Genomic DNA, 57,509 nt, shown 5'->3' with positions numbered 1-57,509 from the left:
AAACTTGGACTCATTTGAAATATTCTCTTTCAAAATGAATGTTTTGAGCTGCTGTGAATTTTATTTCTAAAGGTGGTGACAGGCTTTCAGGTACGTGCTTAGGTCAAGGCACTGTTCATGTCACTTGTATAAGCTAATTCAGGGAGCAAATTAGCAAGTCAAGAAGTGGGAAGTCTGAACTAATGTCAAACAGTTTCATTCTGTTTTCAAATAATCCAAAAATACCATTGCAGCATAAAACAGAGTATTCAATAAAAGAAGAAAGGAGGATTAACGGCAAAAAAGCACATCATAAGATATGAAACTTTGGAAATTATCTAGATATTGTTTGAAAAAACTCCTTTGATGGAAAGAAGATGAAGAACGGTATGGGATCCTGTCCTGCGCACCTGTAATTGATATGTTCCACATCCATTAATACCACCTAACCCTAAACACCCAAACATATCGCAGTCAGTGACCATGTGGCCTAATGGATAAGGCGTCTGACTTTGGAACAGAAGATTGAGGGTTCAAGTCCCTTCATGGTTGAGTCTTTTTCTCACAGAACCCAACTTATCTTTACATACAAATTGGAAACACACTCTTAAAATACTCCTTTCACTCTCACTCATTAAGAAAGCCCAATGCAAACTGCACAATCAGTCACGTTATGCCTTCAGCATTGCTACTTTTCTGTCTTTCTGCCATACCAAAGTACCTCTTCATAAATGACACGGATATGCAACACGTATACAACAATATGACATGGCACAGTCATTCTGAACAGAACTGTGGGTAGATTCAGTGCAGGGCGTGTGTGCGTGCAGAAAGCAGAAACTATGCATGGGTAGAAGCTCTATGATTTTCTCCAGGAATAATGCAAATTGTCCCTCAGAAAATGTAGAGGACTAGACGAGAATCATAAAGGATTGACACAATTGCTGCCTGTGCTGTTGCCCCAGTTGTGTAATCTGTCAAGGACTGGTCTCTTGCAGATTGAGGCACCTAGTTGCAATTGTGTGGTAAAGATCACCCTTACAACCATTTTTGCTATAAACTTGAGATCTTTCTGAGATACTATCTCACAGACTTCTTATGAATGAGGAACTCTGAAATTGTCACATTCCAATTTGTACGTCCTTAAAACTCTGCTGGTTATTCAAATGGGCAGATTGTTTTTTAAATTCCTTTCTGTCTCGAGTTGTAGTTATATTGATACAGAGGCATAATTGTTGAATGATATATATTGGTTTGATTGAAATATGTTCGTAGAGGTGGTGATAGGCTTTCTGTGTCTGTCTGAGAGCAAGGACCGGTTAACGTCTTTTTCCAAGAGCAGTTTGTTGTGAAAGGTATCAGGCAAAGGAGTATGTATTGTGATGTGGTTCTTTGACTGCTTCTGTCCACTTGCCAAAAGTTCCAAGGCCCTATGATAGCACAAAAACAGTAAAATTGAAGTGGTGGGTGCCGGAGGTTTAAAATGGTCAGTTTAATTAAAGACAGAAAAGTGAAACGAATGACTGCAGAAATACTGTATGTGGCCATGAACTGAGATGAAAGGATGATTTTGGAACTCTGTCTTGCAGATTACCCTCAATGCCGCAATGGATAGGGCACTACTCTCACAGACCAGGGTGTGTAAGTTTAAGTCTATCTGAGGTGCACACCCTGAACTAATACATTTTTGCTGAAACCTAATCATATTGTTTACTCTTCCTCGTAGCAGCTTGCAAGGGTGATAGTATATTGCAACAGAACCATTCCACTTCTTCACTGAAAAGAGTCATGCTGGTTACCCAAATGTGCAGCGTGTCATTTTATACAGCTTTCTTTATTGAAATTAAACTTGGACTCACTTGAAATATTCTCTTTCAAAATGAATGTTTTGAGCTGCTGTGAATTTTATTTCTAGAGGTGGTGACAGGCTTTCAGGTACGTGCTTAGGTCAAGGCCCTGTTCATGTCACTTGTATAAGCTAATTCAGGGAGCAAATTAGCAAGTCAAGAAATGGGAAGTCTGAACTACTGTCAAAGCAGTTTCATTCTCTTTTCAAATAATCCAAAAATACCATTGCAGCATAAAACAGATTATTCAATAAAAGAAGAAAGGAGGATTAACGGCAAAAAAGCACATCATAAGATATGAAACTTTGGAAATTATCTAGATATTGTTTGAAAAAACTCCTTTGATGGAAAGAAGATGAAGAACGGTATGGGATCCTGTCCTGCGCACCTGTAATTGATTTGTTCCACATTCAATCATACACCTAACCCTAAATACCCAAACATATTGCAGACAGTGACCATGTGGCCTAATGGATAAGGCGTCTGACTTTGGATCTGAAGATTGAGGGTACGAGTCCCTTTGTGGTTGAGTCTTTTTCTCACAGCACCCAACTTATCTTTACATACAAACTGGAGGCACACTCTTACAATACTCCTTTCACTCTCACTCATTAAGAAAGCCCAATACAAACTGCACAATCAGTCACGTTATGACTTCAGCATTGCTACTTTTCTGTCTTTCTGCCATACCAAAGTACCTCTTCATAAATGCCACGGATATCCAATACGTATACAACAATATGACACGGCACAATCATTCTTAACAGAACTGTGGGTAGATGCAGTGCAGGGAGTGTGTGCGTGCAGAAAGCAGAAACTATGCATGCGTAGAAACTCTATGATTTTCTCCAGGAATAATGCAAATTGTCCCTCAGAAAAAATATAGTACTGGAGAAGAATCATAAAGGATTGACACAATTGCTGCCTTTGCTGTTGCCCCAATTGTGTATTCTGTCAAGGACTGGTCTCTTGCAGATTGAGGCACCTAGTTGCAATTGTGTGGTATAAATCACCCTTACAACCATTTTTGCTATAAACTTGAGATCTTTCTGAGATACTATCTCACAGACTTCTTATGAATGAGGAACTCTGAAATTGTCACATTCCAATTTGTACGTCCTTAAAACTCTGCTGGTTATTCAAATGGGCAGATTGTTTTTTACATTCTTTTCTGTCTCGAGTTGTAGTTATATTGATACAGAGGCATAATTGTTGAATTATATATATTGGTTTGATTGAAATATGTTCGTAGAGGTGGTGATAGGCTTTCTGTGTCTGTCTGAGAGCAAGGACCGGTTAACGTCTTTTTCCAAGAGCAGTTTGTTGTGAAAGGTATCAGGCAAAGGAGTATGAATTGTGATGTGGTTCTCTGACTGCTTCTGTCCACTTGCCAAAAGTTCCAAGGCCCTATGATAGCACAAAAACGGTAAGATTGAAGTGGTGGGTGCCGGAGGTTTAAAATGGTCAGTTTAATTAAAGACAGAAAAGTGAAACGAATGACTGCAGAAATACTGTATGTGGCCATGAACTGAGATGAAAGGATGATTTTGGAACTCTGTCTTGCAGATTACCCTCAATGCCGCAATGGATAGGGCACTACTCTCACAGACCAGGGTGTGTAAGTTTAAGTCTATCTGAGGTGCACACCCTGAACTAATACATTTTTGCTGAAACCTAATCATATTGTTTACTCTTCCTCGTAGGAGCTTGCCAGGATGATAGTATATTGCAACAGAACCATTCCACTTCTTCACTGAAAAGAGTCATGCTGGTTACCCAAATGTGCAGCATGTCATTTTATACAGCTTTCTTTATTGAAATTAAACTTGGACTCACTTGAAATATTCTCTTTCAAAATGAATGTTTTGAGCTGTTGTGAATTTTATTTCTAGAGGTGGTGACAGGCTTTCAGGTACGTGGTTAGGTCAAGGCCCTGTTCATGTCACTTGTATAAGCTAATTCAGGGAGCAAATTAGCAAGTCAAGAAATGGGAAGTCTGAACTACTGTCAAAGCAGTTTCATTTTCTTTTCAAATAATCCAAAAATACCATTGCAGCATAAAACAGAGTATTCAATATAAGAACAAAGGAGGATTAACGGCAAAAAAGCACATCATAAGATATGAAACTTTGGAAATGATCTAGATATTGTTTGAAAAAACTCCTTTGATAGAAAGAAGATGAAGAATGGTATGGGATCCTGTCCTGCGCACCTGTAATTGATATGTTCCACATCCAATCATACACCTAACCCTAAACACCCAAACATATTGCAGTCAATCACCTTGTGGCCTAATGGATAAGGCGTCTGACTTTGGATCAGAAGATTGAGGGTTCGAGTCCCTTTGTGGTTGAGTCTTTTTCTCACTGCACCCAACTTATCTTTACATACAAACTGGAAACACACTCTTACAATACTCCTTTCACTCTCACTCATTAAGAAAGCCCAATGCAAACTGCACAATCAGTCACGTTATGCCTTCAGCATTGCTACTTTTCTGTCTTTCTGCCATACCAAAGTACCTCTTCATAAATGCCACAGATATGCAATACGTATACAACAATATGACATGGCACAATCATTCTGAACAGAACTGTGGGTAGATTCAGTGCAGGGAGTGTGTGCGTGCAGAAAGCAGAAACTATGCATGGGTAGAAGCTCTATGATTTTCTCCAGGAATAATGCAAATTGTCCCTCAGAAAAAGTATAGTACTAGAGAAGAATCATAAAGGATTGACACAATTGCTGCCTTTGCTGTTGCCCCAGTTGTGTAATCTGTCAAGGACTGGTCTCTTGCAGATTGAGGCACCTAGTTGCAATTGTGTGGTAAAAATCACCCTTACAACCATTTTTGCTATAAACTTGAGATCTTTCTGAGATACTATCTCACAGACTTCTTATGAATGAGGAACTCTGAAATTGTCACATTCCAATTTGTACGTCCTTAAAACTATGCTGGTTATTCAAATGGGCAGATTGTTTTTTAAATTCCTTTCTGTCTCGAGTTGTAGTTATATTGATACAGAGGCATAATTGTTGAATGATATATATTGGTTTGATTGAAATATGTTCGTAGAGGTGGTGATAGGCTTTCTGTGTCTGTCTGAGAGCAAGGACCGGTTAACGTCTTTTTCCAAGAGCAGTTTGTTGTGAAAGGTATCAGGCAAAGGAGTATGTATTGTAAAGTGGTTCTCTGACTGCTTCTGTCCACTTGCCAAAAGTTCCAAGGCCCTATGATAGCACAAAAACTGTAAGATTGAAGTGGTGGGTGCCGGAGGTTTAAAATGGTCAGTTTAATTAAAGACAGAAAAGTGAAACGAATGACTGCAGAAATACTGTATGTGGCCACGAACTGAGATGAAAGGATGATTTTGGAACTCTGTCTTGCAGATTACCCTCAATGCCGCAATGGATAGGGCACTACCCTCACAGACCAGGGTGTGTAAGTTTAAGTCTATCTGAGGTGCACACCCTGAACTAATACATTTTTGCTGAAACCTAATCATATTGTTTACTCTTCCTCGTAGCAGCTTGCCAGGGTGATAGTATATTGCAACAGAACCATTCTACTTCTTCACTGAAAAGTGTCATGCTGGTTACCCAAATGTGCAGCGTGTCATTTTATACAGCTTTCTTTATTGAAATTAAACTTGGACTCACTTGAAATATTCTCTTTCAAAATGAATGTTTTGAGCTGCTGTGAATTTTATTTCTAGAGGTGGTGACAGGCTTTCAGGTACGTGCTTCGGTCAAGGCCCTGTTCATGTCACTTGTATAAGCTAATTCAGGGAGCAAATTAGCAAGTCAAGAAATGGGAAGTCTGAACTACTGTCAAAGCAGTTTCATTCTCTTTTCAAATAATCCAAAAATACCATTGCAGCATAAAACAGAGTATTCAATAAAAGAAGAAAGGAGGATTAACGGCAAAAAAGCACATCATAAGATATGAAACTTTGGAAATTATCTAGATATTGTTTGAAAAAACTACTTTGATGGAAAGAAGATGAGGAACGGTATGGGATCCTGTCCTGCGCACCTGTAATTGATATGTTCCACATCCATTCATACCACCTAACCCTAAACACCCAAAAATATTACAGTCAGTGACCATGTGGCCTAATGGATAAGGCGTCTAACTTCGGATCAGAAGATTGAGGGTTTGAGTCCCTTCATGGTTGAGTCTTTTTCTCACAGCACCCAACTTATCTTTACATACAAACTGGAAAAACACTCTTACAATACTCCTTTCACTCTCACTCATTAAGAAAGCCCAATGCAAACTGCACAATCAGTCACGTTGTGCCTTCAGCATTGCTACTTTTCTGTCTTTCTGCCATACCAAAGTACCTCTTCATAAATGCCACAGATATGCAATACGTATACAACAATATGACATGGCACAATCATTCCGAACAGAACTGTGGGTAGATTCAGTGCAGGGAGTGTGTGCGTGCAGAAAGCAGAAACTATGCATGGGTAGAAGCTCTATGATTTTCTCCAGGAATAATGCAAATTGTCCCTCAGAAAAAGTATAGTACTAGAGAAGAATTATAAAGGATTGACACAATTGCTGCCTTTGCTGTTGCCCCAGTTGTGTAATCTGTCATGGACTGGTCTCTTGCAGATTGAGGCACCTAGTTGCAATTGTGTGGTAAAAATCACCCTTACAACCATTTTTGCTATAAACATGAGATCTTTCTGAGATACTATCTCACAGACTTCTGATGAATGAGGAACTCTGAAATTGTCACATTCCAATTTGTACGTCCTTAAAACTCTGCTGGTTATTCAAATGGGCAGATTGTTTTTTAAATTCCTTTCTGTCTCAAGTTGTAGTTATATTGATACAGAGGCATAATTGTTGAATGATATATATTGGTTTGATTGAAATATGTTCGTAGAGGTGGTGATAGGCTTTCTGTGTCTGTCTGAGAGCAAGGACCGGTTAACGTCTTTTTCCAAGAGCAGTTGGTTGTGAAAGGTATCAGGCAAAGGAGTATGTATTGTGATGTGGTTCTCTGACTGCTTCTGTCCACTTGCCAAAAGTTCCAAGGCCCTATGATAGCACAAAAACTGTAAGATTGAAGTGGTGGGTGCCGGAGGTTTAAAATGGTCAGTTTAATTACAGACAGAAAAGTGAAATGAATGACTGCAGAAATACTGTATGTGGCCATGAACTGAGATGAAAGGATGATTTTGGAACTCTGTCTTGCAGATTACCCTCAATGCCGCAATGGATAGGGCACTACTCTCACAGACCAGGGGGTGTAAGTTTAAGTCTATCTGAGGTGCACACCATGAAGTAATACATTTTTGCTGAAACGTAATCATATTGTTTACCCTTCCTCGTAGCAGCTTGCCAGGGTGATAGTATATTGCAACAGAACCATTCCACTTCTTCACTGAAAAGAGTCATGCTGGTTACCCAAATGTGCAGCGTGTCATTTCATACAACTTTCTTTATTGAAATTAAACTTGGACTCACTTGAAATATTCTCTTTCAAAATGAATGTTTTGAGCTGCTGTGAATTTTATTTCTAGAGGTGGTGAGAGGCTTTCAGGTATGTGCTTTGGTCAAGGCCCTGTTCATGTCACTTGTATAAACTAATTCAGGGAGCAAATTAGCAAGTCAAGAAATGGGAAGTCTGAACTACTGTCAAAGCAGTTTCATTCTCTTTTCAAATAATCCAAAAATACCATTGCAGCATAAAACAGAGTATTCAATAAAAGAAGAAAGGAGGATTAACGGCAAAAAAGCACATCATAAGATATGAAACTTTGGAAATTATCTAGATATTGTTTGAAAAAACTCCTTTGATGGAAAGAAGATGAAGAACAGTATGGGATCCTGTCCTGCGCACCTGTAATTGATATGTTCCACATCCAATCATACACCTAACCCTAAACACCCAAACATATTGCTGTTAGTGACCATGTGGCCTAATGGATAAGGCATCTGACTGTGGATCAGAACATTGAGGGTTCGAGTCACTTCGTGGTTGAGTCTTTTTCTCACAGCACCCAACTTATCTTTACATTCAAACTGGAGGCACACTCTTACAATACTCCTTTCACTCTCACTCATTAAGAAAGCCCAATACAAACTGCACAATCAGTCACGTTATGCCTTCAGCATTTCTACTTTTCTGTCTTTCTGCCATACCAAAGTACCTCTTCATAAATGCCACGGATATGAAATACGTATGCAACAATATGATACGGCACAATCATTCTTAACAGAACTGTGGGTAGATGCAGTGCAGGGAGTGTGTGCGTGCAGAATGCAGAAACTATGCATGCGTAGAAACTCTATGATTTTCTCCAGGAATAATGCAAATTGTCCTGCAGAAAAAATATAGTACTGGAGAAGAATCATAAAGGATTGACACAATTGCTGCCTTTGCTGTTGCCCCAGTTGTGTAATCTGTCAAGGACTGGTCTCTTGCAGATTGAGCCACCTAGTTGCAATTGTGTGGTATAAATCACCCTTACAACCATTTTTGCTATAAACTTGAGATCTTTCTGAGATACTATCTCACAGACTTCTTATGAATGAGGAACTCTGAAATTGTCACATTCCAATTTATACGTCCATAAAACTCTGCTGGTTATTCAAATGGGCAGATTGTTTTTTAAATTCCTTTCTGTCTCGAGTTGTAGTTATATTGATACAGAGGCATAATTGTTGAATGATATATATTGGTTTGATTGAAATATGTTCGTAGAGGTGGTGATAGGCTTTCTGTGTCTGTCTGAGAGCAAGGACCGGTTAACGTCTTTTTCCAAGAGCAGTTGGTTGTGAAAGGTATCAGGCAAAGGAGTATGTATTGTGATGTGGTTCTCTGACTGCTTCTGTCCACTTGCCAAAAGTTCCAAGGCCCTATGATAGCACAAAAACTGTAAGATTGAAGTGGTGGGTGCCGGAGGTTTAAAATGGTCAGTTTAATTAAAGACAGAAAAGTGAAATGAATGACTGCAGAAATACTGTATGTGGCCATGAACTGAGATGAAAGGATGATTTTGGAACTCTGTCTTGCAGATTACCCTCAATGCCGCAATGGATAGGGCACTACTCTCACAGACCAGGGGGTGTAAGTTTAAGTCTATCTGAGGTGCACACCATGAAGTAATACATTTTTGCTGAAACGTAATCATATTGTTTACCCTTCCTCGTAGCAGCTTGCCAGGGTGATAGTATATTGCAACAGAACCATTCCACTTCTTCACTGAAAAGAGTCATGCTGGTTACCCAAATGTGCAGCGTGTCATTTCATACAACTTTCTTTATTGAAATTAAACTTGGACTCACTTGAAATATTCTCTTTCAAAATGAATGTTTTGAGCTGCTGTGAATTTTATTTCTAGAGGTGGTGAGAGGCTTTCAGGTATGTGCTTTGGTCAAGGCCCTGTTCATGTCACTTGTATAAACTAATTCAGGGAGCAAATTAGCAAGTCAAGAAATGGGAAGTCTGAACTACTGTCAAAGCAGTTTCATTCTCTTTTCAAATAATCCAAAAATACCATTGCAGCATAAAACAGAGTATTCAATAAAAGAAGAAAGGAGGATTAACGGCAAAAAAGCACATCATAAGATATGAAACTTTGGAAATTATCTAGATATTGTTTGAAAAAACTCCTTTGATGGAAAGAAGATGAAGAACAGTATGGGATCCTGTCCTGCGCACCTGTAATTGATATGTTCCACATCCAATCATACACCTAACCCTAAACACCCAAACATATTGCTGTTAGTGACCATGTGGCCTAATGGATAAGGCATCTGACTGTGGATCAGAACATTGAGGGTTCAAGTCACTTCGTGGTTGAGTCTTTTTCTCACAGCACCCAACTTATCTTTACATACAAACTGGAGGCACACTCTTACAATACTCCTTTCACTCTCACTCATTAAGAAAGCCCAATACAAACTGCACAATCAGTCACGTTATGCCTTCAGCATTTCTACTTTTCTGTCTTTCTGCCATACCAAAGTACCTCTTCATAAATGCCACGGATATGAAATACGTATGCAACAATATGATACGGCACAATCATTCTTAACAGAACTGTGGGTAGATGCAGTGCAGGGAGTGTGTGCGTGCAGAATGCAGAAACTATGCATGCGTAGAAACTCTATGATTTTCTCCAGGAATAATGCAAATTGTCCTGCAGAAAAAATATAGTACTGGAGAAGAATCATAAAGGATTGACACAATTGCTGCCTTTGCTGTTGCCCCAATTGTGTAATCTGTCAAGGACTGGTCTCTTGCAGATTGAGCCACCTAGTTGCAATTGTGTGGTATAAATCACCCTTACAACCATTTTTGCTATAAACTTGAGATCTTTCTGAGATACTATCTCACAGACTTCTTATGAATGAGGAACTCTGAAATTGTCACATTCCAATTTATACGTCCTTAAAACTCTGCTGGTTATTCAAATGGGCAGATTTTTTTTTAAATTCCTTTCTGTCTCGAGTTGTAGTTATATTGATACAGAGGCATAATTGTTGAATGATATATATTGGTTTGATTGAAATATGTTCGTAGAGGTGGTGATAGGCTTTCTGTGTCTGTCTGAGAGCAAGGACCGGTTAACGTATTTTTCCAAGAGCAGTTTGTTGTGAAAGGTATCAGGCAAAGGAGTATGTATTGTGATGTGGTTCTCTGACTGCTTCTGTCCACTTGCCAAAAGTTCCAAGGCCCTATGATAGCACAAAAACGGTAAGATTGAAGTGGTGGGTGCCGGAGGTTTAAAATGGTCAGTTTAATTAAAGACAGAAAAGTGAAACGAATGACTGCAGAAATACTGTATGTGGCCATGAACTGAGATGAAAGGATGATTTTGGAACTCTGTCTTGCAGATTACCCTCAATGCCGTAATGAATAGGGCACTACTCTCCCAGACCGGGGTGTGTAAGTTTAAGTCTATCTGAGGTGCACACCCTGAACTAATACATTTTTGCTGAAACCTAATCATATTGTTTACTCTTTCTCGTAGCAGCTTGCCAGGGTGATAGTATATTGCAACAGAACCATTCCACTTCTTCACTGAAAAGTGTCATGCTGGTTACCCAAATGTGCAGCGTGTCATTTTATACAGCTTTCTTTATTGAAATTAAACTTGGACTCACTTGAAATATTCTCTTTCAAAATGAATGTTTTGAGCTGCTGTGAATTTTATTTCTAGAGGTGGTGACAGGCTTTCAGGTACGTGCTTAGGTCAAGGCCCTGTTCCTGTCACTTGTATAAGCTAATTCAGGGAGCAAATTAGCAAGTCAAAAAATGGGAAGTCTGAACTACTGTCAAAGCAGTTTCATTCTCTTTTCAAATAATCCAAAAATACCATTGCAGCATAAAAACAGAGTATTCAATAAAAGAAGAAAGGAGGATTAACGGCAAAAAAGCACATCATAAGATATGAAACTTTGGAAATTATCTAGATATTGTTTGAAAAAACTCCTTTGATGGAAAGAAGATGAAGAACGGTATGGGATCCAGTCCTGCGCACCTGTAATTGATATGTTCCACATCCATTCATACCAACTAACCCTAAACACCCAAACTTATTGCCGTCAGTGACCATGTGGCCTAATGGATAAGGCGTCTGACTTCGGATTAGAAGATTGAGGGTTTGAGTCCTTTCATGGTTGAGTCTTTTTCTCACAGCACCCAACTTATCTTTACATACAAACTGGAAACACACTCTTACAATATTCCTTTCACTCTCACTCATTAAGAAAGCCCAATGCAAACTGCACAAATAGTCACGTTATGCCTTCAGCATTGCTACTTTTCTGTCTTTCTGCCATACCAAAGTACCTCTTCATAAATGCCACGGATATGCAATACGTATACAACAATATGACATGGCACAATCATTCTGAACAGAACTGTGGGTAGATTCAGTGCAGGGAGTGTGTGCGTGCAGAAAGCAGAAACTATGCATGGGTAGAAGCTCTATGATTTTCTCCAGGAATAATGCTAATTGTCCCTCAGAAAAAATATAGTACTGGAGAAGAATCATAAAGGATTGACACAATTGCTGCCTTTGCTGTTGCCCCGATTGTGTAATCTGTCAAGGACTGGTCTCTTGCAGATTGAGGCACCTAGTTGCAATTGTGTGGTATAAATCACCCTTACAACCATTTTTGCTATAAACTTGAGATCTTTCTGAGATACTATCCCACAGACTTCTTATGAATGAGGAACTCTGAAATTGTCACATTCCAATTTGTACGTCCTGAAAACTATGCTGGTTATTCAAATGGCCAGATTGTTTTTTAAATTCCTTTCTGTCTCGAGTTGTAGTTATATTGAAAATTGGAAATTATCTAGATATTGTTTGAAAAAACTCCTTTGATGGAAAGAAGATGAAGAACGGTATGGGATCCTGTCCTGCGCACCTGTAATTGATATGTTCCACATCCATTCATACCACCTAACCCTAAACACCCAAACATATTACAGTCAGTGACCACTTGGCCTAATGGATAAGGTGTCTGACTTTGGATCGGAAGATTGAGGGTTCGAGTCCCTTCATGGTTGAGTCTTTTTCTCACAGCACCCAACTTATCTTTACATACAAACTGGGAACACACTCTTACAATACTCCTTTCACTCTCACTCATTAAGAAAGCCCAATGCAAACTGCACAATCAGTCACGTTATGCCTTCAGCATTGCTACTTTTCTGTCTTTCTGCCATACCAAAGTACCTCTTCATAAATGCCATGGATATGCAATACGTATGCAACAATATGACACGGCACAATCATTCTTAACAGAACTGTGGTTAGATGCAGTGCAGGGAGTGTGTGCGTGCAGAAAGCAGAAACTATGCATGCGTAGAAGCTCTATGATTTTCTCCAGGAATAATGCAAATTGTCCCTCAGAAAAAATATAGTACTGGAGAAGAATCATAAAGGATTGACACAATTGCTACCTTTGCTGTTGCCCCAATTGTGTAATCTGTCAAGGACTGGTCTCTTGCAGATTGAGGCACCTAGTTGCAATTGTGTGGTAAAAATCACCCTTACAACCATTTTTGCTATAAACTTGAGATCTTTCTGAGATACTATCTCACAGACTTCTGATGAATGAGGAACTCTGAAATTGTCACATTCCAATTTGTACGTCCTTAAAACTCTGCTGGTTATTCAAATGGGCAGATTGTTTTTTAAATTCCTTTCTGTCTCGAGTTGTAGTTATATTGATACAGAGGCATAATTGTTGGATGATATATATTGGTTTGATTGAAATATGTTCGTAGAGGTGGTGATAGGCTTTCTGTGTCTGTCTGAGAGCAAGGACCGGTTAACGTCTTTTTCCAAGAGCAGTTTGTTGCGAAAGGTATCAGGCAAAGGAGTATGTATTGTGATGTGGTTCTCTGACTGCTTCTGTCCACTTGCCAAAAGTTCCAAGGCCCTATGATAGCAGAAAAACTGTAAGATTGAAGTGGTGGGTGCCAGAGGTTTAAAATGGTCAGTTTAATTAAAGACAGAAAAGTGAAACGAATGACTGCAGAAATACTGTATGTGGCCATGAACTGAGATGAAAGGATGATTTTGGAACTCTGTCTTGCAGATTACCCTCAATGCAGCAATGGATAGGGCACTACTCTCACAGACCAGGGTGTGTAAGTTTAAGTCTATCTGAGGTGCACACCCTGAACTAATACATTTTTGCTGAAACCTAATCATATTGTTTACTCTTCCTCGTAGCAGCTTGCCAGGGTGATAGTATATTGCAACAGAACCATTCCACTTCTTCACTGAAAAGAGTCATGCTGGTTACCCAAATGTGCAGCGTGTCATTTTATACAGCTTTCTTTATTGAAATTAAACTTGGACTCACTTAAAATATTCTCTTTCAAAATGAATGTTTTGAGCTGCTGTGAATTTTATTTCTAGAGGTGGTGACAGGCTTTCAGGTACGTGCTTAGGTCAAGGCCCTGTTCATGTCACTTGTATAGGCGAATTCAGGGAGCAAATTAGCAAGTCAAGAAATGGGAAGTCTGAGCTACTGTCAAAGCAGTTTCATTCTCTTTTCAAATAATCCAAAAATACCATTGCAGCATAAAACAGAGTATTCAATAAAAGAAGAAAGGAGGATTAACGGCAAAAAAGCACAGCATAAGATATGAAACTTTGGAAATTATCTGGATATTGTTTGAAAAAACTCCTTTGATGGAGGGAAGATGAAGAATGGTATGGGATCCTGTCCTGCGCACCTGTAATTGATATGTTCCACATCCAATCATACACCTAACCCTAACCACCCAAACATTTTGCAGTCAGTGACCATGTGGCCCAATGGATAAGGCATCTGACTTCGGATCAGAAAATTGAGGGTTCGAGTCCCTTCGTGGTTGAGTCTTTTTCTCACAGCACCCAACTTATCTTTACATACAACCTGGAGGCACACTCTTACAATACTCCTTTCACTCTCACTCATTAAGAAAGCCCAATACAAACTGCACAATCAGTCACGTTATGCCTTCAGCATTGCTACTTTTCTGTCTTTCTGCCATACCAAAGTACCTCTTCATAAATGCCACGGATATGCAATACGTATGCAACAATATGACACGGCACAATCATTCTTAACAGAACTGTGGGTAGATGCAGTGCAGGGAGTGTGTGCGTGCAGAAAGCAGAAACTATGCATGCGTAGAAACTCTATGATTTTCTCCAGGAATAATGCAAATTATCCCTCAGAAAAAATATAGTACTGGAGAAGAATCATAAAGGATTGACACAATTGCTGCCTTTGCTGTTGCCCCAATTGTGTAATCTGTCAAGGACTGGTCTCTTGCAGATTGAGGCACCTAGTTGCAATTGTGTGGTATAAATCACCCTTACAACCATTTTTGCTATAAACTTGAGATCTTTCTGAGATACTATCTCACAGACTTCTTATGAATGAGGAACTTTGAAATTGTCACATTCCAATTTGTACGTCCTTAAAACTCTGCTGGTTATTCAAATGGGCAGACTGTTTTTTTAATTCCTTTCTGTCTCGAGTTGTAGTTATATTGATACAGAGGCATAATTGTTGAATTATATATATTGGTTTGATTGAAATATGTTCGTAGAGGTGGTGATAGGCTTTCTGTGTCTGTCTGAGAGCAAGGACCGGTTAACGTCTTTTTCCAAGAGCAGTTTGTTGTGAAAGGTATCAGGCAAAGGAGTATGTATTGTGATGTGGTTCTCTGACTGCTTCTGTCCACTTGCCAAAAGTTCCAAGGCCCTATGATAGCACAAAAACGGTAAGATTGAAGTGGTGGGTGCCGGAGGTTTAAAATGGTCAGTTTAATTAAAGACAGAAAAGTGAAACGAATGACTGCAGAAATACTGTGGCCCGTATTTATACTCCGTTTGCGCCGAATTAGCGTCGTTTTTTTCGACGCAAATTCGGCGCAAAACTAACGCCATATTTATACTTTGGCGTTAGACGCGTCTAGCGCCAAAGTATGGGCAAATAGCGTCATTTTTTTGCGTGAACGCCTTCCTTGCGTTAATGAGATGCAAGGAAGGCGTTCCCGTCTAAAAAAATGACGGCGACGCAAATGCGTCGTATTTATACTCCCGGGCAAAAATCACGCCCGGGAGTTGGCGGGTCAAAAAACCCTGCATTTGCACCACTATTTAACGTCTGGGTCAGGGTAGGCGTTAAGGGGCCTGTGGGCTCAAAATGAGCCCACAGGTGCCCTCCCCTGCCCCCAGGGACCCCCCCCTGCCACCCCTGCCCACCCCAGGAGGACACCCAAGGATGGAGGGACCCACCCCAGGGACATTCAGGTAAGTTCAGGTAAGTATAATTTTTTATATTTTAAATTTTTTTTGGGTGGCATAGGGGGGCCTTATTTGTGCCCCTCTACATGCCACTATGCCCAATGACCATGCCCAGGGGACATAAGTCCCCTGGGCATGGCCATTGGGCAAGGGGGCATGACTCCTGTCTTTATTAAGACAGGAGTCATTTAAATGGCGTCTGGGCGTCGAAAAAAATGGCGCAAATCGGGTTGAGGCCATTTTTTTGCCTCAACCTGACTTGCCCCATTGTAAGACGCCCTAACGCTATTTTCCCCCTACGCCGGCGCTGCCTGGACTACGTGTTTTTTTTCCACGCACACCAGGCAGCGCCGGTCTGCTAGCGCCGGCTAACGCCATTCCATAAATACAGCGCCCACATGGCGCTTCAGAATGGCGTTAGACGGCGCTAAATTTTTTGACGCTAAACTGCGTTAGCGCAGTTTAGCGTCAAAAAGTATAAATATGGGCCTGTATGTGGCCATGAACTGAGATGAAAGGATGATTTTGGAACTCTGTCTTGCACATTACCCTCAATGCCGCAATGGATAGGGCACTACTCTCACAGACCAGGGTGTGTAAGTTTAAGTCTATCTGAGGTGCACACCCTGAACTAATACATTTTTGCTGAAACCTAATCATATTGTTTACTCTTCCTCGTAGCAGCTTGCCAGGGTGATAGTATATTGCAACAGAACCATTCCACTTCTTCACTGAAAAGAGTCATGCTGGTTACCCAAATGTGCAGCGTGTCATTTTATACAGCTTTCTTTATTGAAATTAAACTTGGACTCACTTGAAATATTCTCTTTCAAAATGAATGTTTTGAGCTGCTGTGAATTGTGCTGTGAGGTGGTGACAGGCTTTCAGGTACGTGCTTCGGTCAAGGCCCTGTTCATGTCACTTGTATAAGCTAATTCAGGGAGCAAATTAGCAAGTCAAGAAATGGGAAGTCTGAACTACTGTCAAAGCAGTTTCATTCTCTTTTCAAATAATCCAAAAATACCATTGCAGCATAAAACAGAGTATTCAATAAAAGAAGAAAGGAGGATTAACGGCAAAAAAGCACATCATAAGATATGAAACTTTGGAAATTATCTAGATATTGTTTGAAAAAACTCCTTTGATGGAAAGAAGATGAAGAACGGTATGGGATCCTGTCCTGCGCACCTGTTATTGATATGTTCCACATCCATTCATACCACCTAACCCTAAACACCCAAACATATTATAGTCAGTGACCATGTGGCCTAATGGATAAGGCGTCTGACTTTGGATCAGAAGGTTGAGGGTTCGAGTCCCTTCATGGTTGAGTCTTTTTCTCACAGCACCCAACTTATCTTTACATACAAACTGGAAACACACTCTTACAATACTCCTTTCACTCTCACTCATTAAGAAAGCCCAATGCAAACTGCACAATCAGTCACGTTATGCCTTCAGCATTGCTACTTTTCTGTCTTTCTGCCATACCAAAGTACCTCTTCATAAATGCCATGGATATGGAATACGTATGCAACAATATGACACAGCACAATCATTCTTAACAGAACTGTGGTTAGATGCAGTGCAGGGAGTGTGTGCGTGCAGAAAGCAGAAACTATGCATGCGTAGAAACTCTATGATTTTCTCCAGGAATAATGCAAATTGTCCCTCAGAAAAAATATAGTACTGGAGAAGAATCATAAAGGATTGACACAATTGCTGCCTTTGCTGTTGCCCCAATTTTGTAATCTGTCAAGGACTGGTCTCTTGCAGATTGAGGCACCTAGTTGCAATTGTGTGGTATAAATCACCCTTACAACCATTTTTGCTATAAACTTGAGATCTTTCTGAGATACTATCTCAAAGACTTCTTATGAATGAGGAACTCTGAAATTGTCACATTCCAATTTGTACGTCCTTAAAACTCTGCTGGTTATTCAAATGGGCAGATTGTTTTTTAAATTCCTTTCTGTCTCGAGTTGTAGTTATATTGATACAAAGGCATAATTGTTGAATGATATATATTGGTTTGATTGAAATATGTTCGTAGAGGTGGTGATAGGCTTTCTGTGTCTGTCTGAGAGCAAGGACCGGTTAACGTCTTTTTCCAAGAGCAGTTTGTTGTGAAAGGTATCAGGCAAAGGAGTATGTATTGTGATGTGGTTCTCTGACTGCTTCTGTCCACTTGCCAAAAGTTCCAAGGCCCTATGATAGCACAAAAACGGTAAGATTGAAGTGGTGGGTGCCAGAGGTTTAAAATGGTCAGTTTAATTAAAGACAGAAAAGTGAAACGAATGACTTCAGAAATACTGTATGTGGCCATGAACTGAGATGAAAGGATGATTTTGGAACTCTGTCTTGCAGATTACCCTCAATGCCGCAATGGATAGGGCACTACTCTCACAGACCAGGGTGTGTAAGTTTAAGTCTATCTGAGGTGCGCACCCTGAACTAATACATTTTTGCTGAAACCTAATCATATTGTTTACTCTTCCTCGTAGCAGCTTGCCAGGGTGATAGTATATTGCAACAGAACCATTCCACTTCTTCACTGAAAAGAGTCATGCTGGTTACCCAAATGTGCAGCGTGTCATTTTATACAGCTTTCTTTATTGAAATTAAACTTGGACTCACTTGAAATATTCTCTTTCAAAATGAATGTTTTGAGCTGCTGTGAATTTTATTTCTAGAGGTGGTGACAGGCTTTCCGGTACGTGCTTAGGTCAAGGCCCTGTTCATGTCACTTGTATAAGCTAATTCAGGGAGCAAATTAGCAAGTCAAGAAATGGGAAGTCTGAACTACTGTCAAAGCAGTTTCATTCTCTTTTCAAATAATCCAAAAATACCATTGCAGCATAAAACAGAGTATTCAATAAAAGAAGAAAGGAGGATTAACGGCAAAAAAGCACATCATAAGATATGAAACTTTGGAAATTATCTGGATATTGTTTGAAAAAACTCCTTTGATGGAGGGAAGATGAAGAATGGTATGGGATCCTGTCCTGCGCACCTGTAATTGATATGTTTCACATCCAATCATACCACCTAACCCTAAACACCCAAACATATTACAGTCAGTGATCATGTGGCCTAATGGATAAGACGTCTGACTTTGGATCAGAAGATTGAGGGTTCGAGTCCCTTCATGGTTGAATCTTTTTCTCACAGCACCCAACTTATCTTTACATACAAACTGGAAACACACTCTTACAATACTCCTTTCACTCTCACTCATTAAGAAAGCCCAATGCAAACTGCACAATCAGTCACGTTATGCCTTCAGCATTGCTACTTTTCTGTCTTTCTGCCATACCAAAGTACCTCTTCATAAATGCCATGGATATGCAATACGTATGCAACAATATGACATGGCACAATCATTCTTAACAGAACTGTGGGTAGATGCAGTGCAGGAAGTGTGTGCGTGCAGATAGCAGAAACTATGCATGCGTAGAAGCTCTATGATTTTTTCCAGGAATAATGCTAATTGTCCCTCAGAAAAAATATAGTACTGGAGAAGAATTATAAAGGATTGACACAATTGCAGCCTTTGCTGTTGCCCAAATTGTGTAATCTGTCAAGGACTGGTCTCTTGCAGATTGAGGCACCTAGTTGCAATTGTGTGGTATAAATCACCCTTACAACAATTTTTGCTATAATCTTGAGATCTTCCTGAGATACTATCTCACAGACTTCTTATGAATGAGGAACTCTGAAATTGTCACATTCCAATTTGTACGTCCTTAAAACTCTGCTGGTTATTCAAATGGGCATATTGTTTTTTAAATTCCTTTCTGTCTCTAGTTGTAGTTATATTGATACAAAGGCATAATTGTTGAATGATATATATTGGTTTGATTGAAATATGTTCGTAGAGGTGGTGATAGGCTTTCTGTGTCTGTCTGAGAGCAAGGACCGGTTAACGTCTTTTTCCAAGAGCAGTTTGTTGTGAAAGGTATCAGGCAAAGGAGCATGTATTGTGATGTGGTTCTCTGACTGCTTCTGTCCACTTGCCAAAAGTTCCAAGGCCCTATGATAGCACAAAAACGGTAAGATTGAAGTGGTGGGTGCCGGAGGTTTAAAATGGTCAGTTAATTAAAGACAGAAAAGTGAAATGAATGACTGCAGAAATACTGTATGTGGCCATGAACTGAGATGAAAGGATGATTTTGGAACTCTGTCTTGCAGATTACCCTCAATGCCGCAATGGATAGGGCACTACTCTCACAGACCAGGGTGTGTAAGTTTAAGTCTATCTGAGGTGCACACCCTGAACTAATACATTTTTCCTGAAACCTAATCATATTGTTTACTCTTCCTCGCTGCAGCTTGCCAGGGTGATAGTATATTGCAACAGAACCATTCCACTTCTTCACTGAAAAGAGTCATGCTGGTTACCCAAATGTGCAGCGTGTCATTTTATACAGCTTTCTTTATTGAAATTAAACTTGGACTCACTTGAAATATTCTCTTTCAAAATGAATGTTTTGAGCTGCTGTGAATTTTATTTCTAGAGGTGGTGACAGGCTTTCAGGTACGTGCTTAGGTCAAGGCCCTGTTCATGTCACTTTTATAAGCTATTTCATGGAGCAAATTAGCAAGTCAAGAAATGGGAAGTCTGAACTACTGTTGAAGCAGTTTCATTCTCTTTTCAAATAATCCAAAAATACCATTGCAGCATAAAACAGAGTATTCAATAAAAGAAGAAAGGAGGATTAACGGCAAAAAAGCACATCATAAGATATGAAACTTTGGAAATTATCTAGATATTGTTTGAAAAAACTCCTTTGATGGACAGAAGGTGAAAAACCGTATGGGATCCTGTCCTGCGCACCTGTAATTGATATGTTCCACATCCATTCATACCACCTAACCCTAAACACCCAAACATATTGCAGTCAATGACCATGTGGCCTAATGGGTAAGGCGTGTGACTTCGCATCAGAAGATTGAGGGTTCAAGTCCCTTCATGGTTGAGTCTTTTTCTCACAGCACCCAACTTATCTTTACATACAAACTGGAAATACACTCTTACAATACTCCTTTCACTATCTCTCATTAAGAAAGCCCAATGCAAACTGCACAATCAGTCACGTTATGCCTTCAGCATTGCTACTTTTCTGTCTTTCTGCCATACCAAAGTACCTCTTCATAAATGCCACGGATATGCAATACGTATACAACAATATGACGTGGCACAATCATTCCGAACAGAACTGTGGGTAGATTCAGTGCAGGGAGTGTGTGCGTGCAGAAAGCAGAAACTATGCATGGGTAGAAGCTCTATGATTTTCTCCAGGAATAATGCAAATTGTCCCTCAGAAAAAGTATAGTACTAGAGAAGAATCATAAAGGATTGACACAATTGCTGCCTTTGCTGTTGCCCCAGTTGTGTAATCTGTCAAGGACTGGTCTCTTGCAGATTGAGGCACCTAGTTGCAATTGTGTGGTAAAAATCACCCTTACAACCATTTTTGCTATAAACTTGAGATCTTTCTGAGATACTATCTCACAGACTTCTTATGAATGAGGAACTCTGAAATTGTCACATTCCAATTTGTACGTCCTTAAAACTCTGCTGGTTATTCAAATGGGCAGATTGTTTTTTAAATTCCTTTCTGTCTCGAGTTGTAGTTATATTGATACAGAGGCATAATTGTTGAATGATATATATTGGTTTGATTGAAATATGTTCGTAGAGGTGGTGATAGGCTTTCTGTGTCTGTCTGAGAGCAAGGACCGGTTAACGTCTTTTTCCAAGAGCAGTTTGTTGTGAAAGGTATCAGGCAAAGGAGTATGTATTGTGATGTGGTTCTCTGACTGCTTCTGTCCACTTGCCAAAAGTTCCAAGGCCCTATGATAGCACAAAAACTGTAAGATTGAAGTGGTGGGTGCCGGAGGTTTAAAATGGTCAGTTTAATTAAAGACAGAAAAGTGAAACGAATGACTGCAGAAATACTGTATGTGGTCATGAACTGAGATGAAAGGATGATTTTGGAACTCAGTCTTGCAGATTACCCTCAATGCCGCAATGGATAGGGCACTACTCTCACAGACCAGGGTGTGTAAGTTTAAGTCTATCTGAGGTGCACACCCTGAACTAATATATTTTTGCTGAAACCTAATCATATTGTTTACTCTTCCTCGTAGCAGCTTGCCAGGGTGATAGTATATTGCAACAGAACCATTCCACTTCTTCACTGAAAAGAGTCATGCTGGTTACCCAAATGTGCAGCGTGTCATTTTATACAGCTTTCTTTATTGAAATTAAACTTGGACTCACTTGAAATATTCTCTTTCAAAATGAATGTTTGAGCTGCTGTGAATTTTATTTCTAGAGGTGGTGACAGGCTTTCAGGTACGTGCTTAGGTCAAGGCCCTGTTCACGTCACTTGTATAAGCTAATTCAGGGAGCAAATTAGCAAATCAAGAAATGGGAAGTCTGAACTACTGTCAAAGCAGTTTCATTCTCTTTTCAAATAATCCAAAAATACCATTGCAGCATAAAACAGAGTATTCAATAAAAGAAGAAAGGAGGATTAACGGCAAAAAAGCACATCATAAGATATGAAACTTTGGAAATTATCTAGATATTGTTTGAAAAAACTCCTTTGATGGAAAGAAGATGAAGAACGGTATGGGATCCTGTCCTGCGCACCTGTAATTGATATGTTCCACATCCATTCATACCACCTAACCCTAAACACCCAAACATGATGCAGTCAGTGACCATGTGGCCTAATGGATAAGGTGTCTGACTTCGGATCAGAAGATTGAGGGTTCGATTCCCTTCATGGTTGAGTCTTTTTCTCAAAGCACCCAACTTATCTTTACATACAAACTGGAAACACACTCTTACAATACTCCTTTCACTCGCCCTCATTAAGAAAGCCCAATGCAAACTGCACAATCAGTCACGTTATGCCTTCAGCATTGCTACTTTTCTGTCTTTCTGCCATACCAAAGTACCTCTTCATAAATGCCACGGATATGCAATACGTATACAACAATATGACATGGCAGAATCATTCCGAACAGAACTGTGGGTAGATTCAGTGCAGGGAGTGTGTGCATGCAGAAAGCAGAAACTATGCATGCGTAGAAACACTATGATTTTCTCCAGGAATAATGGAAATTGTCCCTCAGAAAAAGTATAGTACTAGAGAAGAATCATAAAAGATTGACACAATTGCTGCCTTTGCTGTTGCCCCAGTTGTGTAATCTGTCAAGGACTGGTCTCTTGCAGATTGAGGCACCTACTGTAGTTGCAATTGTGTGGTAAAAATCACCCTTACAACCATTTTTGCTATAAACTTGAGATCTTTCTGAGATACTATCTCACAGACTTCTTATGAATGAGGAACTCTGAAATTGTCACATTCCAATGTGTACGTCCTTAAAACTCTGCTGGTTATTCAAATGGGCAGATTGTTTTTTAAATTCCTTTCTGTCTCAAGTTGTAGTTATATTGATACAGAGGCATAATTGTTGAATGATATATATTGGTTTGATTGAAATATGTTTGTAGAAGTGGTGATAGGCGTTCTGTGTCTGTCTGAGAGCAAGGACCGGTTAACGTCTTTTTCCAAGAGCAGTTTGTTGTGAAAGGTATCAGGCAAAGGAGCATGTATTGTGATGTGGTTCTCTGACTGCTTCTGTCCACTTGCCAAAAGTTCCAAGGCCCTATGATAGCACAAAAACGGTAAGATTGAAGTGGTGGGTGCCGGAGGTTTAAAATGGTCAGTTTAGATAAAGACAGAAAAGTGAAATGAATGACTGCAGAAATACTGTATGTGGCCATGAACTGAGATGAAAGGATGATTTTGGAACTCTGTCTTGCAGATTACCCTCAATGCCGCAATGGATAGGGCACTACTCTCACAGACCAGGGGGTGTAAGTTTAAGTCTATCTGAGGTGCACACCTTGAACTAATACATTTTTGCTGAAACCTAATCATATTGTTTACTCTTCCTCGTAGGAGCTTGCCAGGATGATAGTATATTGCAACAGAACCATTCCACTTCTTCACTGAAAATAGTCATGCTGGTTACCCAAATGTGCAGCGTGTCATTTTATACAGCTTTCTTTATTGAAATTAAACTTGGACTCACTTGAAATATTCTCTTTCAAAATGAATGTTTTGAGCTGCTGTGAATTTTATTTCTAGAGGTGGTGACAGGCTTTCAGGTACGTGCTTAGGTCAAGGCCCTGTTCATGTCACTTGTATAAGCTAATTCAGGGAGCAAATTAGCAAGTCAAGAAATGGCAAGTCTGAATTACTGTCAAAGCAGTTTCATTCTCTTTTCAAATAATCCAAAAATACCATTGCAGCATAAAACAGAGTATTTAATAAAAGAAGAAAGGAGGATTAACGGCAAAAAAGCACATCATAAGATATGAAACTTTGGAAATTACCTAGATATTGTTTGAAAAAACTCCTTTGATGGAAAGAAGATGAAGAACGGTATGGGATCCTGTCCTGCGCACCTGTAATGGATATGTTCCACATCCAATCATACACCTAACCCTAAACACCCAAACATATTGCAGACAGTCACCTTGTGGCCTAATAGATAAGGCGTCTGACTTCGGATCGGAAGATTGAGGGTTCGAGTCCCTTCGTGGTTGAGTCTTTTTCTCACAGCACCCAACTTATCTTTACATACAAACTGGAAACACACTCTTACAATACTCCTTTCACTCTCCCTCATTAAGAAAGCCCAATGCAAACTGCACAATCAGTCACGTTATGCCTTCAGCATTGCTACTTTTCTGTCTTTCTGCCATACCAAAGTACCTCTTCATAAATGCCACGGATATGCAATACGTATACAACAATATGACATGGCACAATCATTCTTAACAGAACTGTGGGTAGATTCAGTGCAGGGAGTGTGTGTGTGCAGAAAGCAGAAACTATGCATGCGTAGAAACTCTATGATTTTCTCCAGGAATAATGGAAATTGTCCCTCAGAAAAAGTATAGTACTAGAGAAGAATCATAAAAGATTGACACAATTGCTGCCTTTGCTGTTGCCCCAGTTGTGTAATCTGTCAAGGACTGGTCTCTTGCAGATTGAGGCACCTACTGTAGTTGCAATTGTGTGGTAAAAATCACCCTTACAACCATTTTTGCTATAAACTTGAGATCTTTCTGAGATACTATCTCACAGACTTCTTATGAATGAGGAACTCTGAAATTGTCACATTCCAATATGTACGTCCTTAAAACTATGCTGGTTATTCAAATGGGTAGATTGTTTTTTAAATTCCTTTCTGTCTCGAGTTGTAGTTATATTGATACAGAGGCATAATTGTTGAATGATATATATTGGTTTGATTGAAATATGTTCGTAGAGGTGGTGATAGGCTTTCTGTGTCTGTCTGAGAGCAAGGACCGGTTAACGTCTTTTTCCAAGAGCAGTTTGTTGTGAAAGGTATCAGGCAAAGGAGCATGTATTGTGATGTGGTTCTCTGACTGCTTCTGTCCACTTGCCAAAAGTTCCAAGGCCCTATGATAGCACAAAAACGGTAAGATTGAAGTGGTGGGTGCCGGAGGTTTAAAATGGTCAGTTAATTAAAGACAGAAAAGTGAAATGAATGACTGCAGAAATACTGTATGTGGCCATGAACTGAGATGAAAGGATGATTTTGGAACTCTGTCTTGCAGATTACCCTCAATGCCGCAATGGATAGGGCACTACTCTCACAGACCAGGGTGTGTAAGTTTAAGTCTATCTGAGGTGCACACCCTGAACTAATACATTTTTCCTGAAACCTAATCATATTGTTTACTCTTCCTCGCTGCAGCTTGCCAGGGTGATAGTATATTGCAACAGAACCATTCCACTTCTTCACAGAAAAGAGTCATGCTGGTTACCCAAATGTGCAGCGTGTCATTTTATACAGCTTTCTTTATTGAAATTAAACTTGGACTCACTTGAAATATTCTCTTTCAAAATGAATGTTTTGAGCTGCTGTGAATTTTATTTCTAGAGGTGGTGACAGGCTTTCAGGTACGTGCTTAGGTCAAGGCCCTGTTCATGTCACTTTTATAAGCTATTTCATGGAGCAAATTAGCAAGTCAAGAAATGGGAAGTCTGAACTACTGTTGAAGCAGTTTCATTCTCTTTTCAAATAATCCAAAAATACCATTGCAGCATAAAACAGAGTATTCAATAAAAGAAGAAAGGAGGATTAACGGCAAAAAAGCACATCATAAGATATGAAACTTTGGAAATTATCTAGATATTGTTTGAAAAAACTCCTTTGATGGACAGAAGGTGAAAAACCGTATGGGATCCTGTCCTGCGCACCTGTAATTGATATGTTCCACATCCATTCATACCACCTAACCCTAAACACCCAAACATATTGCAGTCAGTGACCATGTGGCCTAATGGGTAAGGCGTGTGACTTCGCATCAGAAGATTGAGGGTTCAAGTCCCTTCATGGTTGAGTCTTTTTCTCACAGCACCCAACTTATCTTTACATACAAACTGGAAATACACTCTTACAATACTCCTTTCACTATCTCTCATTAAGAAAGCCCAATGCAAACTGCACAATCAGTCACGTTATGCCTTCAGCATTGCTACTTTTCTGTCTTTCTGCCATACCAAAGTACCTCTTCATAAATGCCACGGATATGCAATACGTATACAACAATATGACATGGCACAATCATTCCGAACAGAACTGTGGGTTGATTCAGTGCAGGGAGTGTGTGCGTGCAGAAAGCAGAAACTATGCATGGGTAGAAGCTCTATGATTTTCTCCAGGAATAATGCAAATTGTCCCTCAGAAAAAATATAGTACTAGAGAAGAATCATAAAGGATTGACACAATTGCTGCCTTTGCTGTTGCCCCAGTTGTGTAATCTGTCAAGGACTGGTCTCTTGCAGATTGAGGCACCTAGTTGCAATTGTGTGGTAAAAATCACCCTTACAACCATTTTTGCTATTAACTTGAGATCTTTCTGAGATACTATCTCACAGACTTCTTATGAATGAGGAACTCTGAAATTGTCACATTCCAATTTGTACGTCCTTAAAACTCTGCTGGTTATTCAAATGGGCAGATTGTTTTTTAAATTCCTTTCTGTCTCGAGTTGTAGTTATATTGATACAGAGGCATAATTGTTGAATGATATATATTGGTTTGATTGAAATATGTTCGTAGAGGTGGTGATAGGCTTTCTGTGTCTGTCTGAGAGCAAGGACCGGTTAACGTCTTTTTCCAAGAGCAGTTTGTTGTGAAAGGTATCAGGCAAAGGAGTATGTATTGTGATGTGGTTCTCTGACTGCTTTTGTCCACTTGCCAAAAGTTCCAAGGCCCTATGATAGCACAAAAACTGTAAGATTGAAGTGGTGGGTGCCGGAGGTTTAAAATGGTCAGTTTAATTAAAGACAGAAAAGTGAAACGAATGACTGCAGAAATACTGTATGTGGCCATGAACTGAGATGAAAGGATGATTTTGGAACTCTGTCTTGCAGATTACCCTCAATGCCGCAATGGATAGGGCCCTACTCTCACAGACCAGGGTGTGTAAGTTTAAGTCTATCTGAGGTGCACACCCTGAACTAATACATTTTTGCTGAAACCTAATCATATTGTTTACCCTTCCTCGTAGCAGCTTGCCAGTGTGATAGTATATTGCAACAGAACCATTCCACTTCTTCACTGAAAAGAGTCATGCTGGTTACCCAAATGTGCAGCGTGTCATTCTATACAGCTTTCTTTATTGAAATTAAACTTGGACTCACTTGAAATATTCTCTTTCAAAATTAATGTTTGAGCTGCTGTGAATTTTATTTCTAGAGGTGGTGACAGGCTTTCAGGTACGTGCTTAGGTCAAGGCCCTGTTCATGTCACTTGTATAAGCTAATTCAGGGAGCAAATTAGCAAGTCAAGAAATGGGAAGTCTGAACTACTGTCAAAGCAGTTTCATTCTCTTTTCAAAAATTCCAAAAATACCATTGCAGCATAAAACAGAGTATTCAATAAAAGAAGAAAGGAGGATTAACGGCAAAAAAGCACATCATAAGATATGAAACTTTGGAAATTATCTAGATATTGTTTTAAAAAACTCCTTTGATGGAAAGAAGATGAAGAACGGTATGGGATCCTGTCCTGCGCACCTGTAATTGATATGTTCCACATCCATTCATACCACCTAACCCTAAACACCCAAACATATTGCAGTCAGTGACCATATGGCCTAATGGATAAGGCGTCTGACTTTGGATCAGAAGATTGAGGGTTCGAGTCTTTTTCTCACAGCACCCAACTTATCTTTACATACAAACTGGGAACACACTCTTACAATACTCCTTTCACTCTCACTCATTAAGAAAGCCCAATGCAAACTGCACAATCAGTCATGTTATGCCTTCAGCATTGCTACTTTTCTGTCTTTCTGCCATACCAAAGTACCTCTTCATAAATGCCACGGATATGCAATACATATACAACAATATGACATGGCACAATCATTCCGAACAGAACTGTGGGTAGATTCAGTGCAGGGAGAGTGTGCGTGCAGAAAGCAGAAACTATGCATGGGTAGAAGCTCTATGATTTTCTCCAGGAATAATGCAAATTGTCCCTCAGAAAAAGTATAGTACTAGAAAAGAATCATAAAGGATTGACACAATTGCTGCCTTTGCTGTTGCCCCAGTTGTGTAATCTGTCAAGGACTGGTCTCTTGCAGATTGAGGCACCTAGTTGCAATTGTGTGGTATAAATCACCCTTACAACCATTTTTGCTATAAACTTGAGATCTTTCTGAGATACTATCTCACAGACTTCTTATGAATGAGGAACTCTGAAATTGTCACATTCCAATTTGTACGTCCTTAAAACTCTGCTGGTTATTCAAATGGGCAGATTGTTTTTTAAATTCCTTTCTGTCTCGAGTTGTAGTTATATTGATACAGAGGCATCATTGTTGAATGATATATATTGGTTTGATTGAAATATGTTCGTAGAGGTGGTGATAGGCTTTCTGTGTCTGTCTGAGAGCAAGGACCGGTTAACGTCTTTTTCCAAGAGCAATTTGTTGTGAAAGGTATCAGGCAAAGGAGTATGTATTGTGATGTGGTTCTCTGACTGCTTCTGTCCACTTGCCAAAAGTTCCAAGGCCCTATGATAGCACAAAAACGGTAAGATTGAAGTGGTGGGTGCCGGAGGTTTAAAATGGTCAGTTTAATTAAAGACAGAAAAGTGAAACGAATGACTGCAGAAATACTGTATGTGGCCATGAACTGAGATGAAAGGATGATTTTGGAACTCTGTCTTGCAGATTACCCTCAATGCCGCAATGGATAGGGCACTACTCTCACAGACCAGGGTGTGTAAGTTTAAGTCTATCTGAGGTGCACACCCTGAACTAATGCATTTTTGCTGAAACCTAATCATATTGTTTACTCTTCCTCGTAGCAGCTTGCCAGGGTGATAGTATATTGCAACAGAACCATTCCACTTCTTCACTGAAAAGAGTCATGCTGGTTACCCAAATGTGCAGCGTGTCATTTTATACAGCTTTCTTTATTGAAATTAAACTTGGACTCACTTGAAATATTCTCTTTCAAAATGAATGTTTTGAGCTGCTGTGAATTTTATTTCTAGAGGTGGTGACAGGCTTTCAGGTACGTGCTTAGGTCAAGGCCCTGTTCATGTCACTTGTATAAGCTAATTCAGGGAGCAAATTAGCAAGTCAAGAAATGGGAAGTCTGAACTACTGTCAAAGCAGTTTCATTCTCTTTTCAAATAATCCAAAAATACCGTTGCAGCATAAAACAGAGTATTCAATAAAAGAAGAAAGGAGGATTAACGGCAAAAAAGCACATCATAAGATATGAAACTTTGGAAATTATCTAGATATTGTTTGAAAAAACTCCTTTGATGGAAAGAAGATGAAGAACGGTATGAGATCCTGTCCTGCGCACCTGTAATTGATATGTTCCACATCCATTCATACCACCTAACCCTAAACACCCAAACATATTGGAGTCAGTGACCATGTGGCCTAATGGATAAGGCGTCTGACTTCAGATCAGAAGATTGAGGGTTCGAGTCCCTTCATGGTTGAGTCTTTTTCTCACAGCACCCAACTTATCTTTACATACAAACTGGAAACACACTCTTACAATACTCCTTTCACTCTCACTCATTAAGAAAGCCCAATGCAAACTGCACAATCAGTCACGTTATACCTTCAGCATTGCTACTTTTCTGTCTTTCTGCCATACCAAAGTACCTCTTCATAAATGCTACGGATATCCAATATGTATACAACAATATGACATGGCACAATCATTCCGAACAGAACTGTGGGTAGAATCAGTGCAGGGAGTGTGTGCGTGCAGAAATCAGAAACTATGCATGGGTAGAAGCTCTATGATTTTCTCCAGGAATAATGCAAATTGTCCCTCATAAAAAGTATAGTACTAGAGAAGAATCATAAAGGATTGACACAATTGCTGCCTTTGCTGTTGCTCCAGTTGCGTAATCTCTCAAGGACTGGTCTCTTGCAGATTGAGGCACCTAGTTGCAATTGTGTGGTAAAAATCAACTTTACAACCATTTTTGCTATAAACTTGAGATCTTTCTGAGATACAATCTCACAGACTTCTTATGAATGAGGAACTCTGAAATTGTCACATTCCAATTTGTACGTCCTTAAAACTATGCTGGTTATTCAAATGGGCAGATTGTTTTTTAAATTCCTTTCTGTCTCGAGTTGTAGTTATATTGATACAGAGGCATAATTGTTGAATGATATATATTGGTTTGATTGAAATATGTTCGTAGAGGTGGTGATAGGCTTTCTGTGTCTGTCTGAGAGAAAGGACCGGTTAACGTCTTTTTCCAAGAGCAGTTTGTTGTGAAAGGTATCAGGCAAAGGAGTATGTATTGTGATGTGGTTCTCTGACTGCTTCTGTCCACTTGCCAAAAGTTCCAAGGCCCTCTGATAGCACAAAAACGGAAAGATTGAAGTGGTGGGTGCCGGAGGTTTAAAATGGTCAGTTTAATTAAAGACAGAAAAGTGAAACGAATGACTGCAGAAATACTGTATGTGGCCATGAACTGAGATGAAAGGATGATTTTGGAACTCTGTCTTGCAGATTACCCTCAATGCCGCAATGGATAGGGCACTACTCTCACAGACCAGGGTGTGTAAGTTTAAGTCTATCTGAGGTGCACACCCTGAACTAATACATTTTTGCTGAAACCTAATCATATTGTTTACTCTTCCTCGTAGCAGCTTGCCAGGGTGATAGTATATTGCAACAGAACCATTCCACTTCTTCACTGAAAAGAGTCATGCTGGTTACCCAAATGTGCAGCGTGTCATTTTATACAGCTTTCTTTATTGAAATTAAACTTGGACTCACTTGAAATATTCTCTTTCAAAATGAATGTTTTGAGCTGCTGTGCATTTTATTTCTAGAGGTGGTGACAGGCTTTCAGGTACGTGCTTAGGTCAAGGCCCTGTTTATGTCACTTGTATAAGCTAATTCAGGGAGCAAATTAGCAAGTCAAGAAATGGGAAGTCTGAACTACTGTCAAAGCAGTTTCATTCTCTTTTCAAATAATCCAAAAATACCGTTGCAGCATAAAACAGAGTATTCAATAAAAGAAGAAAGGAGGATTAACGGCAAAAAAGCACATCATAAGATATGAAACTTTGGAAATTATCTAGATATTGTTTGAAAAAACTCCTTTGATGGAAAGAAGATGAAGAACGGTATGAGATCCTGTCCTGCGCACCTGTAATTGATATGTTCCACATCCATTCATACCACCTAACCCTAAACACCCAAACATATTAGAGTCAGTGACCATGTGGCCTAATGGATAAGGCGTCTGACTTCAGATCAGAAGATTGAGGGTTCGAGTCCCTTCATGGTTGAGTCTTTTTCTCACAGCACCCAACTTATCTTTACATTCAAACTGGAAACACACTCTTACAATACTCCTTTCACTCTCACTCATTAAGAAAGCCCAATGCAAACTGCACAATCAGTCAGGTTATGCCTTCAGCATTGCTACCTTTCTGTCTTTCTGCCATACCAAAGTACCTCTTCATAAATGCCACGGATATGCAATACGTATACAACAATATGACATGGCACAATCATTCCGAACAGAACTGTGGCTAGATTCAGTGCAGGGAGTGTGTGCGTGCAGAAAGCAGAAACTATGCATGGGTAGAAGCTCTATGATTTTCTCCAGGAATAATGCAAATTGTCCCTCAGAAAAAGTATAGTACCAGAGAAGAATCATAAAGGATTGACACAATTGCTGCCTTTGCTGTTGCCCCAGTTTTGTAATCTGTCAAGGACTGGTCTCTTGCAGATTGAGGCACCTAGATGCAATTGTGTGGTAAAAATCACCCTTACAACCATTTTTGCTATAAACTTGAGATCTTTCTGAGATACTATCTCACAGACTTCTTATGAATGAGGAACTCTGAAATTGTCACATTCCAATTTGTACGTCCTTAAAACTCTGCTGGTTATTCAAATGGGCAGATTGTTTTTTAAATTCCTTTCTGTCTCGAGTTGTAGTTATATTGATACAGAGGCATAATTGTTGAATGATATATATTGGTTTGATTGAAATATGTTCGTAGAGGTGGTGATAGGCTTTCTGTGCCTGTCTGAGAGCAAGGACCGGTTGACGTCTTTTTCCAAGAGCAGTTTGTTGTGAAAGGTATCAGGCAAAGGAGTATGTATTGTTATGTGGTTCTCTGACTGCTTCTGTCCACTTGCCAAAAGTTCCAAGGCCTATGATAGCACAAAAACTGTAAGATTGAAGTGGTGGGTGCCGGAGGTTTAAAATGGTCAGTTTAATTAAAGACAGAAAAGTGAAACGAATGACTGCAGAAATACTGTATGTGGCCATGAACTGAGATGAAAGGATGATTTTTGAACTCTGTCTTGCAGATTACCCTCAATGCCGCAATGGATAGGGCACTACTCTCACAGACCAGGGGGTGTAAGTTTAAGTCTATCTGAGGTGCACACCCTGAACTAATACATTTTTGCTGAAACCTAATCATATTGTTTACTCTTCCTCGTAGCAGCTTGCCAGGGTGATAGTATATTGCAACAGAACCATTCCACTTCTTCACTGAAAAGAGTCATGCTGGTTACCCAAATGTGCAGCGTGTCATTTCATACAGCTTTCTTTATTGAAATTAAACTTGGACTCACTTGAAATATTCTCTTTCAAAATGAATGTTTTGAGCTGCTGTGAATTGTATTTCTAGAGGTGGTGACAGGCTTTCAGATACGTGCTTAGGTCAAGGCCCTGTTCTTGTCACTTGTATAAGCTAATTCAGGGAGCAAATTAGCAAGTCAAGAAATGGGAAGTCTGAACTACTGTCAAAGCAGTTTCATTCTCTTTTCAAATAATCCAAAAATACCATTGCAGCATAAAACTGAGTATTCAATAAAAGAAGAAAGGAGGATTAACGGCAAAAAAGCACAGCATGAGATATTAAACTTTGGAAATTATCTAGATATTGTTTGAAAAAACTCCTTTGATGGAAAGAAGATGAAGAACGGTATGGGATCCTGTCCTGCGCACCTGTAATTGATATGTTCCACATCCATTCATACCACCTAACCCTAAACACCCAAACATATTGCAGTCAATGACGATATGGCCTAATGGATAATGCGTCTGACTTCGGATCAGAAGATTGAGGGTTCGAGTCCCTTCATGGTTGAGTCTTTTTCTCACAGCACCCAACTTATCTTTACATACAAACTGGAAATACACTCTTACAATACTCATTTCACTCTCACTCATTAAGAAAGCCCAATGCAAACTGCACAATCAGTCATGTTATACCTTCAGCATTGCTACTTTTCTGTCTTTCTGCCATACCAAAGTACCTCTTCATAAATGCCTTGGATATGCAATACGTATACAACAATATGACATGGCACAATCATTCTGAACAGAACTGTGGGTAGATTCAGTGCAGGGAGTGTGTGCGTGCAGAAAGCAGAAACTATGCATGGGTAGAAGCTCTATGATTTTCTCCAGGAATAATGCAAATTGTCCCTCAGAAAAAGTATAGTACTCTAGAAGAATCATAAAGGATTGACACAATTGCTGCCTTTGCTGTTGCCCCAGTTGTGTAATCTGTCAAGGACTGGTCTCTTTCAGATTGAGGCACCTAGTTGCAATTGTGTGGTAAAAATCACCCTTACAACCATTTTTGCTATAAACTTCAGATCTTTCTGAGATACTATCTCACAGACTTCTTATGAATGAGGAACTCTGAAATTGTCACATTCCAATTTGTACGTCCTTAAAACTCTGCTGGTTATTCAAATGGGCAGATTGTTTTTTAAATTCCTTTCTGTCTCGAGTTGTAGTTATATTGATACAGAGGCATAATTGTTGAATGATATATATTGGTTTGATTGAAATATGTTCGTAGAGGTGGTGATAGGCTTTCTGTGCCTGTCTGAGAGCAAGGACCGGTTGACGTCTTTTTCCAAGAGCAGTTTGTTGTGAAAGGTATCAGGCAAAGGAGTATGTATTGTTATGTGGTTCTCTGACTGCTTCTGTCCACTTGCCAAAAGTTCCAAGGCCTATGATAGCACAAAAACTGTAAGATTGAAGTGGTGGGTGCCGGAGGTTTAAAATGGTCAGTTTAATTAAAGACAGAAAAGTGAAACGAATGACTGCAGAAATACTGTATGTGGCCATGAACTGAGATGAAAGGATGATTTTTGAACTCTGTCTTGCAGATTACCCTCAATGCCGCAATGGATAGGGCACTACTCTCACAGACCAGGGGGTGTAAGTTTAAGTCTATCTGAGGTGCACACCCTGAACTAATACATTTTTGCTGAAACCTAATCATATTGTTTACTCTTCCTCGTAGCAGCTTGCCAGGGTGATAGTATATTGCAACAGAACCATTCCACTTCTTCACTGAAAAGAGTCATGCTGGTTACCCAAATGTGCAGCGTGTCATTTCATACAGCTTTCTTTATTGAAATTAAACTTGGACTCACTTGAAATATTCTCTTTCAAAATGAATGTTTTGAGCTGCTGTGAATTGTATTTCTAGAGGTGGTGACAGGCTTTCAGATACGTGCTTAGGTCAAGGCCCTGTTCTTGTCACTTGTATAAGCTAATTCAGGGAGCAAATTAGCAAGTCAAGAAATGGGAAGTCTGAACTACTGTCAAAGCAGTTTCATTCTCTTTTCAAATAATCCAAAAATACCATTGCAGCATAAAACTGAGTATTCAATAAAAGAAGAAAGGAGGATTAACGGCAAAAAAGCACAGCATGAGATATTAAACTTTGGAAATTATCTAGATATTGTTTGAAAAAACTCCTTTGATGGAAAGAAGATGAAGAACGGTATGGGATCCTGTCCTGCGCACCTGTAATTGATATGTTCCACATCCATTCATACCACCTAACCCTAAACACCCAAACATATTGCAGTCAATGACGATATGGCCTAATGGATAATGCGTCTGACTTCGGATCAGAAGATTGAGGGTTCGAGTCCCTTCATGGTTGAGTCTTTTTCTCACAGCACCCAACTTATCTTTACATACAAACTGGAAATACACTCTTACAATACTCATTTCACTCTCACTCATTAAGAAAGCCCAATGCAAACTGCACAATCAGTCATGTTATACCTTCAGCATTGCTACTTTTCTGTCTTTCTGCCATACCAAAGTACCTCTTCATAAATGCCTTGGATATGCAATACGTATACAACAATATGACATGGCACAATCATTCTGAACAGAACTGTGGGTAGATTCAGTGCAGGGAGTGTGTGCGTGCAGAAAGCAGAAACTATGCATGGGTAGAAGCTCTATGATTTTCTCCAGGAATAATGCAAATTGTCCCTCAGAAAAAGTATAGTACTCTAGAAGAATCATAAAGGATTGACACAATTGCTGCCTTTGCTGTTGCCCCAGTTGTGTAATCTGTCAAGGACTGGTCTCTTTCAGATTGAGGCACCTAGTTGCAATTGTGTGGTAAAAATCACCCTTACAACCATTTTTGCTATAAACTTCAGATCTTTCTGAGATACTATCTCACAGACTTCTTATGAATGAGGAACTCTGAAATTGTCACATTCCAATGTGTACGTCCTTAAAACTATGCTGGTTATTCAAATGGGCAGATTGTTTTTTAAATTCCTTTCTGTCTCGAGTTGTAGTTATATTGATACAGAGGCATAATTGTTGAATGATATATATTGGTTTGATTGAAATATGTTCGTAGAGGTTGTGATAGGCTTTCATTGTCTGTCTGAGAGCAAGGACCGGTTAACGTCTTTTTCCAAGAGCAGTTTGTTGTGAAAGGTATCAGGCAAAGGAGTATGTATTGTGATGTGGTTCTCTGACTGCTTCTGTCCACTTGCCAAAAGTTCCAAGGCCCTATGATAGCACAAAAACGGTAAGATTGAAGTGGTGGGTGCCGGAGGTTTAAAATGGTCAGTTTAATTAAAGACAGAAAAGTTAAACGAATGACTGCAGAAATACTGTATGTGGCCATGAACTGAGATGAAAGGATGATTTTGGAACTCTGTCTTGCAGATTACCCTCAATGCCGCAATGGATAGGGCACTACTTTCACAGACCAGGGTTTGTAAGTTTAAGTCTATCTGAGGTGCACACCCTGAACTAATACATTTTTGCTGAAACCTAATCATATTCTTTACTCTTCCTCGTAGCAGCTTGCCAGGGTGATAGTATATTGCAACAGAACCATTCCACTTCTTCACTGAAAAGAGTCATGCTGGTTACCCAAATGTGCAGCGTGTCATTTTATTCAGCTTTCTTTATTGAAATTAAACTTGGACTCACTTGAAATATTCTCTTTCAAAATGAATGTTTTGAGCTGCTGTGAATTTTATTTCTAGAGGTGGTGACAGGCTTTCAGGTACGTGCTTAGGTCAAGGCCCTGTTCATGTCACTTGTATAAGCTAATTCAGGGAGCAAATTAGCAAGTCAAGAAATGGGAAGTCTGAACTACTGTCAAAGTAGTTTCATTCTTTTTTCAAATAATCCAAAAATACCATTGCAGCATAAAACAGAGTATTCAATAAAAGAAGAAAGGAGGATTAACGGCAAAAAAGCACATTATAAGATATGAAACTTTGGAAATTATCTAGATATTGTTTGAAAAAACTCCTTTGATGGAAAGAAGATGAAGAACGGTATAGGATCCTGTCCTGCGCACCTGTAATTGATATGTTCCACACCAATCATACACCTAACCCTAAACACCCAAATGTATTGCAGTCAGTGACCATGTGGCCTAATGGATAAGGCGTCTGACTTCGGATCGGAAGATTGAGGGTTCGACTCCCTTCGTGGTTGAGTCTTTTTCTCACAGCACCCAACTTATCTTTACATACAAACTGGAGGCACACTCTTACAATACTCCTTTCACTCTCACTCATTAAGAAAGCCCAATGCAAACTGCACAATCAGTCACGTTATGCCTTCCGCATTGCTACTTTTCTGTCTTTCTGCCATACCAAAGTACCTCTTCATAAATGCCACGGATATGCAATACGTATGCAACAATATGACACGGCACAATCATTCTTAACAGAACTGTGGTTAGATGCAGTGCAGGGAGTGTGTGCATGCAGAAAGCAGAAACTATGCATGCGTAGAAACTCTATGATTTTCTCCAGGAATAATGCAAATTGTCCCTCAGAAAAAGTATGGTACTAGAGAAGAATCATAAAGGATTGACACAATTGCTGCCTTTGCTGTTGCCCCAGTTGTGTAATCTGTCAAGGACTGGTCTCTTGCAGATTGAGGCACCTAGTTGCAATTGTGTGGTAAAAATCACCCTTACAACCATTTTTGCTATAAACTTGAGATCTTTCTGAGATACTATCTCACAGACTTCTTATGAATGAGGAACTCTGAAATTGTCACATTCCAATTTGTACGTCCTTAAAACTCTGCTGGTTATTCAAATGGGCAGATTGTTTTTTAAATTCCTTTCTGTCTCGAGTTGTAGTTATATTGATACAGAGGCATAATTGTTGAATTATATATATTGGTTTGATTGAAATATGTTCGTAGAGGTGGTGATAGGCTTTCTGTGTCTGTCTGAGAGCAAGGACCGGTTAACGTCTTTTTCCAAGAGCAGTTTGTTGTGAAAGGTATCAGGCAAAGGAGTATGTATTGTGATGTGGTTCTCTGACTGCTTCTGTCCACTTGCCAAAAGTTCCAAGGCCCTATGATAGCACAAAAACGGTAAGATTGAAGTGGTGGGTGCCGGAGGTTTAAAATGGTCAGTTTAATTAAAGACAGAAAAGTGAAACGTATGACTGCAGAAATACTGTATGTGGCCATGAACTGAGATGAAAGGATGATTTTGGAACTCTGTCTTGCAGATTACCCTCAATGCAGCAATGGATAGGGCACTAGTCTCACAGACCAGGGTGTGTAAGTTTAAGTCTATCTGAGGTGCACACCCTGAACGAATACATTTTTGCTGAAACCTAATCATATTGTTTACTCTTCCTCGTAGCAGCTTACCAGGGTGATAGTATATTGCAACAGAACCATTCCACTTCTTCACTGAAAAGAGTCATGCTGGTTACCCAAATGTGCAGCGATCCATTTTATACAGCTTTCTTTATTGAAATTAAACTTGGACTCACTTGAAATATTCTCTTTCAAAATGAATGTTTTGAGCTGCTGTGAATTTTATTTCTAGAGGTGGTGACAGGCTTTCAGGTACGTGCTTAGGTCAAGGCCCTGTTCATGTCACTTGTATAAGCTAATTAAGGGAGCAAATTAGCAAGTCAAGAAATGGGAAGTCTGAACTACTGTCAAAGCAGTTTCATTCTCTCTTCAAATAATCCAAAAATACCATTGCAGCATAAAACAGAGTATTCAATAAAAGAAGAAAGAAGGATTAAGGGCAAAAAAGCACATCATAAGATATGAAACTTTGGAAATTATCTAGATATTGTTTGAAAAAACTCCTTTGATGGAAAGAAGATGAAGAACGGTATGGGATCCTGTCCTGCGCACCTGTAATTTATATGTTCCACATCCATTCATACCACCTAACCCTCAACACCCAAACATATTGCAGTCAGTGACCATGTGGCCTAATGGATAAGGCGTCTGACTTCGGATCAGAAGATTGAGGGTTTGAGTCCCTTCGTGGTTGAGTCTTTTTCTCACAGCACCCAACTTATCCTTACATACAAACTGAAAACACACTCTTACAATACTCCTTTCACTCTCACTCATTAAGAAAGCCCAATGCAAACTGCACAATCAGTCACGTTATGCCTTCAGCATTACTAATTTTCTGTCTTTCTGCCATACCAAAGCACCTCTTCATAAATGCTACGGATATGCAATACGTATACAACAATATGACATGGCACAATCATTCTTAACAGAACTGTGGGTAGATTCAGTGCAGGGAGTGTGTGCGTGCAGAAAGCAGAAACTATGCATGGGTAGAAGCTCTATGATTTTCTCCAGGAATAATGCAAATTGTCCCTCAGAAAAAGTATAGTACTAGAGAAGAATCATAAAGGGTTGACACAATTGCTGCCTTTGCTGTTGCCCCAGTTGTGTAATCTGTCAAGGACTGGTCTCTTGCAGATTGAGGCACTTAGTTGCAATTGTGTGGTAAAAATCACCCTTACAACCATTTTTGCTATAAACTTGAGATCTTTCTGAGATACTATCTCACAGACTTCTTATGAATGAGGAACTCTGAAATTGTCACATTCCAATTTGTACGTCCTTAAAACTATGCTGGTTATTCAAATGGGCAGATTGTTTTTTAAATTCCTTTCTGTCTCGAGTTGTAGTTATATTGATACAGAGGCATAATTGTTGAATGATTTATATTGGTTTGATTGAAATATGTACGTAGAGGTGGTGATAGGCTTTCTGTGTCTGTCTGAGAGCAAGGACCGGTTAACGTCTTTTTCCAAGATCAGTTTGTTGTGAAAGGTATCAGGCAAAGGAGTATGTATTGTGATGTGGTTCTCTGACTGCTTCTGTCCACTTGCCAAAAGTTCCAAGGCCCTATGATAGCACAAAAACGGTAAGATTGAAGTGGTGGGTGCCGGAGGTTTAAAATGGTCAGTTTAATTAAAGACAGAAAAGTGAAACGAATGACTGCAGAAATACTGTATGTGGCCATGAAATGAGATGAAAGGATGATTTTGGAACTCTGTCTTGCAGATTACCCTCAATGCCGCAATGGATAGGGCACTACTCTCACAGACCAGGGGGTGTAAGTTTAAATCTATCTGAGGTGCACACCCTGAACTAATACATTTTTGCTGAAACCTAATCATATTGTTTACTCTTCCTCGTAGCAGCTTGCCAGGGTGGTAGTATATTGCAACAGAACCATTCCACTTCTTCACTGAAAAGAGTCATGCTGGTTACCCAAATGTGCAGCGTGTCATTTCATACAGCTTTCTTTATTGAAATTAAACTTGGACTCACTTTAAATATTCTCTTTCAAAATGAATGTTTTGAGCTGCTGGGAATTTTATTTCTAGAGGTGGTGACAGGCTTTCAGGTACGTGCTTAGGTCAAGGCCCTGTTCATGTCACTTGTATAAGTAAATTCAGGGAGCAAATTAGCAAGTCAAGAAATGGGAAGTCTGAACTACTGTCAAAGCAGTTTCATTCTCTTTTCAAATAATCCAAAAATACCATTGCAGCATAAAACAGAGTATTCAATAAAAGAAGAAAGGAGAATTAACGGCAAAAAAGCACATCATAAGATATGAAACTTTGGAAATTATCTAGATATTGTTTGAAAAAACTCCTTTGATGGAAAGAAGATGAAGAACGGTATGGGATCCTGTCCAGCGCACCTGTAATTGATATGTTCCACATCCATTCATACCACCTAACCCTAAACACCCAAACATAATGCAGTCAGTGACCATGTGGCCTAATGGATAAGGTGTCTGAATTCGGATCAGAAGATTGAGGGTTCGAGTCCCTTCGTGGTTGAGTCTTTTTCTCACAGCACCCAACTTATCTTTACATACAAACTGGAGGCACACCCTTACAATACTCCTTTCACTCTCACTCATTAAGAAAGCCCAATACAAACTGCACAATCAGTCACGTTATGCCTTCAGCATTGCTACTTTTCTGTCTTTCTGCCATACCAAAGTACCTCTTCATAAATGACAAGGATATGCAATACGTATGCAACAATATGACACAGCACAATCATTCTTAACAGAACTGTGGGTAGATGCAGTGCAGGGAGTGTGTGCGTGCAGAAAGGAGAAACTATGCATGCGTAGAAACTCTATGATTTTCTCCAGGAATAATGCAAATTGTCCCTCAGAAAAAATATAGTACTGGCGAAGAATCATAAAGGATTGACTCAATTGCTGCCTTTGCTGGTGCCCCAATTGTGTAATCTGTCAAGGACTGGTCTCTTGCAGATTGAGGCACCTAGTTGCAATTGTGTGGTATAAATCACCCTTACAACCATTTTTGCTATAAACTTGAGATCTTTCTGAGATACTATCTCACAGACTTCTTATGAATGAGGAACTCTGAAATTGTCACATTCCAATTTGTACGTCCTTAAAACTCTGCTGGTTATTCAAATGGGCAGATTGTTTTTTAAATTCCTTTCTGTCTCGAGTTGTAGTTATATTCACACAGAGGCATAATTGTTGAATGATATATATTGGTTTAATTGAAATATGTTCGTAGAGGTGGTGATAGGCTTTCTGTGTCTGTCTGAGAGCAAGGACCGGTTAACGTCTTTTTCCAAGAGCAATTTGATGTGAAAGGTATCAGGCAAAGGAGTATGTATTGTGATGTGGTTCTCTGACTGCTTCTGTCCACTTGCCAAAAGTTCCAAGGCCCTATGATAGCACAAAAACGGTAAGATTGAAGTGGTGGGTGCCGGAGGTTTAAAATGGTCAGTTTAATTAAAGACAGAAAAGTGAAACGAATGACTGCAGAAATACTGTATGTGGCCATGAACTGAGATGAAAGGATGATTTTGGAACTCTGTCTTGCAGATTACCCTCAATGCCGCAATGGATAGGGCACTACTCTCACAGACCAGGGGGTGTAAGTTTAAGTCTATCTGAGGTGCACACCCTGAACTAATACATTTTTGCTGAAACCTAATCATATTGTTTACTCTTCCTCGTAGCAGCTTGCCAGGGTGGTAGTATATTGCAACAGAACCATTCCACTTCTTCACTGAAAAGAGTCATGCTGGTTACCCAAATGTGCAGCGTGTCATTTCATACAGCTTTCTTTATTGAAATTAAACTTGGACTCACTTGAAATATTCTCTTTCAAAATAAATGTTTTGAGCTGCTGTGAATTTTATTTCTAGAGGTGGTGACAGGCTTTCAGGTACGTGCTTAGGTCAAGGCCCTGTTCATGTCACTTGTATAAGTAAATTCAGGGAGCAAATTAGCAAGTCAAGAAATGGGAAGTCTGAACTACTGTCAAAGCAGTTTCATTCTCTTTTCAAATAATCAAAAAATACCTTTGCAGCATAAAACAGAGTATTCAATAAAAGAAGAAAGGAGAATTAACGGCAAAAAAGCACAGCATAAGATATGAAACTTTGGAAATTATCTAGATATTGTTTGAAAAAACTCCTTTGATGGAAAGAAGATGAAGAACGGTATGGGATCCTGTCCAGCGCACCTGTAATTGATATGTTCCACATCCATTCATACCACCTAACCCTAAACACCCAAACATAATGCAGTCAGTCACCATGTGGCCTAATGGATAAGGTGTCTGACTTCGGATCAGAAGATTGAGGGTTCGAGTCCCTTCATGGTTGAGTCTTTTTCTCAAAGCACCCAACTTATATTTACATACAAACTGGAAACACACAGTTACAATACTCCTTTCACTCTCACTCATTAAGAAAGCCCAATGCAAACTGCACAATCAGTCACGTTATGCCTTCAGCATTGCTACTTTTCTGTCTTTCTGCCATACCAAAGTACCTCTTCATAAATGCCACGGATATGCAATACGTATACAACAATATGACATGGCACAATCATTCTGAACAGAACTGTGGGTAGATTCAGTGCAGGGAGTGTGTGCGTGCAGAAAGCAGAAACTATGCATGGGTAGAAGCTCTATGATTTTCTCCGGGAATAATGCAAATTGTCCCTCAGAAAAAGTATAGTACTAGAGAAGAATCATAAAGGATTGACACAATTGCTGCCTTTGCTGTTGCCCCAGTTGTGTAATCTGTCAAAGACTGGTCTCTTGCAGATTGAGGCACCTAGTTGCAATTGTGTGGTAAAAATCACCCTTACAACCATTTTTGCTATAAACTTGAGATCTTTCTGAGATACTATCTCACAGACTTATTATGAATGAGGAACTCTGAAATTGTCACATTCCAATTTGTACGTCCTTAAAACTCTGCTGGTTATTCAAATGGGCAGATTGTTTTTTAAATTCCTTTCTGTCTCGAGTTGTAGTTATATTGATACAGAGGCATAATTGTTGAATGATATATATTGGTTTGATTGAAATATTTTCGTAGAGGTGGTGATAGGCTTTCTGTGTCTGTCTGAGAGCAAGGACCGGTTAACGTCTTTTTCCAAGAGCAATTTGTTGTGAAAGGTATCAGGCAAAGGAGTATGTATTGTGATGTGGTTCTCTGACTGCTTCTGTCCACTTGCCAAAAGTTCCAAGGCCCTATGATAGCACAAAAACGGTAAGATTGAAGTGGTGGGTGCCGGAGGTTTAAAATGGTCAGTTTAATTAAAGACAGAAAAGTGAAACGAATGACTGCAGAAATACTGTATGTGGCCATGAACTGAGATGAAAGAATGATTTTGGAACTCTGTCTTGCAGATTACCCTCAATGCCGCAATGGATAGGGCACTACTCTCACAGACCAGGGTGTGTAAGTTTAAGTCTATCTGAGGTGCACACCCTGAACTAATACATTTTTGCTGAAACCTAATCATATTGTTTACTCTTCCTCGTAGCAGCTTGCCAGGGTGATAGTATATTGCAACAGAACCATTCCACTTCTTCATTGAAAAGAGTCATGCTGGTTACCCAAATGTGCAGCGTGTCATTTTATACAACTTTCTTTATTGAAATTAAACTTGGACTCACTTGAAATATTCTCTTTCAAAATGAATGTTTTGAGCTGCTGTGAATTTTATTTCTAGAGGTGGTGACAGGCTTTCAGGTACGTGCTTAGGTCAAGGCCCTGTTCATGTCACTTGTATAAGCTAATTCAGGGAGCAAATTAGCAAGTCAAGAAATGGGAAGTCTGAACTACTGTCAAAGCAGTTTCATTCTCTTTTCAAATAATCCAAAAATACCATTGCAGCATAAAACAGAGTATTCAATAAAAGAAGAAAGGAGGATTAACGGCAAAAAAGCACATCATAAGATATGAAACTTTGGAAATTATCTAGATATTGTTTGAAAAAACTCCTTTGATGGAAAGAAGATGAAGAACGGTATGGGATCCTGTCCTGCGAACCTGTAATTTATATGTTCCACATCCATTCATACCACCTAACCCTAAACACCCAAACATATTGCAGTCAGTGACCATGTGGCCTAATGGATAAGGAGTCTGACTTCGGATCAGAAAATAGAGGGTTCGAGTCCCTTCATGGTTGAGTCTATTTCTCACAGAACCCAACTGATCTTTACATACAAACTGGAAACACACTCTTACAATACTCCTTTCACTCTCACTTATTAAGAAAGCCCAATGCAAACTGCACAAACAGTCACGTTATGCCTTCCGCATTGCTACTTTTCTGTCTTTCTGCCATACCAAAGTACCTCTTCATAAATGCTACGGATATGCAATACGTATACAACAATATAACATGGCACAATCATTCCGAACAGAAATGTGGGTAGATTCAGTGCCGGGAGTGTGTGCGTGCAGAAAGCAGAAACTATGCATGGGTAGAAGCTCTATGATTTTCTCCAGGAATAATGCAAATTGTCCCTCAGAAAAAGTATAGTACTAGAGAAGAATCATAAAGGATTGACACAATTGCTGCCTTTGCTGTTGCCCCAGTTGTGTAATCTGTCAAGGACTGGTCTCTTGCAGATTGAGGCACTTAGTTGCAATTGTGTGGTAAAAATCACCCTTACAACCATTTTTTCTATAAACTTGAGATCTTTCTGAGATACTATCTCACAGACTTCATATGAATGAGGAACTCTGAAATTGTCACATTCCAATTTGTACGTCCTTAAAACTCTGCTGGTTATATAAATGGGCAGATTGTTTTTTAAATTCCTTTCCGTCTCGAGTTGTAGTTATATTGATACAGAGGCATAATTGTTGAATGATATATATTGGTTTGATTGAAATATGTTCGTAGAGGTGGTGATAGGCTTTCTGTGTCTGTCTGAGAGCAAGGACCGGTTAATGTCTTTTTCCAAGAGCAGTTTGTTGAGAAAGGTATCAGGCAAAGGAGTATGTATTGTGAAGTGGTTCTCTGACTGCTTCTGTCCACTTGCCAAAAGTTCCAAGGCCCTATGATAGCACAAAAACCGTAAGATTGAAGTGGTGGGTGCCGGAGGCTTAAAATGGTCAGTTTAATTAAAGACAGAAAAGTGAAACGAATGACTGCAGAAATACTGTATGTGGCCATGAACTGAGATGAAAGGATGATTTTGAAACTCTGTCTTGCAGATTACCGTCAATACTGCAATGGATAGGGCACTACTCTCACAGACCAGTGTTTGTAAGTTTAAGTCTATCTGAGGTGCACACCCTGAACTAATACATTTTTGCTGAATCCTAATCATATTGTTTACACTTCCTCGTAGCAGCTTGCCAGGGTGATAGTATATTGCAACAGAACTATTCCACTTCTTCACTGAAAAAAGTCATGCTGGTTACCCAAATGTGCAGCGTGTCATTTTATACAGCTTTCTTTATTGAAATTAAACTTGGACTCACTTGAAATATTCTCTTTCAAAATGAATGTTTTGAGCTGCTGTGAATTTTATTTCTAGAGGTGGTGACAGGCTTTCAGGTACGTGCTTAGGTCAAGGCCCTGTTCATGTCAATTGTATAAGCTAATTCAGGGAGCAAATTAGCAAGTCAAGAAATGGGAAGTCTGACCTACTGTCAAAGCAGTTTCATTCTCTTTTCAAATAATCCAAAAATACCATTGCAGCATAAAACAGAGTATTCAATAAAAGAAGAAAGGAGGATTAACGGCAAAAAAGCACATCATAAGATATGAAACTTTGGAAATTATCTAGATATTGTTTGAAAAAACTCCTTTGATGGAAAGAAGATGAAGAACGGTATGGGATCCTGTCCTGCGCACCTGTAATTGATATGTTCCACATCCATTTATACCACCTAACCCTAAACACCCAAACATATTGCAGTCAGTGACCATGTGGCCTAATGGATAAGGCGTCTGACTTCGGATCAGAAGATTGAGGGTTCGAGTCCCTTCATGGTTGAGTCTTTCTCTCACAGCACCCAACTTATCTTTACATGCAAACTGGAAACACACTCTTACAATACTCATTAAGAAAGCCCAATGCAAACTGCACAATCAGTCACGTTATGCCTTCAGCATTGCTACTTTTCTGTCTTTCTGCCATACCAAAGTACCTCTTCATAAATGCTACGGATATGCTATACGTATACAACAATATGACATGGCACAATCATTCCGAACAGAACTGTGGGTAGATTCAGTGCAGGGAGTGTGTGCGTGCAGAAAGCAGAAACTATGCATGGGTAGAAGCTCTATGATTTTCTCCAGGAATAATGCAAATTGTCCCTCAGAAAAAGTATAGTACTAGAGAAGAATCATAAAGGATTGACACAATTGCTGCCTTTGCTGTTGCCCCAGTTGTGTAATCTGTCTAGGACTGGTCTCTTGCAGATTGAGGCACCTAGTTGCAATTGTGTGGTAAACATCACCCTTACAACCATTTTTGCTATAAACTTGAGATATTTCTGAGATACTATCTCACAGACTTCTTATGAATGAGGAACTCTGAAATTGTCACATTCCAATTTGTACGTCCTTAAAACTCTGCTGGTTATTCAAATGGGCAGATTGTTTTTTAAATTCCTTTCTGTCTCGAGTTGTAGTTATATTGATACAGAGGCATAATTGTTGAATGATATATATTGGTTTGATTGAAATATGTTCGTAGAGGTGGTGATAGGCTTTCTGTGTCTGTCTGAGAGCAAGGACCGGTTAACGTCTTTTTCAAAGAGCAGTTTGTTGTGAAAGGTATCAGGCAAAGGAGTATGTATTGTGATGTGGTTCTCTGACTGCTTCTGTCCACTTGCCAAAAGTTCCAGGGCCCTATGATAGCACAAAAACTGTAAGATTGAAGTGGTGGGTGCCGGAGGTTTAAAATGGTCAGTTTAATTAAAGACAGAAAAGTGAAACGAATGACTGCAGAAATACTGTATGTGGCCATGAACTGAGATGAAAGGATGATTTTGGAACTCTGTCTTGCAGATTACCCTCAATGCCACAATGGATAGGGCACTACTCTCACAGACCAGGGTGTGTAAGTTTAAGTCTATCTGAGGTGCACACCCTGAACTAATACATTTTTGCTGAAACCTAATCATATTGTTTACTCTTCCTCGTAGCAGCTTGCCAGGGTGATAGTATATTGCAACAGAACCATTCCACTTCTTCACTGAAAAGAGTCATGCTGGTTACCCAAATATGCAGCGTGTCATTTTATACAGCTTTCTTTATTGAAATTAAACTTGGACTCACTTGAAATATTCTCTTTCAAAATGAATGTTTTGAGCTGCTGTGAATTTTATTTCTAGAGGTGGTGACCGGCTTTCAGGTACGTGCTTAGGTCAAGGCCCTGTTCATGTCACTTGTATAAGCTAATTCAGGGAGCAAATTAGCAAGTCAAAAAATGGGAAGTTTGAACTACTGTCAAAGCAGTTTCATTCTTTTTTCACATAATCCAAAAATACCATTGCAGCATAAAACAGAGTATTCAATAAAAGAAGAAAGGAGGATTAACGGCAAAAAAGCACATTATAAGATATGAAACTTTGGAAATTATCTAGATATTGTTTGAAAAAACTCCTTTGATGGAAAGAAGATGAAGAACGGTATGGGATCCTGTCCTGCGCACCTGTAATTGATGTGTTCCACATCCAATCATACACCTAACCCTAAACACCCAAACATAGTACAGTCAGTGACCATGTGGCCTAATGGATAAGGCGTCTGACTTCGGATCAGAAGATTGAGGGTTCGAGTCCCTTCGTGGTTGAGTCTTTTTCTCACAGCACCCAACTTATCTTTACATACAAACTGGAGGCACACTCTTACAATACTCTTTTCACTCTCACTCATTAAGAAAGCCCAATACAAACTGCACAATCAGTCACGTTATGCCTTCAGCATTGCTACTTTTCTGTCTTTCTGCCATACCAAAGTACCTCTTCATAAATGCCACGGGTATGCAACAATATGACACAGCACAATCATTCTTAACAGAACTGTGGGTAGATGCAGTGCAGGGAGTGTGTGCGTGCAGAAAGCAGAAACTATGCATGCGTAGAAACTTTATGATTTTCTCCAGGAATAATGCAAATTGTCCCTCAGAAAAAATATAGTACTGGCGAAGAATCATAAAGGATTGACACAATTGCTGCCTTTGCTGGTGCCCCAATTGTGTAATCTGTCAAGGACTGGTCTCTTGCAGATTGAGGCACCTAGTTGCAATTGTGTGGTATAAATCACCCTTACAACCATTTTTGCTATAAACTTGAGATCTTTCTGAGATACTTTCTCACAGACTTCTTATGAATGAGGAACTCTGAAATTGTCACATTCCAATTTGTACGTCCTTAAAACTCTGCTGGTTATTTAAATGGGCAGATTGTTTTTTAAATTCCTTTCTGTCTCGAGTTGTAGTTATATTGATACAGAGGCATAATTGTTGAATGATATATATTGGTTTAATTGAAATATGTTCGTAGAGGTGGTGATAGGCTTTCTGTGTCTGTCTGAGAGCAAGGACCAGTTAACGTCTTTTTCCAAGAGCAATTTGTTGTGAAAGGTATCAGGCAAAGGAGTATGTATTGTGATGTGGTTCTCTGACTGCTTCTGTCCACTTGCCAAAAGTTCCAAGGCCCTATGATAGCACAAAAACGGTAAGATTGAAGTGGTGGGTGCCGGAGGTTTAAAATGGTCAGTTTAATTAAAGACAGAAAAGTGAAACGAATGACTGCAGAAATACTGTATGTGGCCATGAACTGAGATGAAAGGATGATTTTGGAACTCTGTCTTGCAGATTACCCTCAATGCCGCAATGGATAGGGCACTACTCTCACAGACCAGGGGGTGTAAGTTTAAGTCTATCTGAGGTGCACACCCTGCACTAATACATTTTTGCTGAAACCTAATCATATTGTTTACTCTTCCTCGTAGCAGCTTGCCAGGGTGGTAGTATATTGCAACAGAACCATTCCACTTCTTCACTGAAAAGAGTCATGCTGGTTACCCAAATGTGCAGCGTGTCATTTTATACAGCTTTCTTTATTGAAATTAAACTTGGACTCACTTGAAATATTCTCTTTCAAAATGAATGTTTTGAGCTGCTGTGAATTTTATTTCTAGAGGTGGTGACAGGCTTTCAGGTACGTGCTTAGGTCAAGGCCCTGTTCATGTCACTTGTATAAGTAAATTCAGGGAGCAAATTAGCAAGTCAAGAAATGGGAAGTCTGAACTACTGTCAAAGCAGTTTCATTCTCTTTTCAAATAATCCAAAAATACCATTGCAGCATAAAAAAGAGTATTCAATAAAAGAAGAAAGGAGAATTAACGGCAAAAAAGCACAGCATAAGATATGAAACTTTGGAAATTATCTAGATATTGTTTGAAAAAACTCCTTTGATGGAAAGAAGATGAAGAACGGTATGGGATCCAGTCCAGCGCACCTGTAATTGATATGTTCCACATCCATTCATACCACGTAACCCTAAACACCCAAACATAATGCAGTCAGTGACTATGTGGCGTAATGGATAAGGTGTCTGACTTCGGAACAGAAGATTGAAGGTTCGAGTCCCTTCATGGTTGAGTCTTTTTCTCAAAGCACCCAACTTATATTTACATACAAACTGGAAACACACTCTTACAATACTCCTTTCACTCTCACTCATTAAGAAAGCCCAATGCAAACTGCACAATCAGTCACGTTATGCCTTCAGCATTGCTACTTTTCTGTCTTTCTGCCATACCAAAGTACCTCTTCATAAATGCCACGGATATGCAATACGTATACAACAATATGACATGGCACAATCATTCTGAACAGAACTGTGGGTAGATTCAGTGCAGGAAGTGTGTGCGTGCAGAAAGCAGAAACTATGCATGGGGAGAAGCTCTATGATTTTCTCCAGGAATAAAGCAAATTGTCCCTCAGAAAAAGTATAGTACTAGAGAAGAATCATAAAGGATTGACACAATTGCTGCCTTTACTGTTGCCCCAGTTGTGTAATCTGTAAAGGACTGGTCTCTTGCAGATTGAGGCACCTAGTTGCAATTGTGTGGTAAAAATCACCCTTACAACCATTTTTGCTATAAACTTGAGATCTTTCTGAGATACTATCTCACAGACTTCTTATGAATGAGGAACTCTGAAATTGTCACATTCCAATTTGTACGTCCTTAAAACTCTGCTGGTTATTCAAATGGGCAGATTGTTTTTTAAATTCCTTTCTGTCTCGAGTTGTAGTTATATTGATACAGAGGCATAATTGTTGAATGATATATATTGGTTTGATTGAAATATGTTCGTAGAGGTGGTGATAGGCTTTCTGTGTCTGTCTGAGAGCAATTACCGGTTAACGTCTTTTTCCAAGAGCAATTTGTTGTGAAAGGTATCAGGCAAAGGAGTATGTATTGTGATGTGGTTCTCTGACTGCTTCTGTCCACTTGCCAAAAGTTCCAAGGCCCTATGATAGCACAAAAACGGTAAGATTGAAGTGGTGGGTGCCGGAGGTTTAAAATGTTCAGTTTAATTAAAGACAGAAAAGTGAAACGAATGACTGCAGAAATACTGTATGTGGCCATGAACTGAGATGAAAGGATGATTTTGGAACTCTGTCTTGCAGATTACCCTCAATGCCGCAATGGATAGGGCACTACTCTCACAGACCAGGGTGTGTAATTTTAAGTCTATCTGAGGTGCACACCCTGAACTAATACATTTTTGCTGAAACCTAATCATATTGTTTACTCTTCCTCGTAGCAGCTTGCCAGGGTGATAGTATATTGCAACAGAACCCTTCCACTTCTTCATTGAAAAGAGTCATGCTGGTTACCCAAATGTGCAGCGTGTCATTTTATACAACTTTCTTTATTGAAATTAACCTTGGACTCACTTGAAATATTCTCTTTCAAAATGAATGTTTTGAGCTGCTGTGAATTTTATTTCTAGAGGTGGTGACAGGCTTTCAGGTACGTGCTTAGGTCAAGGCCCTGTTCATGTCAATTGTATAAGCTAATTCAGGGAGCAAATTAGCAAGTCAAGAAATGGGAAGTCTGAACTACTGTCAAAGCAGTTTCATTCTCTTTTCAAATAATCCAAAAATACCATTGCAGCAGAAAACTGAGTATTCAATAAAAGAAGAAAGGAGGATTAACGGCAAAAAAGCACAGCATGAGATATTAAACTTTGGAAATTATCTAGATATTGTTTGAAAAAACTCCTTTGATGGAAAGAAGATGAAGAACGGTATGGGATCCTGTCCTGCGCACCTGTAATTGATATGTTCCACATCCATTCATACCACCTAACCCTAAACACCCAAACATATTGCAGTCAATGACGATATGGCCTAATGGATAAGGCGTCTGACTTCGGATCAGAAGATTGAGGGGTTGAGTCTTTTTCTCACAGCACCCAACTTATCTTTACATACAAACTGGAAATACACTCTTACAATACTCATTTCACTCTCACTCATTAAGAAAGCCCAATGCAAACTGCACAATCATTCATGTTATACCTTCAGCATTGCTACTTTTCTGTCTTTCTGCCATACCAAAGTACCTCTTCATAAATGCTTTGGATATGCAATACGTATACAACAATATGACATGGCACAATCATTCTGAACAGAACTGTGGGTAGATTCAGTGCAGGGAGTGTGTGCGTGCAGAAAGCAGAAACTATGCATGGGTAGAAGCTCTATGATTTTCTCCAGGAATAATGCAAATTGTCCCTCAGAAAAAGTATAGTACTCTAGAAGAATCATAAAGGATTGACACAATTGCTGCCTTTGCTGTTGCCCCAGTTGTGTAATCTGTCAAGGACTGGTCTCTTTCAGATTGAGGCACCTAGTTGCAATTGTGTGGTAAAAATCACCCTTACAACCATTTTTGCTACATACTTGAGATCTTTCTGAGATACTATCTCACAGACTTCTTATGAATGAGGAACTCTGAAATTGCCACATTCCAATTTGTACGTCCTTAAAACTATGCTGGTTATTCAAATGGGCAGATTGTTTTTTAAATTCCTTTCTGTCTCGAGTTGTAGTTATATTGATACAGAGGCATAATTGTTGAATGATATATATTGGTTTGATTGAAATATGTTCGTAGAGGTGGTGATAGGCTTTCTGTGTCTGTCTGAGAGCAAGGACCGGTTAACGTCTTTTTCCAAGAGCAGTTTTATTGTGAAAGGTATCAGGCAAAGGAGTATGTATTGTGATGTGGTTCTCTGACTGCTTCTGTCCACTTGCCAAAAGTTCCAAGGCCCTATGATAGCACAAAAACGGTAAGATTGAAGTGGTGGGTGCCGGAGGTTTAAAATGGTCAGTTTAATTAAAGACAGAAAAGTGAAACGAATGACTGCAGAAATACTGTATGTGGCCATGAACTGAGATAAAAGGATGATTTTGGAACTCTGTCTTGCAGATTACCCTCAATGCCGCAATGGATAGGGCACTACTTTCACAGACCAGGGTTTGTAAGTTTAAGTCTATCTGAGGTGCACACCCTGAACTAATACATTTTTGCTGAAACCTAATCATATTCTTTACTCTTCCTCGTAGCAGCTTGCCAGGGTGATAGTATATTGCAACAGAACCATTCCACTTCTTCACTGAAAAGAGTCATGCTGGTTACCCAAATGTGCAGCGTGTCATTTTATTCAGCTTTCTTTATTGAAATTAAACTTGGACTCACTTGAAATATTCTCTTTCAAAATGAATGTTTTGAGCTGCTGTGAATTTTATTTCTAGAGGTGGTGACAGGCTTTCAGGTACGTGCTTAGGTCAAGGCCCTGTTCATGTCACTTGTATAAGCTAATTCAGGGAGCAAATTAGCAAGTCAAGAAATGGGAAGTCTGAACTACTGTCAAAGTAGTTTCATTCTTTTTTCAAATAATCCAAAAATACCATTGCAGCATAAAACAGAGTATTCAATAAAAGAAGAAAGGAGGATTAACGGCAAAAAAGCACATCATAAGATATGAAACTTTGGAAATTATCTAGATATTGTTTGAAAAAACTCCTTTGATGGAAAGAAGATGAAGAACGGTATAGGATCCTGTCCTGCGCAGCTGTAATTGATATGTTCCACATCCAATCATACACCAAACCCTAAACACCCAAACATATTGCTGTCAGTGACCATGTGGCCTAATGGATAAGGTGTCTGACTTCGGATCAGAAGATTGAGGTTTCGAGTCCCTTCGTGGCTGAGTCTTTTTCACACAGCACCCAACTTATCTTTACATACAAACTGGAGGCACATTCTTACAATACTCCTTTCACTCTCACTCATTAAGAAAGCCCAATACAAACTGCACAATCAGTCACGTTATGCCTTCAGCATTGCTACTTTTCTGTCTTTCTGCCATACCAAAGTACCTCTTCATAAATGCCACGGATATGCAATACGTATGCAACAATATGACACAGCACAATCATTCTTAACAGAACTGTGGGTAGATGCAGTGCAGGGAGTTTGTGCGTGCAGAAAGCAGAAACTATGCATGCGTAGAAACTCTATGATTTTCTCCAGGAATAATGCAAATTGTCCCTCAGAAAAAATATAGTACTGGCGAAGAATCATAAAGGATTGACACAAATGCTGCCTTTGCTGTTGCCCCAATTGTGTAATCTGTCAAGGACTGGTCTCTTGCAGATTGAGGCACCTAGTTGCAATTGTGTGGTATAAATCACCCTTACAACCATTTTTGCTATAAACTTGAGATCTTTCTGAGATACTATCTCACAGACTTCTTATGAATGAGGAACTCTGAAATTGTCACATTCCAATTTGTACTTCCTTAAAACTCTGCTGGTTATTCAAATGGGCAGATTGTTTTTTAAATTCCTTTCTTTCTCGAGTTGTAGTTCTATTGATACAGAGGCATAATTGTTGAATGCTATATATTGGTTTGATTGAAATATGTTCGTAGAGGTGGTGATAGGCTTTCTGTGTCTGTCTGAGAGCAAGGACCGGTTAACGTCTTTTTCCAAGAGCAATTTGTTGTGAAAGGTATCAGGCAAAGGAGTATGTATTGTGATGTGGTTCTCTGACTGCTTCTGTCCACTTGCCAAAAGTTCCAAGGCCCTATGATAGCACAAAAATGGTAAGATTGAAGTGGTGGGTGCCGGAGGTTTAAAATGGTCAGTTTAATTAAAGACAGAAAAGTTAAACAAATGACTGCAGAAATACTGTATGTGGCAATGAACTGAGATGAAAGGATGATTTTGGAACTCTGTCTTGCAGATTACCCTCAATGCCGCAATGGATAGGGTACTACTCTCACAGACCAGGGGGTGTAAGTTTAAGTCTATCTGAGGAGCACACCCTGAACTAATACATTTTTGCTGAAACCTAATCATATTGTTTACTCTTCCTCGTAGCAGCTTGCCAGGGTGATAGTATATTGCAACAGAACCATTCCACTTCTTCACTGAAAAGTTTCATGCTGGTTGCCCAAATGTGCAGGGTGTCATTTTATACAGCTTTCATTATTGAAATTAAACTTGGACTCACTTGAAATATTCTCTTTCAAAATGAATGTTTTGAGCTGCTGTGAATTTTATTTCTAGAGGTGGTGACAGGCTTTCAGGTACGTGCTTAGGTCAAGGCCCTGTTCATGTCACTTGTATAAGCTAATTCAGGGGGCAAATTAGCAAGTCAAGAAATGGGAAGTCTGAACTACTGTCAAAGGAGTTTCATTCTCTTTTCAAATAATCCAAAAATACCATTGCAGCATAAAACAGAGTATTCAAAAAAAGAAGAAAGGAGGATTAACGGCAAAAAAGCACATCATAAGATATGTGTTGGAAAATGGGTTATTGGTAGGGCAGGTAGGTACCTACACCTAGCAACAAGCCACTAACCTCCACATAGGTACAGTTAGGTCTCAGTAAATTAATCCCAGCTCAACCCTTGGTAGCTTGGCAACGAGCGTCAAGGCTTAACTTAGGAGACAAAGTGTAAAGCATTCAAATATCACAAAACAGTAATTAAATAAAACACAGGAAACAGTTTAAAAATCCAAAACCAATTTATAAAAATAGTTTATATTTTTATCTTTAAAATGACACAAAAACGATTAAAATCGGTTCAGGAGAACCGGAGATATGAATTTTTAAAGAATTATTACTTTTCTAGTGCTTAGAAACAAAAAGCGCCAATCGGGTCATCTGGTTGCACCTCGACCGGGGCAAAGTCAGACTTTCAGGCCGACCGCGATGGAGCCCTGCTCGGCTACAGGTCGCGGGAGGCCTCGGTTAAAAAGTTACCTTCTGACTTAGTCTTTATTTTGAAGTTTTTCTTCACCGGGACGAACCTGCCAGTTGAATCCGACCTCCTGGAGCCCTTGTCCGGATACGCGATGTGGGTTTCCTCGGTGGAGACTTTTACCTTCGGACTTAGTCGTTTTTTCGAGATGAAAATCCTTCGACCGGGGTAAACCTGGATCTTGATCCGACGTCCATGGAGCCCTTCTCGGATACGATGGCTCGGAGGTCCCGGTCAACTTTTTACGTTCGGACTTAGTCTCTTTTTTGGATGTTTTTCTTTACCGGGACGAACCACGAAGTCAGGCCGGGTCGCGGTTGAGGCAAGCCGGCTAGAATTTCTGCGGCGGGTCGGTCCCTCTCTGGAGCTTTTTTCAAAAAATTCTCAAATCTTTTCCAAACTTCTGGGGCTTCACCCAGATGTTATTTAAGGTTCTTTTGGGGTCCACAGCTCACCCCAAGGGTCCAGAAGTTCTGTGATGGTCCTTGGGGGGTGCGGACTTCAACTCCCAGAATGCACCTGGCGCAAACTCCTTTTTGGCCACTGGACAGTGGTCAGCTGGTCGCTTTCTTCAGGAGTTGGTGCAGGGGACTCTGGTTAGCAATTTTTCACCTGTAGCAAACAGGGAGTCCCTCCTTGAACCAGTTGAAGCCAGGCAAAGTCCTTCTTGTGGTGAAGCCCAAGTGTGCAGCTGGTGCAGTCCTTCTGAGTGCAGGGTCCAGGTGCAGGCCAGGGGTCCAGCAGGGCAGTCCTTCTTCTCCTTAAGTTCTTTCTTCTTGAAATTTGGTGGGTATCTGAGGCGTGGGTGCAGGTCTGCCAGTTTTATCCTTGCTCCTGGGTGAAAAGCAGGGGGGCCCTGGTTCTCCAATCAGGGACAGGGTCGTCCCCCTGTGATGACCACTTCCTGGGAAGTGTGGCAAAAATCCATCCCAGAAGGCAACAGTCTCTAAAAATCCAACATGGATGAATCTGATTTTTGGAGGTTACATCTGGCTGAGCCCACCCACTGGTGTGGCTAAAAATCATAAACACACCCCTCTCCTGCCCTCTCCTAATCTAATCAAGGGGGCACCTAATTGTCTGGGGTTGCAGGATGTGGGGGTGTTGCTGGGTGCTGCAAATGTCCTTCTCTGCCTTTGAAGACCAGTTTGTCAGCCCTCCCCCTTCCTGCCTCACCATCTGCTGAGGGGAGATTCTCTCCCCCAAGCACATTCCTTTGTGTGAAGCCTGGCCACTTCACACCTCATCAAGGCAGCCTGGCAGAAGCTGCTGCAGGCTGGCCAATCAGAGCACAGCAGCAAAAACAATGCAGAGCTGAAATTGGCAACTTTTTAGGTAAAGTCTAAACTTTTAACCTGAACAAGTTATATTAAATCCAACAACTGGAAGTTGTGGGATTTATTACAACAATTAATTTGATACCAAATTCTTGGTATGTAACATTTAAGGAGACTTTAAAATTTAAAATAAAGTCTGCCCATTCTAGCCTATGAAGGTCATTTACTTCAATGAGGGAAAAACGAATTTGGCTGTTTTTACCTCACCAGGGCTTATAAATCTATTTTTATAAAGTCCCTGCTTATAGTTACATGGCACCCAGCCCTAGGGGCACATAGGGCACACCTTAGGGGTGACTTATATGTAAAAATAAGGTAGTTTAAGACTTTGGAAGTACCTTTAATTCCAAAGTCGAATGTGCATATAACTTTAATTTAAAAGCAGCCAGCAAGGCAGGCTTGCTTTTAAAATGACACTGGGCACCTCAGCAGTGCACCTAGGTGTGTACCACCTATGCTGTGGTCCCTAAACCTACATGCCCTACCATATACTAGGGACTTATAGGTAGGTTAACTTAGCCAATTATAATTAGCCTAATTTGCATATCCATTTTACACAGAGCACAGGCCCTGGGACTGGTTAGCAGTACCCAGGGCACCATCAAAGTCAGGAAAACACCAGCAAAAAGAGGAAAATGGGAGCAAAAAGTTATGGGGCCTCTGCAATCAGCCCTGTTTTCTCACACAACCCCCCCCAGCCCACACGCCCAGGAGACTCAG

At 39.7% G+C, this 57,509-nt stretch overlaps 8 non-coding genes across 8 annotated transcripts; all 8 read left to right on the top strand.

The window, feature by feature from the left end:
• The first annotated feature begins 14,124 nt into the window (after positions 1-14,124).
• Positions 14,125-14,197, top strand: TRNAR-UCG (transfer RNA arginine (anticodon UCG)). Its single transcript has one exon. It is a non-coding gene; the product is annotated as a tRNA-Arg (tRNA).
• A 2,680-nt stretch (positions 14,198-16,877) lies between these two features.
• TRNAQ-UUG (transfer RNA glutamine (anticodon UUG)) lies at positions 16,878-16,950 on the top strand. Its single transcript has one exon. It is a non-coding gene; the product is annotated as a tRNA-Gln (tRNA).
• Positions 16,951-22,350: 5,400 nt separating this feature from the next.
• On the top strand, positions 22,351-22,423 carry TRNAR-UCG (transfer RNA arginine (anticodon UCG)). Its single transcript has one exon. It is a non-coding gene; the product is annotated as a tRNA-Arg (tRNA).
• A 14,514-nt stretch (positions 22,424-36,937) lies between these two features.
• Positions 36,938-37,010, top strand: TRNAR-UCG (transfer RNA arginine (anticodon UCG)). Its single transcript has one exon. It is a non-coding gene; the product is annotated as a tRNA-Arg (tRNA).
• A 1,752-nt stretch (positions 37,011-38,762) lies between these two features.
• On the top strand, positions 38,763-38,835 carry TRNAR-UCG (transfer RNA arginine (anticodon UCG)). The gene has a single exon. It is a non-coding gene; the product is annotated as a tRNA-Arg (tRNA).
• Positions 38,836-42,412: 3,577 nt separating this feature from the next.
• Positions 42,413-42,486, top strand: TRNAR-UCG (transfer RNA arginine (anticodon UCG)). Its single transcript has one exon. It is a non-coding gene; the product is annotated as a tRNA-Arg (tRNA).
• A 3,576-nt stretch (positions 42,487-46,062) lies between these two features.
• TRNAR-UCG (transfer RNA arginine (anticodon UCG)) lies at positions 46,063-46,135 on the top strand. Its single transcript has one exon. It is a non-coding gene; the product is annotated as a tRNA-Arg (tRNA).
• A 1,736-nt stretch (positions 46,136-47,871) lies between these two features.
• On the top strand, positions 47,872-47,944 carry TRNAR-UCG (transfer RNA arginine (anticodon UCG)). Its single transcript has one exon. It is a non-coding gene; the product is annotated as a tRNA-Arg (tRNA).
• The last annotated feature ends 9,565 nt before the right edge of the window (positions 47,945-57,509 follow it).

This window comes from Pleurodeles waltl, chromosome 4_1, assembly GCF_031143425.1.
Source record: "Pleurodeles waltl isolate 20211129_DDA chromosome 4_1, aPleWal1.hap1.20221129, whole genome shotgun sequence".
NCBI classification, from domain to species: domain Eukaryota; kingdom Metazoa; phylum Chordata; class Amphibia; order Caudata; family Salamandridae; genus Pleurodeles; species Pleurodeles waltl.
The sequence above is the reverse complement of the archived record's forward strand: the minus strand, read 5'-3'. Positions and strand labels throughout refer to the sequence as shown.